This window comes from Spermophilus citellus, assembly GCF_964194105.1.
Source record: "Spermophilus citellus genome assembly, chromosome: 9".
In the NCBI taxonomy this organism is placed as follows: domain Eukaryota; kingdom Metazoa; phylum Chordata; class Mammalia; order Rodentia; family Sciuridae; genus Spermophilus; species Spermophilus citellus.
Window position 1 is genome coordinate 103,796,589 of NC_138191.1, and position 71,376 is coordinate 103,867,964.

The window sequence follows — 71,376 nt, forward strand, 5'->3', positions numbered from 1 at the left end:
GAGGGCGCCGGGGCCGAAGAAAGGCTCCGCGTCTCTGGGCCCGCGAGGGGGACGCGGGACTGGACGGACGGAGCCTTCTAACGGAATGGCAAGAGGGGCCCGCGGGCACTGTGTCCCCCGCAGCCAGAGGGGAAACTGAGGCCCTGAAAGGCGCCCTTCTCACCCCACGGCTCGCAGCGCGGAAGCAAGATCGGGCCTCGAGGCGCCCCTTCCCGAAGGGCCTCGTGAGGAGCCCCAGGCCCAGCCTCGGTAGAACCCACCTTCGTTCATCCCCAGAGTTTCCCTGTGTCTGAGCTAAATTCTTCCGCAGAAGTGACCCACCCTGTTGCTGTCTCCCAAGTTCCCACACCAGGGCCCGGCGCTCCCCAGGGAATTCCAGGCACAGTCCCCAGCAGACTCCCCAAGTCCCTTCTACCTCTGTTGGTCTGGCTCCTCCCGAATCTGCGGCAAGCGCGATCTTTAGTCCCATCTTACAGAAATTTAGAGTATCTGGGAGCCCTGCTCAAGGTCGCAGAGAGGACAGAGCCAGATCTGGACCTGTAGGTCCAGATCTACCTGTTCCAGGGGTTCCCATATGCACCCACACAAGGACCTAAGGCGCCCCCATAGCAAAGAACTCTAAAAGTGCATGGCTTGCCCACAGTCCCAGAAGAGGGAGTGATTTCAGATAAAGATGGTGCCGGTGTGTAGTGGGTCAGGAGCTAGAGGTTAGGGGTCAACACTGGATCAGGGGGTGAAAAGGAAGGAGGTTGTAGACCCCATACTTCAGCTCAAGAGCTACTAGATAGAGAAAGTCCAGCCTGAAGAGAAGTCTGGCCCCAGGACGGGACTTCTCACTTAGCCCCTTGAACTGATGTCTGACACCCCCTTTCCCAAGACTAATTTCAGTCAAAAAGAAAATTCCACCTACCCCCACCAACCCACTTTTTTTTTTTTTTGTACCAGATTTTAAACCCAGGGGCACTTAACCACTGAGCCACATCCCAAAACCCTTTTTTTTCAGGGGTGGGGGCTGCCAGGGATTGAATTTATAGGCACTCCATCACTGAGCCACATCTCCAGCCCTATTTTGTATTTAGAGACAGGGTCTCATTGAGTTGCTTAGTGCCTCACTTTTTGCTGAGGCTGGCTTTAAACTTGTGATCCTACTGTCTCAGCCTCCCAAGCCACTGGAATTTCAGGTGTGCTTCACTGCACCAGACCCCAGCCCTTTAAAAAAAAAATATCTTGAGACAGGATCTTAATAAGTTGCTTAGGGCCTCACTAAATTGCTGAGGTTGGCTTTGAACTTGTGATCCTACTGTCTCAGCCTCCCAAGCCACTGGAATTTCAGGTGTGCTTCACTGCACCAGACCCCAGCCCTTTAAAAAAAATTATCTTGAGACAGGATCTTAATAAGTTGCTTAGGGCCTCACTAAATTGCTGAGGCTAGCCTCAAACTTGTGATCCTCCTGCCTCAGCCTCCCAAGTCACTGGTATTACTGGCTTGCGCTATTAGACCAGCCACCCCTTACATCTTAAAATCGGCAAATGTTTAACCACAGCCAAAACACCTGGCTTATTCTTTCATCCCTTTCTCTGTCCCTCCATCTGTGCAACGGGAATTGGAGAATCTGACTCGGGAAGCCAGAGTAACAGTGGATCTGAGAGCAGAAAGCCTGGCTGTCTGGGCTGTGTGAAGCTCAATGCTGCCCCCTGGTGTCAGGATGTTGCAACCTGAAGTAGGACGCAGGGAAAGGAGGCTGAGGTAGAGAATCCCTCAGCTTCCAACCTTCTCCAAGCCCCTTAGACCTCCATCTTGTGGGAGAGGGAGAAGAGAGCACAAGCCCTGCTAACCCTATCTGTGGGGAAACATGAGGCCCCTTCTCTAGCAGAGATCTCAGACTGGGTGGTAGAGCTGGAGAGAGGGGAACACCTCAATGAGATCAGTGTCCAGTTTGCATGGGGATATGATCCCTCAGAGTCAGAAATGTCTCTCTGGTCTTCTAAAAACTTTTAATTAAGACCTTCTTTTCTTTTTTCTTTTTCTTTTTTTTTTTTTTTTTTTTTTTTTTTTTGCGCTGGGAATGGAACCCAGTGCCACTTAAACACTGAGCCATGTCTCCAGCCCTTTTTAAATTACATATTTTATTTAGAGACAGGTTCTCGCTGAGTTGCTTAAGGCCTTGCAACATTGCTGAGGCTGGCTTTGAACTCACAATCCTTCCTGCTGCAGCCTCCCAAGTCTCTGCCATCGTGCTCAGCTAATTAAGGCCTTTTTCTACCTGAAATTTGGCCATTTGTGTTCAAAGGAGTTAAGATGGACAGATGGAAAGAAGGAAGGAAAAATGGAAGTTTTTCATTCCTTTGCACTGAGATAATATATCCAGAAGGCTTCTGCTATCAAACACATGGAGGAGTAAGCTCATTCATTTGTCTAGTTGGCCAGAAGTAATCATGGGAAAGTTGAAGGGACCAAGAAAAGCTTCCTGGAAGAACTGGCATTTGTTACAGTTTTGAAGGGCAGAGAAGACAGTAAAGATGTTCAGTTAGAGGGAGCAGTATTATCAGAGGTGCAGAGGCAGAAGGGAAAATGTGCGCTATTGATGACAAGAAGCCTCCAGCTAGGCATGATCACACATGCCTGTAATCCCAGAGACGCAGGAGGCTGTAGCAGGAGGATTGCAAGTTCAAGGCCAGCCTCAGCAACTTTGTGAGACCCTGTCTCAAAATGAAAAGGTTTGAGGATGTAACTCAATGGTAAAGCACATTTGAGTTCAGTCCCCAGTACAAAAAAAAAAAAAAAAAAGATGTGGTTGTGACTCAGTGGTAGAGCACTTGCCTAGCATGTGTGAGGCACTGGGTTTGCTCCTCAGCACTAAATAAAATAAATAAATAAAATAAAGGTATTATGACCATCTACAACTAAAAAGAATTTTTTTTTAAAGGCTCTAGCTTACGGGAATGGAAGGAGGCAATGCTGTACTGGAGACATGGAAAAGGAAGCTTTGAGGATCCTGGGGAGGTGCTGAATGTCAGGCCAAGTGGGAAAAACTCTGGTCTGGATGGCAGAGTTCTGGGTGCTAGCCCCTGGTGCTCTGAGTGGGTACCACTCCCCAGCTTTGCTCTCAGGAATCTTCTCCAGACACCACTGGGAGCCATGACATGTTCCCCATCAGGGTAGTGCCCAGGAATCTCAACTCATAGACCGATCAGACTGGCAGGTACCATGGACCTTATCAGATCTAATCCCCTGAATTTGCAGATGAGAAAACTGAGGCCAAGAGGAGAAATGACTTTCCAGCAATGCACAGCAAGCCAGTGGCAGAGGTCTCCATTCCCTCAGCTTTGGGCTCTTTTCCTTTTACTACAGTCTAAGGTGGCATCTGGGGGAATGAACTGGAGGAGAGCCACTGGGAACAGAGATTATGAGGCCAGTCAGCAGAAAATGTTTATTGAGCTCCTTACCCTGCTCCTATCTTGGACCAATCAGAGGAGTTCATGTGTTGTGCACCCACACAGGGGGACCACAAAGAAAATCAATCTGGTAGAGTCGCATGAGGCCCATATGGTATTCATGAGAGGAACAGGCATCAGGAGCAGATAAGGGTGAGGATCTAGGAAGGTCTCCAGGAAAAGAAATGACCTTTGATCCCCTTGGATTCTTGACCGTGGTCTCCACTTTCTTCATGAACTAGAGACACAGCTCCTCTTTCCACAATGAAGCAATGTGCTGCCCAGCCACCAGAAGTCCCCTGATCCTCTCACAGCCTGTGGGAAAGAGGATGCAGGAGCCCAGACTGCTTCCTGGTTGCAGGCCCTTTGCCACCAGCCCTCTTCATCTCCTCTACTATGTTGGGCCCTTGTACCAGGAGCTGGCCGAGGTGGTACCTTAGTGCAAACATCTCATCCCCGATCTATACTGTGGTAAAAATGTCGTGGGTCTTAGAGTTCCAGTTCTCAGTGAAATCTGAAAAGGCTGTGCTGATTTTGTGTATTGTTCTCTAGGGTTAAGGTATAAAACTTTCTCCCTGTCCAGAACGCTAACTATAATGATAAAATACAAACTGAGCACCCACCCAATGTTAATAAATCCCTGATCCCAAACCTGGTTATATTTTCACAGTGAAAATATTGCCCTGACCCCAAACACAGGCTCAAGAACATAGGGGCTAAGCCTGAGTCCCTACCTTGAAATTCAAACATACTTGTAGGAATTCAAACATATTTTCATTGCTCTATGATGATAATAGCATATAATCCCTTAATTGCCTTTACCTCTGGAGCCAGATCATTCAGTTTCAAGTCCTGACTACTCTACTCCAACTGGCTATGGTACTTTGACACCGTCCCTTAATGAAGGCACACAGAATATAAGATCTTTCATTTGTAAAGCCTCACAAGACAGTTATGAACTTTTATTATAAATAACATAATATATATTATATATGTATATTAGAGAGAGAGAAAAAGAATCCCTTTTGAGCAGCTCTTAGGACAGAGTGAGAACTTAAGACACATTAGATAGTGTCATTACTTGAACTAAAATAAATTTCCAGAAAAAGTAAGTGACTTAATGTTTGACTCAGACACTCACATATTTTTCTGTCTTTCTCTCCCACCAAGGTCAGTGTTGTTATTTTATATCCTGCAGTTAAATATGCCCATGGTAACATTTCCTTTCATAAACTATCTCTGAATTAGTAATAGAAGCATTTATTGAGAATTTCCTATACACAAGGCTTTATGCTAATTCATTCACTTTTTATTTTATTTATTTATTTTTATTTGTTTTTATTTATTTATTTATTTTTATTTTTTGGTACCAAGGATTGAACCCAAGGGCACTTAACTACTGAGCCACATCCTCAGCCCTTTTTATTTATTCTTATTTATTTATTTTATTTTGAGACAGGGTCTTACTAGGTTGCTCAAAGCCTTGCTAAGTTGCTAAGGCTGGCTTCAAACCTGTGATTATTTTCCTTCCTCAGCCTCCTGAACCACTGGAATGGCAGGCATGTGCCATCATGCCCAGCTCTCTCTTTAGCACAAACTTGCAAGGTAAATGTTTTGATTCCCATTTTTCTGGTGAAAAAAAAAAATGAGACCCAGAAATGGGCAATGTCCAATTCAGGTATACTGTAAGCTCCTAACTGGAAGCTTTAGCCCTGGCCCACCCTTCCTGCCTCTGGGATCCACTTTCTTTCCAAATGCCAAGAGGACATTGGTTTTGCAATTTTCTCCCATGACATGGACAGAGCTGACACAGAGTTCAAATGGTGTGTCTTCAGGGACAGACAGAATGAAACTGCAGTAAAAAGACAAAGGGTAAAAACTGGGACACTAGAAATAACCAGTCCCACACCTACCCTCACAGAACTGAGGCATGAATCAGACTTGATCTGTTCCCTGGGAAGAGACATGAAGAAGGAAATTGATCTCTTAGAAATTTTATCAGCTCTCCACTGTATCCATCGTGGAAAGCCAGCTCAGGATGCTGGACAGGCTCAGGTAGGAGGAACTGTCTGCAGGAAGATGCACGGATGCCCAGGAAGTCAACACGGGAAGACTCAGGCCCGCCCCTTGCAGATCATTATCAGAACTGCAGGCCGCTAGGCTCAGAACGGCTTTGTGGTGCCAGGAGTGGTGCTGATCATGGCCACCCACCCTGACAACCTGGAAAGAGGGAATTGACATTGTGGAAGCCAAGCCAAGCACTGTGCTGGTCTCTTTCCATTGGTGATCCCTTGACTCCTCTCCACCACGGTGAGGTGGGGATGACTATCCCCTGTGTACAAACGAGGACATAGGGGCAAGCAGTTTAGGTGGCTTTTTCAAGGCTATACAGCTAGTGGTGGCCAAGGATTCAACCCCCATGTCCTCCTGTGCACTGGACTCCCACATGATGTGGGCGGGTACAACTCAGAGTTAAAAAGTCAGCCCCTCTGCAGTAGCTACCAGTGTGCAGGGAGATTAGGTATGGCCAGCTGCTGTGGGAGGACACAGGGGGACATGTTCTTAAGCTCAGGAGACGAGTCCAGGCTGGGGCGAAGTGAATATCAGCCTGCCTCAAACAGCCCTTCTGAGACTAGCACCTGTGCACTGGACTCAGGAATGTCCCAAACACGGCCCTGTTCTAGGCCCGCATTTCAGGGGAGCCACACCGAAAACACCTTTTGAAGTGGGTGCAGCAGAGAACATGTAGGAATAAGTGAATATCCTAAGTGAAAGAAGGCAGACAAAAAGTCTCCTACTTTTTTTATTCCATTCATATTAAATTATACAAAATTATGTATGGTAACAGAAAGCAGATCAGTGGTTAACAGGCTCAGGGGTAGAGTGGACTACAAGGAATATGGGGCAAATTTGGGGTAATGGAAATATACATTCTACAAATGGTAAATATATACTCTATTTTTATTATGGTGGTAGTTTTACAGTCATATATATTTGTCCAAATTCATCAAATTACTTAAAATAACTTGCCAAGTGTGGTAAAACATGCCTGTAATATCAGCCACTGGGGAAGCTGAGGCAGGAGGATCACAAATTCCAGCCTAGCCTCAATGATTTAGTGAGACCCTGTCTCAAAATAAAAATAAAAATGGGGGCTGGGGATATAACTCAGTTGGTACAGGGCTATACTCGAATGCACAAGGCCCTGGGTTCAATTCTTAGCACCACTAAATAAATAAATATAAAAATGAGCTGAGGGTTGTAACTCAGTGGTGGAGAATCCCTAAGTTCAGTCCCCAGTATCTCTCTCTCTCTCTCTCTCTCTGTGTCTCTCTCTCTCTCTCTCTCTCTCTCTCTCTCTCTCACAAACACACACACACACACACACACAAAGAATGGAGACAGGTCAAGGCCACAGAAACTGTGAAAAGACTCAGGCATCTGGACTACCCCAATCTCAATCCCACCAGGACCCAGCACTCTTTCATCTGATGCCATGACAGCTTATATAGAAGGCAGGGTCCAGAGTGGGTACCAGCAGCATGTCCAGGTCCAGAGGCCTCCACCTGGCTATCAACTCTTGCTGATAGTCCTCCAGGGACTTTAAGGAGGGTAGGGGATAGCCTCATCTCTGTTTGGCAGATGAGGTTAAATGCTGTCCTGGATTAGCCACCATCAGGAATTCTCAGGCTATGAGTTACAGACACCTGGGAAGAAGGGGAATCTCAGCCTGCAATGACTCGGGAACTATGTGTCATCCTGGCTTCAGGGAGATGGACTAGATTAACCAAGCCTCCCATCCAGGTTCTGCTGGGCCTCCCCTGAAGGCCAGGCCAGACCTCTGCCCCTTCCGGCCACTTAGGGCAGTACCTGGGTTTCTGTTGCCCCAATTCCTGCAGCCCGTTAGGCTCTTCCCAGCCACATTATCACCTGCACTGCTGTGTGCTGCTCCCAGAGTTTCCTGGGTATAAGGAAGACTCTGAGAAGTTCAAAGATCAGCATAGAAGTGTCTCTTTTTACACCAACAGGGAAATTATTACTCAGTGAAAACCTAAATAAACCCTCTTACTCTGCTCACTCTTTCTTTTTTCTTTTGGCTACTGGGGATTGAAATCAGGGGCACTCAACCACTGAACCACATTCCCAGCCCCTATTTTCTACTTTATTTAGAGACAGGGTCTCACTGAGTTGCTTAGTCCTCGCTTTTGCAGAGGCTGGCTTTGAACTTGCAATCCTCCTCCCTCAGCCTCCTGAGTCTCTGGGATTACAGGCCTTTGCCATGGTGTTGGGCATCTGCTCACTCTTAGTTGACTGAAAATTCACTGATTTGGGAGGTCACGTGGCCAGGCAACACATTATTAATCTCCCACTAGCTTTGTTGTAGATAGCGCCTCTGACGTGCAGATTATGATGATAACAGTTGCCTGAGTTATTTTTCAGGGATGTGAAGCCTATTTTTGATGAAAATATTGACTCTTCACTTTGGCCTGCAGATTTCCAATGGGTCACTGGTACAGGATAAAAAAGCTTAGCATCTCTGCCTTCATATTGTGTCGGTCTCCTTTGCTGCCTTAACCTTTGGGTTAGATTCTACTCAGCTCTGCATATTGACACGTTGGTCATTTGAGAAATGTTTTGTCCGAAACCAAAATACAGATTTAACTTGACCTCTACTTACCCAGTCTCTCCCCACTTCCAGGCTGAAAACAACTACCAGCCACTACAATCAGAAACCCTGGATCAAGAAAGGAGCAAAAAGAGGTGGCACATAAGTTCCTGAAAGATCTCCACCTATTCCCAGGAAGAACATGAATACATGAAGAATATGAATATGTCCCTTTAGGAGCCTATCTCCCTCCCTCATTATTCCTCTCCTGTATCTATAACCCTGTAACTCCCTATAATTCCCTGGCATTGATAAGTTGATTTGCAAGCAAAATTCCTGTTTCTCTCCTCTTTGGCTACTGAATAAGCTCTTTCTTCCTTGTTACTCTGTCTCTTGAGTCATTAACCTTATCAAGAGGCAGAATCGGGGCTGGGGTTGTGACTCAGTAGTAGAGCACTTGCCAAGCATGTGCGAGGTCCTGGGTTAGAACCTCAGCACCACATAAAAATAAATTAAATAAAGGTATTGTGTCCAAGTACAACTAAAAAATAAATATATTTTTAAAAAAGAAACAGAATCAAATTTTATTTATTTATTTACTTACTTACTTACTCACTTACTTATTTACTGACTTGCTTGCTTACTTACTTATTTACTTATTGGCACTGGGAAGTGAACTCAGTGCTTAACCACTGAGCCACATCCCCGGCCCTTTTTGTTTTTTATTATGAGACAAAGTCTCACTAATTTGCCTATGGCATCACTCAATTGCTGAAGCTGTCCTGGAAATTATGATCCTTCTGCCTCAATCTCCTGAGTTGCTGGGACTACAGATGTGTGCCACCATGCCCAGTTATCAAGCCTCTTCTTAATTATAACATGACACCTAAATGCAAGGTCTGGCTTCATTGCAGGTTGTAAATCAGCTGTAATGGACTGCAAATGGGCTAGGAGTTACCTGTGTCTTTTCCCTCCACTGCCCAAGGTTTCCAAGGTCATATTTCCTCTGCTCAACCTGCCCTCCTAACAGTAGCCATAGGGACTCAAGCTCCCCCCAAAGCCACAGCTCTTTCCTTTAGCCTGTGAGGCACCTGGTTAGCCCTTAGGCCACTCTAGCTCAACTCCAACCAGCACCTCAACCCTAGCCACAGAGACCAACCTAAACAGAAAAGCCAAGCCCAAGCCAGAATCCTCTCCCATCCTCACCTCTCATCTAACTCTAACCCCACCCCAAATCCAATCTTCCTCCCAGCCCTGAATCTAAACTTGTCTTCACTCCCAAATGCAACCCCAACTCAAACCAACTCAACCCCAGTCAAAACCTAGCTTCAAACTTTACTCCCACCTAACCCCAATTCTAGTCTTCACTGAGATCCAAACTCCCATCCCTAAACTAGCCCCAATCCCAGCACCAGTCAAAAGTCTACACTTGGGACTGGGGCAATAGTTCAGCGGGTAGAACTCTTGCCTAGTATGTCTGAGGCCTTAGGTTCAATCCCCAGCACCACGAGGAAAAAAGGAAAGTCTAAACTTAATCCTAGTATCAAGCATGATTTCCAAACCCTAATTAAGTGAGGTACAGTGGTGTATACCTGTAGTCCCTGCTGCTCAGGAGGTTCAAGTGGAAGGATCACTTGAGCTCAGGAATTCAAGGCCAGACTGGAAAATATAGTTAAGAACACTTTGAAAAAAAAAAAAAAAAAGATTGCTAAGTCTAAATAGCCTCCCCTCAGTGGACATCAATTCTAACCACATTTCTCTCACTTAATTCCCACCATCCCATGGACTACCTTTGTGGGCAGGAGCTGGACCCGAAGAGACTCACTATTTCAAAATATCTTCAAAATTCTGACTGTCTCAGGATCCTAGAGGTGGAAGAGACAGAGAGACCACCTTTAGAGATGAAAGGGAGGGGCTGGGGTTGTGGCTCAGTGGTAGAGCACTCGCCTGAGTTCTATCCTCAGCATCACATAAAAATAAATAAGTGAAATAAAGGTATTGTGTCTAACTACAACTAAATATAAATAAATATTTTTAAAAAAGAAATGAAAGGGAAAGGGCTGGGGTTGTGACTCAGTGGTAGAGCACTTGCCTAGCATGTATGAGGCACTGGGTTTGATTTTCAGCACTGCATATAAATAAATAAAGGTCTATCAATAAGAAAGAAAAGAAAAGAAAAGAAAAGAAAAGAAAAGAAAGAAAGAAAGAAAGAAAGAAAGAAAGAAGAAAGAAAAGAAAGAAAGAAAGAAAGAAAGAAAGAAAGAAAGAAAGAAAGAAAGAAAGAAAGAAAGAAAGAAAGAAAGAAAGAAAGAAAGTCTGGCTGGAACAGGGGGGTCAGTTAGGGCAGCACTGTTCAGCATGCTGACCTGGAGCCCTCTCTTCCCCACAAGCCCCACCCCTTCACCCGGCCCACAGCCACCCTAAACTCTCACAAGCTCCACCCCTTCCTCTGAGATATCCTGGCTCAGCCTCCCTTTGTGTGTGAAGCTCCCTCCCTTCTAAAAGTTCCCCTCTCTTTTGGCCCCCTTCTTCCTCCTTTATTTCTTTTAAAATTATTTTTAAAAAGTTTTTTTTTAGTTGTCAATGGACCTTTTATTTATTTATTTATTTTATCTGTGGTACATGAGAATCGAACCCAGTGCCTCACACATGCTAGGCAAGTGCTCCACCACTGAGCCACGACCCCAGCCTCCTTTAATTCTTCTTTGCCTCCTTGAGCCTCTCTCCGAGCCACCTCCAGTCTCTGGGTCTCCTCCTCACTGACCCTGACCACTTCATTTCTGAGCCCCTTCTCTTCTCTGGACCCCTCCTCTCTGAGCACCTTGACTGTCTGAATCCCTCCTCTCCTCCACACCCACAATAACTTCAGAATCCAGGCCAAGAAAGCACTTGAATACTTCTGGCAGATGTAACTGTTTGGTGTCCCTTTCATGCTGGGGCCCACAGTGTCCCACTCTCTGGGGAACCACAGTCACATATCCACCTTTAGCCACTGGCTTGCCCACACACCCACCCAACTCCCCATCATAGATAAGCCATAGAGAGAGGTCAGATGGGGCCTGAGTGGTGATTTGCTGCAGAAGTCACATTGTTAACCAGAGGCATACCAGCCCAGCCCCCCAGTTCTCCTCTTGAGGCTCAAATTTTCTCTAGTCCTCCCCACTCTGTTCCACCATGCCCCGGGCCTGAGCTCCCTTAGACATACAGCTTCTGCAGAAAGATGGCCCTCCATTGGCAGACAGAGCTCCTAAGTACAGGTGTTGATGATACATTCCAAGGTGATAACCTGGAGATACAGATGCTAGTCAAGGCCTAGAGCTTCATCTACTCTGTCCTGTTTTCTCTCTGCCTTCCCCAGAATTGAAAGAGGGGATGCCACATCACCTGTTCTTCTCTGTCCACTTCAGTTCCTCAGAAGGGCATGGGAGGCCCATGTGGCCAGCCCCTCTCCTTCCACACCTGCTTCTTTATCCCAGCACAGCAGAGGAGACAGCAGTAGGAGAGACCCCCTTTCGGCATGCTTCTCTGTGACCCAGCCAGTGTGCCACGTGCTTTATATGTGGGAGCCCATTTAATCTTCAGGGCCACCCCATGTGGCAGAAAACCAAGGCTCAGAGAGGTTAAGAGGCTGGTCCAAGATCACATAGAAGGTGTGTGGCTGACCTCCAATTCTCAAAGGGGAGGTGGGGCAAGGAAAAGCCACGGGGGGGTGGGGCAAGGGAGGGTGGGTAGAACTGGGACAGCGTTCTTTATAGCCATCTGATGGAGTCCACAGAGATCCAAGCTAAAGGAATTAAAGGAGTGAGTCCCTGAAGTCCCCAACACTGAACAGGAAAAAGACTTGCTGTCTTCTTTATAGGGTAGGCTCACCTGGTCCTTCCTCTGCCTCCAGGAAGCTTGGGGAGAACACAGCGATCTTAGCAGCCCAGCTCAGAGCCTTCTTTCTCCTGTCTCTCCAGAGATGGCCTACTCTGGCATCTCCTCACTGGTCTTTCCCATCGGCTAGGGTGGGTCAGGTGAGCCTACTTGGTGTCCTTGAGCAGCCTGCTGCTGAGCTTCTTGGCTCTGGCCATACTAGGAGATAGCTGGATGTAGTCATCAGATCCCTAGTAGCCAATGTGAAGGGGTTGGTTACTGGAGGACACCTGGGGGCATAAAAGGCTGGGTAGGGCTCAAAGGAAAGACTGGGGCTGGGCATAAGCTTCCCTCACTCTCCAGAAGCCAGATTTGTAGCACAGGCCTAGATCTATAGACATCCTCACCCAGTGTGAAGTTCACAGGGACTCCCCAAGAATGCCTGAGAGCCTCCATATACTCTCTGGGCTCCAGGTGCTCTGGGAAAGAATAAGAAATGGATGGGGGGATGGGGTGGATGAAGTGAATGGGTAGATAGTAGGTGGATGGATGGTGGATGGATAAGACAGCAGATGGGTGGGTGGGCAGAAGGTTGAATGTGTAAGTGGAAGGGTGGATGGGTAAACCATGGGAGTTGAGTGGGTGTACAGGTGAGTAAATAGATGACTAGACACTTCTTAAGCTAAGGATGAGTCAGGAGAGGATGAGTATAGAGAGATTAATAGGGCCAGACAATGATCATAGCTTGGTAAACTAGGACACGTGTAGGAAATCATAAACAGACACTGGCTGAATGTCAGAGACTCTGTCCTGTAAAGAGGGTTCTGGAGTCAGACAAGGCCAGGTGCAAAACTTAGCTCTGATATTTATAAGCCATATGATCTCAGCAAGTCCCTCCACTTGCAAATGGGAAGAGCAATAGTCATTCCATAGAGTGAGTATTAGGGCGGAATTCAAAGAGCCTCACTCACCGTTGTACCAATAAAGATAATTGAATGAATTCATGAATAAAGGAGGGCTGCCAGAGCTGGAAAGGCCTGGAGTTGTCTTGTAATACTGTTACTGGTACTGATGGGGAGACTGAGGTCTGGAAAGGATGTGATTTGGCCAGGGTTACTTCCATGGTCAAAGCCCAGCTTAACCAGGAACCATACCTGCTGAGTGTGATGGCTGTTTGATGTTGGAGTCCCTCTTTGGGGGAATTACCACTATGGCTCCAGATTGGCAAGAGGCCAAAGCAGCTTTTGTCCACCAGGGGCAGGAAACAAACAAGATTTGAGTGCATGGTTTCTTGCTCACTGCACCCTGGTTGGGAAAGGAAGTCTTCACAGGGGAGGATCAGACAGCAGACAGGTCAGTGAGGAGTAATGGAGGGGAGGGAAAGGAGCCCCCTTCCTCGCTCTGCTCCCCACCCCACCCCCGGCTTACCTCCTCCCTAAAAGGCATGAGAGGCACATTGGGACCCGGTCAGAGTACATCTCCATGCAACAGGGCTTGCAGACCCAGCACCAGGCTGTCTGCGTCCCAGGCAATGGGGCCTGCCACAGGGTCACTGCACAGAGATCAGGGGAAAGGAGACTCCTCTCAGCTTTCTGCTTTGGGGATCCCCACTGCCTGGTTTCAGAGAGTGGGACCAAAGGCCAGGGCAAGGGCCAAGGGAAGAGGCCTTGATGCCACCCTGAGTCAGGAGTTGTGGCCTGGTGAGATTGATAGATGGCCACAGGAGCTTTGGGGCCTGGTGGGAGAGTTTCATCTGGGACAGAGCATCGAGAGCCAGTCAGAGAGGTTAAAGTTAGTTAGCAGGAAGCCCTTCTCAGAGGGGCAAGAGGCATCAATAGGACTAGGGGAGGCCAAGGAGTGGCCTGTCCCATAAACTGTCATCACCTATGGGGCTAATCTATCTGGAGAGACAGGCTAAGTGAAATGTCCTGGGAAAAAGGTTGGCAGGTTTGTCTTTGAAGGGGTGTAACCATAGGCACAGACAGGGGATTACCTGAGTTTTCCACCTTGACCACAGAGCTGATTTCAGAGTAGCTGCAAAATTCCACCCAGCTCAGCATCTGAAGGGCAGGACCTCACTCAGTGCCAGGGGACTTGAGCACCCAGCAAATATTCCCCCCAACCTCTGCAGGCCCAGCACACAGGAAGAGGAGCTGCTTCAACCCTTCTGTGACCTTTTTCTGCCCACAACATAAAGTATGATCTCTTAGCTGGGTGCACGCCTGTAATCCCAGTGGCTCAAGAGGCTGAGTGCCACGACATGCAACTAAATCAGTCGGGGTCACCCCAGGTGAATTGGGCTGGCACTAAATGATCACACAGACACAGAAAGTACCTTTTTCTTGAGGTTCAGTTTTGGCTCCTCTGCCCCAGCTCCCACAAGGGAGGCAAGAGAGGCAGGCAAAAGAGAGAAAGAGAGCACTCTGAAACCCTCTTTATTGGGGGGAAGACACTCAAGAAAGTTCCACGCAAATGAGGCAAGGGATTGGGTTTCAGGGGAGTGTAGCCCAGTCCCATTGGGTGATGCCCACTCCCACAGCTGTGATTCCTTGCGATCGATTGAAGGTGAGGTCCACCTGCTCTTGCACTGCAGCCGAAGCCTGTATCACACCTTCATTGCTCAAGGTTAAGGGTATGTGCTCAGCTCCTACACGCTCAGCTCCTATTCATGGCGGCCCCTGACAGCTGAGGCAGGAGGATCTTGAGTTTAACACCAGCCTCAGCCATGGTAAGGCACTTAGCAACTCAGTGAGACCCTGTCTCTAAATAAAAATGCAAAATAGGGCTGGGATATGGCTCAGTGGTTGAGTGCCCCTGAGTTCAATCCCCAGTACCCCCCCTCCAAAAAAAAGTCTGATATCTTTGATTGTCCTTCAGGGCTCTAAATGATGCACTTTTAGGGCTGGGGATGTAACTCAGTGGTAGAGCACTTGTCTAGCGTGCCATGAGGCCCTGAGTTCAATTCCCGGCACCACACACACAAGAAAAAAAATCAACTCTCCATAGCTTCCCCTTCTATCCCTTCCACACACACACATGCATACTGCTTCAGGCAAAACAAGCAGCTTACAGTCAGTCCTACAGCCTTCTAGACTCACACCATCTCTAACATCCTTCAAAACCAACTTAAGCCAGGCAGCATGACACATGTTTGTAATCCCAGCAACTCTGGAGACTGAGGTAGGAGGATCCCAAAATCAAGGCCAGCCTCATAAATTTAGTGAAGCTCTAAGCAACCTAGTGAGACCCTGTCTCAAAATTTAAAATAAAAAGGGCTGGGGATGTAAATCATAGGTAAAGCACCCCTGGGTTGAATCCCTAGGAAAAATTCCTCCTCCAGGAATTCAGTGCTTCCCTTGCCCTGCGCCTCAGCAAATCTGAATTCTACCTAGTCTTTTTTTTTTCCCCTCTTACAGTGCTGGAGATAGAATCAGGGCCTTGCACATACTAGGCAAGTGCTCTACCACTGAGCTACACTCCCAGGCTTCTAGGATCTCTGTTAAAGAAAATTTCAGCCTCATCTTGTGAGCTCCCACAAGCTTTGACCTTCTCTTTGAGCCCCAATCACTTTCTGATTAATTCATTTGAATGTCTAAAAGCACAGCAGACCCTAAGGCTCAGGTCTTGTGCTGTGTCCCCAGTACAGGGCCGCAGTGTGGATACTTAGAATGAGTTTGAAATGTGGTAGATGCATGCATGTTTGGAAAGATGGATGAGAATTTGGATAAATAGATAGGTGGATAGAAGAGTAGAAGGATGGAAAGATGGGTGGATGAGAGGAAAAATGTAAGTTTTTCAAGGGCTGGAATGTTTGTTCATTTTGTTCACTGATGTATCCCATATAGCTTGTAGTGTCTGACACAGAGTAACCATTCAATAAAACTTTGTTAGATAAATTAAATAGTGGATTAGTGGTGAAATTGATGGATAGAGACTGAAATGATAACTATATGGATGGTTGAATGGATAAAGAATAGATAGGTAGATAAATGGATGGATTAATGAAGGAGTAAGGGAACGTGTAGGTGGATGGATAGCTATATAAATTAATTGATTAATGAAATGATATATTAATGAGTGAGCACCTGTACAATGAGCTGATATATTAATGAACTGCCACCTGTAAAAAACATGGTCTGTTTAGCTGTGGCTAGGGCAGGAGTTATTTAAAGCCCTTGTGCAGAGCTAAATGGATGGATATTGATGTAAGAAACAGGCCCTTCTACTCCCCTGGAACCTAGTTCCTCTAGGCTAGGTTGAGCCTACCCACAGCATCAATGAGTACCTGAGACAGAATCTTGTGGTCTGGAGACCCCCCAAACACTCTCTGGAATGGAAGCTTCCACCTGTATCCATACCTATGCCCAGGATGGAAGTTCTGTTTGCCAGTGGAGATCCCTCATCCCCCAGGAGCCCCCACATGTCTTCTTCAAATTCAGGGGGTTCAGAGTCTAGCCATAGATGGGGTTGCTGCAATTAAAGCTGAGGGAAGCAGGAGAAAAGGGCTCAGAGGTGAATGCTTACCTGGAGTCAACCCCACCCCTCCTCATCTAGAGGGCAGCCACCCTGGGACTCAACCCCAGTGCTTCTTTGGCTCCAAGAACAACTTCCTGGGACAGAGACTTCTGGTCTCCCTTCCAGCTAGGGTGAGGGGCTGCTGGTACTGCAGAAAAGAAGAAGGTCAGACAGCAATCCTCACTCCTAAAATAAGGACCAACAAGCCACGGCTCTGCTGTCTGGTTCCTTACAAAAAATCAAGTACACTAAAGGCTGTGGAGGAGAGGGAATAGGGGTTGAGAAGAGCAATTAGAAGAAAAGCCAGGAGGGCTGGGGTGGTGGCTCAGTGGTAGAGCACTTGCCTAGCATATGTGAGGCACTGGGTTCGATTCTTAGTACCACATATAAATAAATGAATAAAATAAAGGTTCATTGACAACTAAAAATATACATATTTAAAAAATTACTAAAAAGAAAAGCCAGGATAGAAAATAGAGACCCAGCTTTGCAGAAATATAGAAACCTAACCTTGCAACAGCTCTAGGAAGTAGGCCATATTATTTTCTGACTTCACAGCAAAAGAAAACACTGAGACCCACAGAGCTATTTGCCCCAAAACACACAGCTAGTCGGTGGCAGAGCCCAGATTCCAGTCCTGGCAGTCCAACTCCAGGCCTCGCACACTGTCCAAAGTCATTCTGCTTCCTTTTCATCTCCCACTTCTGACTCCCAGCCTCCTGCCTGCCTATTCCCTTCTCTGTCTTCGAGCTCAATGGCCTCCCCACTGGCCTTCCTGTCCCTAGTCTCTATTCCTAGCTCAACCTCTTCCCCTCCCCTTGGTACAGGAGATTGAAGCAGGGGTGCCTCACCACTGAGCTACACCTTTAGTCCTTTTTTTGGGTTTTGCTTTTTAGTCCTTTTTAGTTTCACTAAATTGCCCAGGTTGACCTCAAATGTGCAATCCTTTTGCCTCAACCTCCCCAGTCTCTGGGATGACAGGCAGGTGCCACGATGCCCAGCCCCAGCTCAACCCCTTCACTGCAGCCTGGGCAATCCTTTTAAGGTCCTATAAAACCAAAATCTGACAACAGGACCTGGTTGCCCCAGGGATAACATTGCATCACCATCTCCTCGATAGGGCTTACAAAGCGTCAACATTTTGTAAATTTTGTAAATGTTGAACATGTGTTCATATGTAGGCACACACATATCTCCATTGACTGATTTAGAGTACTTACTATGTGACTAGGAACTATGCCAAGCCCTTGATGTGTACTGTCACATGATACTCTTATAAAAAACCCTTAGCCAAGTGCTCTTCTTATCACTTCTATTCCCAAGTGAAGGCAACTGAGATATGGAGATGGTAATTCCTTGACCCAAGATCATAAAGACATGAAAGCCTGCCAGGCATGGTGGTGTATGCTTATAATCCCAGAGACATGGAGGCTGAGGCAAGAGGATCACAAGATCCACACTAACCTCAGCAGTTTAACCAGACCCTCAGCAATTTAGTGAGACCCTGTCTCAAACTTTTTAAAAAACTTGGCCAGGCATGGTGGCACAGGCCTATAATCCCAGCAGTTTGGGAGGCTGAGGCAGGAGGATCGTGAGTTCAAAGCTAGCCTCAGCAACTCAGTGAGAACCTGTCTCTAAATGAAATACAAAATAGGGCTGGGGTTGTGGCTCAGTGGTTGAGTGTCCCTGAGTTCAATCCTGAGTACCAAAAAAAAAAAAAAAAAAAAAAAATTTAAACTTAAAGACCTAAGGATACAGCTTAGTATTCAATAATCAGTACCTCAAAAAAATTTAGTAAAATAATTTATTAGTAGTATTTCCAAAGGGCTGTTAAATGTTTAACATCATAAACTGACCAGATTCTACCTGAAGTGACCATAGTTTCTTTGCCAGTAGCCTCCACCTATGAGCAGATTGCCTCATTACCCCAGGGGTCCCTATTAAGAATATTATCTTCTAAGTGTTCTCAGAAATACTGCCTTATCTCAGACTTTTCCTTCCTTCATACTGCCTTTCTTTTTCTTTCCTTCTTTTCTTTCTTTTTTTTTTTTTTTTTTTGGGGGGGGAGAGGTGGTCACTGTGGATTGAACCCAGGGGCGCTAACCACTGAGCAACATCCCCAGCCCTTTTTATTTTGAGACAGGGTCACCCTAAATTGCTAGGGCCTCACTACATTGCTGAGGCTGGCCTTCAACTTGCAATCCTCCTGCCTCAGCCTCCTGAGCCACTGGGATTAGAGGTGTGAGCCACCATACCTGGCCCTTCCTTCCTTTAGAAAACTCCTACACAGGGCTGGATGTGGTGGCACATGCTACAATCCCAGCAAGCCAGGAGGCTGAGGCAGGAGGATCACACATTCAATGCCAGCCTTAGCAAGACCCTGTATCAAAACAAAAGATAAAAAGGGCTGAAGGGCTGGGATGTGGCTCCACAGTTAAACATCTCTGATTCAATCCCCAGTACCAAAAAAAAAAAAAAAAAAAATCTAAGAAAGAGGAAATTCACACACAAAGCCAAGTGCAGTGGCACACCTTTCAACACCCAGACTGGGAACTTCTTTAAGACAAGTCTGGGGCAGATGTCAGATTCATCTTTTTATTGGTCTCGCCATGTTGCCCAGGTTAGTCTCAAATTCCTGCCCTCATGCAATCCTCCTGCCTCAGCCTCCCGAGTAACTGGATATATTGGTGCATACCACCCTAATTAGTTCAGAATCCTCTTTATAATGAACCTGTCCCCCCAGTCGGGCCCAAGAAAAGACTTAGAGGAACCCCCTGTGAAGTTTCACTAAATTGAACTGAATTGTATTTGTTTGACTGAACCCCGTGAGGGTTTGACCAATGTCTTAGCCTTTCACTTCACCTGGAACATAAAGAGGTCTTGGAACACCTGAGGTCTTGAAGGTGACCAGACTGGGAAGGTACCCAGGGTGGACCTGTATAGCTTTGTTGGGGAGAGAATATGGTGTCAAGAAGCCTGCAGCCATGAGGCCAGGGACACCAGGGTGACCTCAACCCAATAACCAGACACTCCCACTGGGTACCCATCCTGAGAGCTGCATACCCCAGGTGTCTACATGTGCACCAACCAGATGCCCAGACATACAGAGAACCAGGTATCTCCAGGTACCAGATGCACAACCACACAGGTACATATGCAGCCACACATCACACCCACACCAGCCACAGATATCAAAATGTACATTCTCCATCAGCATCATAGCGCACACACACCCAGCCGGGCACGCACAATGAAACACCAACAGCAGGCACGGGCAAGCAGGCCTCCACTCACAGTGAAGGAAGCTAAGCCCACCACTGCCCGCAGATGGGGCCTTTGCACGCACACAAGAATCCTCTCCATCATGCTGATTCACCGAAGCAACCCCCTCAGCCCGGGCTTCCTCCTCATCAACCAGGGAGGGGCAGCTGCTCCCTGGGGGCGGATTGATTTATCCAACTAATTAGCCCCAATTAATATTAATACACATTCTCAGCAACTGCAGCAGCTCGAGCAGAGAAGCTGCCCGTTGGGGCCATCAATCACCATCCAGGGGACGGCAGAGGACGCTCAGGAACTCCAGAGCACAGGGACTGCACCTCAGGCCTTATCCCCAACCCCCACCTCCAGGGCTCCCAGAGGAATTCTGCCACCATTGACCAAAGCTAGGGACCCCCAAATAGTATGAGCCCTCCTCTCCTCCAGCAGCTGGGGAGCCCAAAACCCGAAGAGGAGCTGTCACATCCTTCAGGCCACACAGTAAATCTTAGGTTCAATCTGTTTGTCTCCTTGCCCCTCCTTCCCATCCTTCTCTCAACCACCCTAGGGAGGGTTTGCTGATACACCCAAGGCTCAGCTAATCCCAGCCCAGGCAGCCACAATGACTGTCTCAATGCCTCCTTGAAAGACTTATCAGATGCTCAGGAAACATTTTCAGAGCTGAGTAGAGCAGGGGTAGGAGGAAATGTACGCACTAGGTTCCTGTCTCAGTGAGGTTTGGGTGTGCTCAGAGGCTGAAAAAGAGACCAGGCCTCCTGCTTCCAGTAGCTTCCATTGGCTTTGTTTATTTTTTAAATTTCAACAACTACCCCAGGTGAGCATGTTACTGAGCCATGTGCTGAGAACAGAGAAACCACACTACTCCTGTCCTCCAGGGACTACAAGGACATGAATGGAGGAGGAGATGACAAGGACATAAAGAGCAACAGGGGAGATGAGGCTCCCTGGCTTCTTCAGGGGACTTCTGTCCTGAGAAGGGATCCACCTACTGGAACTGAGGGCCAAGGTTCCCTGGGCTAGGGGGTTCAGGGACTGATGGCTACTCATCTGCTGCCTGAGACGCTGGGCCAGGGTCTCCATCTACTATAGTACCGCCACCTCCAAGTTTCTATGTCCTGGTGATCTTGTTCCTAGCTAAGGGAATGCTAACAGCCAGCAGTCCCCTACAGAGCCGGCAGGAGCATCATCTCCAGGAAATAAGACAGCCAAGCCACCTCAAGCATCATGGGACCTGGGTGGACAAATCTGCTTCTTCCTCAAGAGCACCTCCTGCTTGTTTGTGAGCTACATTGTCAGAGCTCCCACCCGCACCTAGGGCATACCTGTCCATCGGACCTCCCTTCCAGTGGAGAGATGGAGTCCATGGTTGGGTGGGGAGGGGAGGTGGAGGAAGAGCAGGAAAGACATGGGAGATTGGAAGCTGGGCCCCAGCCCTGGGTGTGGGAGAGTCCAGCCTCCTCCCAGCCAGTTCTTTCTTCCTGGGGAAGTTCTGAACTTCCTGGTGGCAAAGACTCCCCATTCTCTTGGGCCACACAGAGGAAAAGGCTTTGGCAGAGATAAGCCTGAAGAGGGTCCTGCAGCTGAGCAATGGCAAGGCTCTGACCTCACCTCCTTCACGTCTTGCTCTCAGACACCCCTCCATTATCCTAATCTGATCTGTCAGAGTTTCAGATCAAAGCAGTTGCTCCTCTGCTTTCCTGTTGCTCTCAGGATTGCCAATCCCTATGTTCCACATGAGCAGGCACATGGAAGCAGACTGAACAGGCCTCGTTTGCCCAGAGTGGACATTCTGAGGAGGCCTTTGGGGCCCAGGCAGAGAGGAAAGGAAGGAACAACTCAGGGAGCAGTCAGAGATCTTGGGACCATCCCACATCCACCCAGGTGAGAGGACGCACAGGAGTGATCGTGGGGTCCCCGCCTCCCTTGTCTGCTGGATCTCCCTTCCAATGGAGAGATGGAGCCTGCAGTGGGTGGGGAGTGGAGGTGGAGGAGGAAAGACGTGGGAGATTGGAAGCAGGAGAGCGGGGGAATTTGGTTGGAAACCTTCTCCTCCTCAGATTTATCAAGACAGTCTCTGTCTCAAAAAGAGAGAGGCATGGCCAATCACAGCAGAGTCTGCCAGTCACTGTGACCAGGAGAATGGCAACTCCACTCTCAAGACTGGGAAGTTGGGAGGAGCAGCAGATTTGGTGGGAAGGAACTGAGTTTGTGGTTGTTGCTGAGTCTGAGCTCCTGAAAGTCATGTAGGAGTAGTCAACAGTTGACTCAGTGGTCACAACCTGAGTAACAGGTATAACCCTGAGTCATCCACCTTCCTGACTCCATCATCTCCAAAGCACCTATGGAACCGTCCTCTGTCCTTCGGCCACTTTCCTCCCCAGCCCTGCTCCATCCTCACCAAACTCTGCTGTCCCCTGACATCCTCAGCTCCTTGGGTTATGTGGCACATCCCATGACACCCTGGACCCAGCTACCTCATATATTCTCGGGTTGCACCACCCAGTACATCACCCCACTCAATTTCTCCTTCATGCTGTGTTGTTCATTTGTGTGCTTATTTCCTTCTCCCCATCTAAAAACTAAGTTCCACAGAAGCAAGGACCTTATTAACCTTTTACAAAGTATCTGGCACAAGATAGGTGCTTGATGACATTCTTCAGTGAAGGAGTGGTGGCCTTTATCTGTCCCTCCTCAGTGTATCTCTACTAGTTCCTTCCTAACAGCATTGGGCACACTAACTCTTTCCTATGTTAAGGGGAAATAAAGGATTCTCTCAAACCTACATCCAAAACAGTCACTGCCCCTGCTTTCCTCCCTGTCCAGCCAAGTTCTGAAGCTCTCCACACTTCCTGCCTTTGTCTGTCACCTTCTGCTGAGAGCCATAGCCAAGTAGGAATGAGGCATGGCATTTTTGGGTTGAAAGGTGACCCTGCTCAGGGATTAGGGTGGATCCTGCTGGGAATAGGGCGGCTCCAGGTTTAGGGTAGATCCTGCTGGGAATAGGGCGGCTCCAGGATTAGGGCATATCCTGCTGCCTCAGGCGCCGGCTCTTTGGAGTTCCCGTGGAGTTCTCGCGGGGTTCTGAGGGAATTGGTGCGCGGAGCCGGATAGAGGCAGTGTATTCCCGGGAAGTGAGAGTAGAGTGTCGGTGAGAGTCCGGGAATAAAGAGTTGCTGTTTGAATCTACAAGGCTTTGTGGTGGCTCGGTTATTTTGTGCCCAGCCAGACTGCGGCAACCTTCCACTCCCTCCTCCACCCAGTCGAGTGAGGCTTCAACACAAATCACCGCAGAGAACTCCACCGAGTTGCATCGGCAGCATATGAGACCATTGGCTTCACCCTTCTTGAAACACACTTTTGTCTTGTAACAATGCAGTTCTCAATGTCACTTCCTCCACAAAGCATTAAGACACACTCCCTTGAATACACATTGCAGGTAAGATAGGGTTCCACTTGGTGTTATTCTCATAATACCTTGGACATCCACTTTATTGCACTTTTTTTTTTAAAGAGAAAGAGAATTTTTTAATATTTATTTTTTAGTTTTCGGCGGACACAACATCTTTGTTTGTATGTGGTGCTGAGGATCGAACCCAGGCCACACGCATGACAGGCGAGCACACTACCACTTGAGCCACATCCCCAGCCCTGCATTTTTTTTTAACAGTTCTTTTTAAAGTATTTATTTACTTATTTCATTTTAGTTGTAGATGGACAGTATGCCTTTATTTTATTTATTTTTATGTGGTGCTGAGGATCAAAACCAGTGCCTCACACATGCTAGGCAAGTGCTTTACCACTGAGCCACAAACCCAGCCCTTTATTGCACTTGTAACAAATATTTTGTGTGATTACACATTTGATTTGTTTGCTAGTAGAACAAAAGCTCCATTCAGGCAGGGCCTATTTCTTATTGCTTACTCTGATGCACTGTGGGAGGAATCCATCATTGGATGGATGAGGGAGAGGAGGGATTGGGGGGATAGGGGAAGTGAGTGAATGAGGATCTGTGGACCAGGAGAAAGACCTACGCTGTGTATAGAGGGGAATTATTTGTCTCTAGGGACACTAACCAAAATCCCGAAAACAAATAAATGCAATAAGAGTCAAGGATCAGGGACTGATGGAAAATTCCCTATTGAGGATGAGAAGAGGAAGTAGTTTTGAGTAGCCAAAATGGGTTCATTAATAACAAGCCTTCACTGGGTATCCACTGAGTACTAGGTACAGTGCTGGGTGCTGGGTGCTGGGCACACAAAGGCTAACTTTATTACAGCCTGAACCTCAAGTGACCTCACCAGCCTAAAATGCCCAGGGTCACCATTCTAAACCCAAGTGTGGGAAATTGAGGAAGATCTAGCCAAGTCAGCCAGCTAGAGAAATGTGAAGGGAAGATAGACCTGGTTGGGAAGCTCATGGCTTGATTATGTCTGTCTCTAAAGGATACAGCATCAGTAGAGGAACACAAGTACACGGGTGTTACTTCTGTCTTCCAAGTGGTTGTGTCACCCAGCACACAGACAAGTACCCAGAGCATGCTTAATGCCTGTTCTTGTAACTGAACTAATGAGCAAAGTACACAAAATTTGGAGTGAACCATGTGGTTTTCAAGTCTTTCTGTACCCCTTACTGATTTGCCTTGGTCAAATCAGCCACCCTATATGAACTTCAGTTTCCCCATGTACAAAATGGAAACAATAATGCCCAATTTTAAAATGATGATGGGCTATCAACTCCACAGTCCAACAGATGTTGGATTCTATCATTAAGACACAGTCCCTGCTTTAAGTCATGTAGGAAGCACACTTTGTGGGAGGGGAAGGGCCCTGGTGATTGAACCCAGAGGCTCTACCACTGAGCTACATTCAGTCTTTTTTTATACTTGAGACAGAGTCTCACTAAACAGTCCAGGCGGCCTCCAATTTGCAGACCTCCTGCCTCAGGCTCCTGAGTAGCTGGGATTACAGGTATGCACCACTGTGCCCAGGTTACAAGGCAGCACTTTCAACACCAGCTGGTGGAGTTGTGAGGGACAATCACCTGACCCTGAATAAGGAAGTGGTCTTGAAGTGAAGAGCAGAGAACATTCCAGGCAGGTGAGCTTGGGGCATAGAGTTGGGAGATACACACGGTGCTCAGAGCTGCCCTCAGGCTGAGTGACCAGGATGTAGCACTTGGGAAGCCAAGGAGCTGAGGCCATTACTATGCCAGAGGCAGATCAGGTAGAGTGCAGCCTTGTGGGTCACAGCAAGGCACAAGTGATACTAAAGACCCTAAGGGCAATCAGATGTGCATTGAGGAAGGTCCCCTTACTGCCATGCGAAGGACAGAGATATCAGCCTGAAGGCAGGATGGTCAGGCAAGGTGCTGTGACCGTGGACATGGTGAATGGGGAAAGGCAGCAGCCTTGGACTTGGGGCTTGAGGCCAGCAGACTGGCAGGCAGGAAGGAGCCACTTCTGCTCTCTCTCCTCTGGCCATGTGCTCAATGTGCTTCAGCATCATGGGATATCAGAAAGGGCCTATGTAGGCACTGACAGAGGCTTACTCAGGTTTTAATTCAAATCCCCCATTTCTAGCTAGAAAAATGGGACCTTGGGCAAGGTTCATAATCCTTCTTTAAAATGGGGCAAAAATGCCTTTAAAAGGGTTAACAGGAGAATTAAATGACGTGACTCTAAGTGACTGGAGGTAGGTGCCTGGCTCAGAGTAGGTACTTGGTAAATGTGGTTCAGAATGCTTGTCCTCCTTTTCTCCTAATCAAAATTCACCTTATAATTCCATGTATTAAATATTCATGGATCTTTGTTACCATACTTGCCTGCCTTCCAGAAATATTCTTCAGAGTGTAAGCTCCAAATGGACAGAAGCCAGGCTGGGGATACAGCTCAGTTGGTAGAGTGCTTGCCTTGCATGCTCAAGGCCCTAGGTGAGCCAAGTCTATCTTATACATCACTGCAGTCCCATCACTAATACAGTACCTGGCCCCCACAGCAGATGCTCACTTAATTTCACAGAATTAATTGAGCACCTTCTCAGCACTCTTTGTTCTAAGAATATAATCATGAACAAGAAAAAGTATAGTTGTTTTAGTGGAGGAGACAAAAGCCTATAAGTGATTTCACATAGTGACAATACACTAAAAAAGTACAAAGGATGACATGTTAGAAAGTGACCAGGTAGGTCATTTTACAAGCTAGTGATCAGAGAAGGTGACTGAATATTCCAGGCAGAGGGAACAGCTAACACAAAAGCTCTGAGGCAGGGACCAGCTTGAGATGATCAAGAAACTGAAGGAGCTTGTGTGGCCAGAGCACAAGTGACGGGAGAAAGAGACCGCCAAGACTGGAGAGGTGGACGAGAGCACCTCTTACAAAGCCACATGCTCTGTAAGACACAAGGAGAGACTGGATTTTATTCTAGGCCAGCTGGGAAACCATTGGAAGGACTTTAGCAAGAGATTCCCATCTGATGTACACTTCTGAAGGATCACTCTGGCTACCCTGTGATACATTGGGAGGGGAGGATGGAAGCAGGGAGCCCTGCGGGGTAGCAAGTTATCACAGTGCTCAGATGAGAAGCTCGCACAAGAGCACAGTGGTAAAAAAGTTACACAGGGGATACTCATGTGCTCTGTGACCATGTCCCCCTTCCCTTGGCGGCATGGAGGCCCTGCCCTTTTCTATCCTTCCTGCCAGCTCTGATGGCCAGGGGAGCAGGCATGTTGGTCATGTCCATCTGCCCCAGGAGCCTCTAAAGGATGGGCCAGGCTTGGTTCAGGTTGGTCTCTAGCTCTGTTCAGCTGCAGGTTGGATGTGGCCATGCTGAGCCTCCAAGGGCTGAATCAATGAGCCAGTGAAGGAAGATGAAGGAGCAGTGCCACCAATCTGCAGCCTTGTGTCTGAAAGCACAATGACATCAGCAACTGAAAGGGAAATGGGCAGGAGGAGGAGGAAGCTGGGGCAGATGGCAGGTGGCTCTATGGAATGACAGACAAAACTACAGCAGCGGTTACAAGGAATCAGGGCAAAATAGGTTGGGCCATTGAGTCAGCTCCAAGGTGTGGGGTCACACATCTGCCAAAAGTGGCCCCTCCCAGGCGGGGACAGCATTGGTGGGCAGTTCAGGTACCACAGGGCCTGCCACCTGGCAGGTTTCCAGAGGGGTAGAAAAGTCAGGATAGAGAAGGGAGTTTTGGGAAGGGCAAGAGAAATTACCTAATGCTCCAAAAACAGTGTGAAATAGGCTGGCAGGGGGAGGGGAGGGGACTATCCTTCCCTGAGGGCTCAGGCCCCAAAACTTCAGCTACAGGAGAATAAGGCTGTGGCCTAAGTCAGGGCATTCTGCTGAAGAGGGTGGTGTCACAGACTAGCCACCCCCACCTCATATCCCATCTGCAGTGCAGTCCAGCAAGAGGCCAGCTGGCAGACAGGACAGGGCAGAGACAGCTGCAGAGCTCACCTTCAGCCCACTGTCACTTCTCAGATAGCCTCTCAGTCCCGGGCAGCTGCTCAGGCCTTGCCACTCCAAACTACTCTCCTCCCGAACCTATATGACCCCTTGAGTGTCCCCATCACTCTTGAGAAAGAATTCAAGTTCCTGACCTGGCCACCCAAGTTCACATTGGTCCGGCCTCACGCAGCTGCATCTCTGCTTCCTTTGTGCCTATTCGACATACCTGTGTTATCAAGCTCATCTAGTCTCTGGACATACTGTCCCTTCTCCGTGGGAGGTCCTCTTCAACTACTTCAGCCTCTAGGAACTTTCTAAACTCAGCATAGGTCCTCATCCAAGAAGCCTTTCTAGAGCAATCCAGGCCTTGGCAGGCCCTGCAAGGGCTCTCTACCAGACTGCCTTGTCTCCTGGTGGCCAATCCTGCCAGTGGGCTCCTCTGCCCAATGCACCAGTCAGGGCGCTCTGCTTCCACTCAATTCCCTGCAGCCCAATTAGGTGATTCTCCTGCTGCTTTGTGCTGGTCACAGAGGACAAAGATGTAGTAGTGAGGTCCCTGCTGTCAAGGAGAGCCATGTGCTCACGAAGGCAGACCCACCACAGAAGCCACCCACCCCAACAGGGCAGACCAGGAAGAAACAGCTCACACCCTCCAGGGCCCAGAAGAAAGACAGAAGACCTCCTGGAGAAAGAGGAATTCAAGTGGGGCCTCAAAGGACTCAGTGGTGGAAGAACAGAAAAGGCATGTCACAGAGAGGAAAGAAGGAAGGAAGACTAAGGGCTGTGTCCAACAAAGCTAGGCTGAGTCCAAGACAGGAGGGGACTGGGTGAAGGGCCCAGGATACGAGCTGCACCTGCTCTGTGGGTGACGGATGCCAAGGGAGATTTTGAATCAGGAGAGTGACATGGCTCCCGAAGGTCAAGCCAATCCTACTCTTAATTGGCTCCGGCACCCAGCACCCTAAGGGTGATGCCCAGAAAGTGCACAAAGGAGGAGGTATATTTTGCCTGTTGGTACCTTGGGCCATGTCACACCTGCTGGCTGCCACATGGGGTAGGGAATCACATTGGAGAGGGGACCAGAGGGGAGTGAGGTCTGCACTTCTGCAGGGGGCCAGGGGAGGGGACATTGGAAGATCCTGCCCCATGCTTAACATTTTCTCACAGGTGACAGTGTGCTCTGACTAGACCAGGCCACAGAGCACATGGGTCTCAGATCTTCTGGAGCTGGGTAGAAAGGCAGTCTCAGGACGGTCGCTTTTCAGGGGTCATCAGCTGCTCCACCTCCCGCATGAATCGCAGACACATCTCTTCCTGCCAGGGCAGAGCCACGCACTGCACAGCCACAGGCAACCCCACACTATTCTTCATGGCCTGCAGGGGACACAGGTATCAGGATGGACAGCAAAGCAGAATCCCACTCCAGGCCCAGAAAGCATGTGCCCCACTAGAGAGGAGAGGCAGCAAGGCAGGCCGGCTTAGCCCGGGGGCTCGCTTAAAAATAGCTCTGAGGCTTCCCTCCTCAGCAGGCAGAGCTAGGGCAGGGAGTGGACTGAGGGCATGGGCAGGCCTCACCTTCTTCAGCACCTTGTCCCAGATATCCCCAAAGTAGCCCCTGTAATGTTCCATCTGGGCCTCGTCCTCAGCAGTCACTGTGGTGACAGGCACCACCCCCGCAGGAAAGTCTAGGCAGTTGTAGAGTACGGTGTAGCTGATGGCCCCTGGAACACATCACAGTGGCTGCAGCAGGCCCTGAGATTGGCAGAGCCAACTGTCCTTTCTAGGCCTTGATCACCCTCCCTGTGAAATAGCACCCTGCTTCCAGAGTCAGGGAAAAGCCCTCTCCCAGGATTGGTGTTTCAGTGCAAAGTCCAGGAGCCCTGCAAGATCCACAGATGCTTGCCCTGTGCCTTTGCCCAGGTAGTTTCCCTGCCTCGAACATCATTCCTATTTTCTTGGCTTATTTAGATCTCATCTAGATTCAAATACCATTTCCCAAAGTAGACTCTAACTAAACATCCCCAAGTTGAATAGTGCTTATGACAGGGATCTCATTCCCTCCCAGAGCATCCCACATGACTCCCATCTCTCCAGCCAGCCAGCCTCCCCCAAGAGTGGAGTGCTCCCCCAGTATTGGGGTCCTCCCTCAGTGCTTCTCCTGTACTTCTAGTAGCTCCACAGGGCTCAGGGCTGAATCCATAGAAAAGAAGGGGCAGGTGGAGTGTGAGGACAGCAGGTGGGACAGCAGGCCTCACCTGTGGCCCTGCCTGGGGCATTCAAGTTCAGAGCAGGACCCAGCATGGGGGTTAGCAGAACATCCAGGTCCAGTGCTTTCCATTGAGCAATCACAGAATTGCGGTACACCTAAGGGAATGCCAGCACACCAGGGAGGTGCTCAGACCAGGACAGTTCAACACAGGGACAGTGGCTGGGGTCTGGTCCCAGCACCTGCAGCTGGATCTGAGCTGAGCCAGGAAGAGGTCCACAGGCAGGCAGCAAAGCTTCTTGGGAACACTATTGTTTCCACCTCCACCTCCTGCCCAAACTATAGACACTTCCTGCTGAGGTGAAGCCATGTCCTGCATAGCCATAGGCAGCTCCAAAGGGGCAAAGAACAGGAGTCCTATGCTGACCCAGCCCCATGGGACCTGGGCAGATGAGCATCAGAGAGCAGGGCCCAACGTGCAGGATGGAGGTAGGGGGCGGGGATGACAGGTCTCTCCAGAAGATCAGTGGGAGCAGTGGCTAGAAGACCCTGCTGCAGGTGCCCTGAACAACTCCACCCTCCCCTGCCACCTACTGTAGAGTAAGGGCTCAGGCCTCACCTCAATCTTATGCTGCAGTTCCCAGAGCTTTCCAGCCGACCTGGGCAGAGAGAGTGAAGTCACCAGCCAGCATGGCCACAGCCAGGATCACCTAGTGACTCCACAGCAGAGCCAGCCCTAGACCAGGACTGATTTCTTACTATCCTCAGGATCCCAGAGAGGCCAGGGCTGTCAAAGGTCCTAAGTGTTACAGGTGAGAGGAGTGAGTCCACAGGACACCAAGGCTAGAAATGGGGTCATTTGTGCCCTGCTTTTCCAGTCTGAGCCACTAAGGAGAAGATGGGACCCCATGCATCCATTCATTTCAGATCTCTAACAGCATTTCACCTGGTTCCCCAGTGTCCAGTACCCCATGTGTCACCCAGGGCCAACTCCTTCTGATCCCTGTGCCCCCGCCAGGTCCATCTTTTCTACTTCTCTCTTCTGTTCCCTCCTTGCTTTTGCTCTCCAGCCAGATCTGGACCCTATGCTTCAAGGTCCCCCTGGGGTCACACAGGTTGCCCCCTGCCTATCCAATTCCATCCCAGAAGTTACTTCCAGTTGTCAGAAACCACCTGGACTCAGATCTGGGTCGGGGAAAGATAGGGGCAGACATCTAGCATGGAAATGTTCTCACCGAGGCCTCATGCTGCTGAGAAAGGATGCCATCCGTGGGAACTGTACAGGAACACACACAGGGTCAATGACTAAGCTTGGGGTAATGGGTGGCCACCATGCCACCCACTCCATACCTTCCCCAGGCCCAGGTCACACCCCTTTAGGCAAGAAGGTTGGAGGGGATGGGGAGGAGAGCAATTGGGGTGGAGAGAAGTACAGCAATGCCTGCCCAGAAAGGCCAAGGGAAGGCTGGGAAGAGCCAGAGACCACAGGGCATCACAGGATGGGCGACCCCAGAGCCTCCCTTGACCCTTAGCCCCTCACACTCTTTGTACCCTCACCAGAGGCTTCAGCAGGAAGGCCAGCAGTCCTCTAAGCCAGCTGGGCAGCTTCAGAACTAAGATCAGGTCCCCCAAGCAGGGGTCCACAAAATCACCTTTGCTGGGAGATAAAAGGCAGAGTCTTGGTGCTCCCACCCTGGTATCCCTCCTGGCCTGCTCCTCACTGACTATGCCCTGTTCTCTACCCTTCCCCCATCTCTCCTTATCAGACTCCAGTAACTAGTGGTCTCCAATTCCTTTGACTGCCTCCTTCCAACCCATGCTCATCTATATTCCCATCCTCCTGCCATAATCCCATCCTGAACTCTAATCTTCCCCAGACAGACAAGGAAGCCCCCTGCCCACCTTCTACTGGACAGCCAGCTCTGCTCAGGGGCTACAGATGCACAATTCTGCCTCCCATCAGGCTGGCACCTTTCCAAACTCTCCCTGGCAAAGTGTCTCCAAGCTCAACTTGCACAGCTGGAGGGATAGCAAGGTCCCTTCCCAGAGGCCCAGGCCTTCTTCGTGTGCAGCTGAGTTAGGTCTTGCTATCCCTGGGCTGGGCATTTCTTTGATTCCACCACAGACCCTGAAGCCCATCAGTACTCACAAGTTTTGGAGGAAGCTGTGGCCACCATCACTGAACAGCCCACCTGTTGACAGGGTCTCCAGAGCATAGCGGATGTTGCTTGGCAAGAAGGGAACCAGCTGCAGGGATTGAGGGCCCCAGACTTAACAACCCTTGGCTCCCATGACTCCGCCTGCTGTCCCAGGGACCCTAAGGATAGGCTGTAACCATTCTGCCACAAGGTAGCTCTCACAAGAGCCATAAAGGATGCTTTACTGGCCCATGAAAACTCCCCTTAAAAATGTCCCTCATGAGAGAATTCTGGAGTCGTAGAATTCTCCCAGTGTTACCATTTCAGGGCCCCAGAAACCTCTGGACAGCTGTGTACCTTGTCTGGGGTTGAGAACCCCACCGCCCACCGCCAAACCAAATGCAGCGCTCACACATTACCCAGCGCTGGCTGAGTTCTCATGATCTTCTCTCTTCAATAATTCCGCCCTGCCGTCTACATACTGATCCCATAGGGTGACAGTCATTATCCTCAATAATTAAACAATCAAGAGGTTGGGGGCCTGGGAGGGAATGGCCGTGAGAACCAGGAAGACTGCCTTGGAGGAAAGGAGATGCCAGGACTGTGGGTTCCTATAGTCATACCGTGTGGCCAGCAGCTTCAAGGCTCTGCTTAGTCTCCAGTAGGGCCCGCTTCATGGCTGGGCTGGGCATGGTGTAGTTGTCGGTCTCATAGTAACCCACACGCAGGGGCCGGGAGCTTGTGTAGACCTGGGAGCAAATACAGAGGGCACGGTCAGGGCAGGAGCAGAACAGGAGAGGACAGCCTGAGCAGAGTTCCTAGAAGCCAGAGAAGCTACTCAGCCCCAGACACAGCTATAAAGCTACAGCCTGGATCCCTCTGGCACTGTTTCCCCTGAAAACAGATCATCAGCAAGGTCAGTCCCTTCCACATATGACCTTTTCATAAAACACCTTCACAATGACTTGGTGGCAGACAGAGCAGGTATGAGGATTCCCATTGGCCATATGAAGAAACTGAGGCTTGAGGTTTATCTAGAGTCTGAGGCCCAGAGTTGGGCTGGGACTTGCCTAAGGTCACCCAATGCAGAGATAAGATTAGGCCCATATTCAGGCATTCTGTCTCCTGAGCCAATATGCTCCACTACCTTGCCCTGTCCCCTTGATAAACTTTCCAAACATCAATGAGGGACCTCTTCTCCTCTGTCCCTCCCTCCCCATCTCTCTCTTTTTTTTTTTTTTCCTTTTTTGATACTGAGGATTGAACCAAGGGCACTCTATCACTAAGTTACACCCCCCAGAACTTTTATTTTTATTTTTTATTTTGACAGGATTCACTAAGTTATCCCAAAACTGGCCTCAAACTTTTGATCCTCCTCTCTGGGTCTCCTGAGTTGCTGGGATTGTAGAAATGTATCATCTAGACCAGCATCTTATTGATCCTTGAACAGTCTTCATCAGCTCTTCAGTAAAAAGCATCAAATGACATTTACACCCCACGATTCTGAACCTCTTATCTCAAGGTCCTCAGCCTGCTGTTCCCCAGTCCTCAACAATTAGATCATGATCCTTACCTAATCACAGCCAACATGCATGTTGGAAGACCTGCCTAATCCAGACTCCCCAATCCACCCTCTGGGGCACAGCTCAGGCTGTTGAGGCAGGGTTCCACCACTTCAGAAAGTAATGAGCTCATTTGATCAATGGGGCTGTCTTAGTGATATCCTGGGGAGCAGGCACTCTACACTACCCACAGCTTGCTCACCCTAGGTGACAAGCATGCTATTTTCTGGGGATTTAGACAGGACTATTATAAGTAGGCTGCTATTTACTGAGAATAAAATACAACCTAGGTACAAGAGTGCTCTGGCTGAGAAAAAGGTCCTGACTGGTCCTCTGACACCAGCAGAGGTTGAAAGCCTGAAGGTTTCCAAATGCAGACAAGAGCGCCACCTTGTGTCTATCTATGGAGTAGCAGCTGACCCTGACCTCAGATCTGGGGACAGTTTTCCTGGGAGGCCTGGGAGACCTGCCCACAATGACTAGGTTCAGAAGTTCACCCCCTTTCCCCCTTTTCCACCCAACTCACCTCCTCCCTGAAGGGCACTGGGGGTACAGTGGGGTCCAAGCGGAACATGTCTTCACATAGCAGGGCTCTCAGGCATAGCGCCAGGCTCTCCACATCCCGTGCCATGGGGCCCACTGAGAGTTGCACTGTGGGGCAAGGAGGGGAGGGGAGGGAAGAGAGGTCATCCAGCCCCAATAGGCTCTGGGGCTGGCAAGCATGAGTTGGACTATGGCCCAAGAGTTGAGCAAGACAAGGTCAGAACTCAAATCTAGAGGGCCTGGTAGCCAGACACTGCCCCCCAGAGAAAGAGGGACAGAGGTGGATCAGGCTGACCCCCACCCTCCTCCAGGGACTGAAGGAACCAGACCTCACCTGCCACCTGTCCATAGACACAGCCCTTCAGACCACTCTTGCTGAATAAGAAACACAAATGTTGGAAATAGAAAATGGCTACCCTTTGCCCACCCTCAAGCCCAAGCAACATCTCTAAATTCCTAGCACAGGAAACTAGGGACCACATATGACTGTGATGGTAATACTCCTCCCAGCAAAAACCTGGTGAATGAATCCTTGCCTGGAGCCCAGAGATGTGGGAAGTTAGGCCAAGGTCAAATAGCAAGGGGCCCAGAAGCTTCCTGGACCCACCATACCTGAGGCGGTTCCCAGTAGGCTTGAGGCCACAGATTCCACAGAAGGCAGAAGGGAAACGGATGCTTCCCCCGATGTCAGTGCCTAAGCCCAGGGGAGAGCCTCCAGACCCAATGAGGGCCCCCTCACCCCCTGAGGAGCCACCTGGGCTCTTGGAGGATTTCCATGGGTTCAGGGTCTGGCCAAAGAGGGGGTTACTGCAGTCATAGCTGGAGGAAACAGAACAGGTCAGCCTGGGTCATGCTGGCACTGGTGTCCCTGCCCACCCCACCTCACCTTACTGAGGCCCAACCCCTGAGACCCAACCTGAACATGGACTGGGGGATGTTGGTGTGCACAAAGGGCACGGCACCCTGCAGCTTCAGCACCTGAACCACCACGCTGTCACACTCCACTGGCACTCCCTCATTCAAGCTCAAGCCCAGTGTAGAGTCATGGCCCTGGAGGAAGCACAAGCACCAAGAGGACAATGCAGATGAGTCAGGAGCCCCTCTGCAGCCCACAGTCCCCTCCACCACTGTCATACTGGCTGAGGCCAGGAATATCCATGGTCCTCTCTCAAGGCCTCTGGACTTGATATTTCCTCTGAGGGACCCAAATGACCCAGGACACAGAATTGGCTACAGGGACAGAGGGGAACAGATATCACAGTAGGGTGTACCTTGTAGCTGAAGCACTCCTTGAGGCTCAGGGGGACACCATAGAGCAGGCCATGCCGTGGAGCCTGGGACAGCTGAGTCTCACAGTCAGCCAGGTAGGAAGTCACACAATTGATCCCTTTGTTCACTTCCCAGGCCTGAAGAGGAGAGAAATGGAAACAAAGTAAAGTGAAATGGTATTTTTTTTTAATTATGGTAAAATGTGCATCATATAAAATTGGTCTTTTCAAATATACCCAGGGAAAGGGTAATCAGCAAACTGGCCCACAGCTAGGAACACCTAGTGCCCACCATCCACCTAGCTGGGGACATTTGGCCCCAGGCTCATCCTATCTCCAGCTTTCAACTTCATGACACAGAAAGAGAGGAGAAAGAGAGAGAAGACAAAGAGAAAGAGAAAGACAGAGACGGGGGTGGAGAGGGAGAACCTCCAGGGCCAGGACACTTGCGGGAGCAAGATACAGTCCTCAAATATTCCCCAAATATGAGTTGGGAGAAAGATGACCACTGGCCTCTGCTCCCGTTCCTCTAAGCCAGGTTCTGCCCAGCGAGGCAGATGGGAACCAGACAGGGGCAGACCTCCACGTCAGGTCACCTGAGGGTCAACTGTGGAGCTGGCTAAACTCAGGCCCCAGCCCAACACTGTCTCCTCTACCCCATGCCTGGCCCATACCTGGCCCAGCCCAACCTCCCCTTTCCCAAGGCCTCTTGTTTCTGATAATCAAGGCACATGGAAGTGACTGGCTGCAGTGAAGGATGATGACAGAAAGGAATGATTGTGGAGGTCTATCTAGAGTCCCCAACCACAGCCTCAGGGGCCAAGAGGAAAGGCTAGGGGAGAGCCCTGTACAGCCTTCAGTGCCTCCTCTGGTTCCTGTGAGACCCCCCCCACCGGGGGGCGGGGGCAGGTTGTGCTGCCACACCCAGGACTGTGTAACATCTATCCCCAGGCCACCCAAGGCAAGAAGGGAGGAGCCCATCATTTGTAATCAAAACTCTCTCTTCTGGTGACAAGGAAGAGTGAAGGCCTTTCAGGGTCCTTGTTAGGGAAAAGCATCACCATCTGCTAAGATTCTATCAGTGACACCTGCCACCCGTGCTCTCTCATCCTCTCTTAGCTGAGTACCTGTCATATCACCCCTCACCTAATACGCAGGCCCCATCTGCTTAGCGGTCATACTAACACACACAAGTCACATTCGTAATACAAAATTTATCCTTCATTTCTTTTTTGCACATATTTCTTGAGTACTTTCTGTGTGTTCAGTACTAAGGTTCAAAGACAAATAAGGCAAACTGTCCACAAACAGCCCACGTGGTCATGGAAAAGGAAGAAGACAGGCCTGCTGTGGACAGAGAGCATGCAGAGGGCTGGCAGGGCAGGGGGCGGGGGCCAGGTGAGCATGGAGGCATCCTGCTCAGAGCCCTAAAGGCTCAGCCAGGGCAGTGAATATCCCTCCTTCAGTAGCCTGTTGGAGGCCAAGCCCAGGGACAAAGCAGAGGGAAAGCCAGTGGAGAGCATGGCAGGTCCTAAGCTCTGACACTCTAATGCCCTGAACTCCTGACCACCAAGGACTGCAGAGCCGAAAGGGTACCTGGCCAGGAGACTGCTGCTGGTGAGTGTAGTGAAGGCCAGGGTGGCTGAAGGAGGATAAAGACAAGGGAGGAACTGAAGAGAAACAGAAGATAGAACAGACCAGACTTGGTGACCAAAGAGTGGAGGCATAAGGGACAGAAAAGTCTGGGCTGAAAGCCAGTTTTCTAGATAAAACAACATGTTCAGTGTCTTCCCCCACATGTATGTGCACACTCACGCACACACAGAGCTCTCTGGCCTCTTCCCTCCCTGGTAGTCCCTGGCACTCTGGTCCCACCCTTGCCCTCAGCAGGATCATTCTAGGCCAGGTTTTCCTCACACACCTTACAGAGAAAGGGAGGAAGAGTGAGCAGAATATCGGGGCTGGAGGGCAGCAACCTTACCTTTCCCACATAGGTGAAGAGCGCAGCTTCAGGGGACAGCTCTCCACTCTGTAACTTCTGTACCAGTTGAGGCAAAGGCAGGGCCAGCAGCGCCTCTGAGTCCAGGTCAGGGTTCTATGAGAGACACACTCAGATCAGTCCCCTCTTCCCAAAGACCCCTGAGCCTGCAGCAGATTCCTGTGGCCCAGGCCCCTGAGCCCCCACATACTCCAGAAGCTCAGTTCCACATGCCAATCCACGACAGACATGCCCAGACACAGTTCTGACACCAGGGCCAGGACCTGGCCTGGGCAAGCCCTTTCCACCTTTGAGCAATGAATATCCCTCCTTCAATAGCCTGTTGGAGGCCAAGCCCAGCAGTTGCACCAACCAATCACCATTGTAGGCCTACTGCCCCCAGGCACCACACCGATCCTTGGGTTTTGTTTTTGTTTGAGACAGTGTCTCAATAAATTGCCAAGACTGGCCTGGAACTTTCTATCCTCCTGCCTCAACTTCCTGAATAACTAGGATTACAGGAGTATGCGACCACCCCTGGCTGTGTTCCACATTTTGATTAAATGTTACTACCACTAGTGGGGCGTGGTGGTTCACGCTTGAATCCCAGTGACTCTGAGGCAGAGGCAGATGGATTGCAAGTTCAAAGCCAGCCTCAGCAACTTCTTGAGGCTCTAAGCAACCTAGCAAGACCCTGTCTCAAAATAAAATATAAAAACCAGCTGGGGATGTGGCTCAGTGGTTAAGCACCACTGGCTTCAATCCCTGGTATCAAAAAAAAAAAAAAAGTTATTACCACTCCCATTGTGCAGATAAAGAAACAGGCTCAGAGAGGAAGTACCTGGCCTAGGACCATAAAGGTAAATGGCTGTACTTTGCCTACTTAGCACAAACTGCTCATTGGCTATCCACCTGCACTTGATCACCCAACCCCTGCAAGGGAGGGCAAGAACAAGACTCCTTCAGAGGGGCTGGAGACTACACCTTAAAGGAAGGATTTATACTTTCATTCCACCAGCTCATGAGGTGTCAACTTTGTACCAGTGCCATGGCAGGCATAGGGATTAGGCAGTGAATGAAAAGCTGTGCCCACGTGAGCTTACACAAGGCAGGGATAGAGAGCAGGGAATTAATAGGTAAACAAACAAGAATTTGACCTGGAGATAAAGAAAATAAAACAGGGTGTGGTAAGGGGCAGCACATGGGTGGAAGGGACTGCACGTGGGAGAAAGGGACTGCTCTCCACGGTTCCAGGTCTCTGGGGTCAGCCCTTCCCACAAACACCCACCTGCTTCCATCCTCAAGGGTATTAGACCAATTAGCAGGCACTTAGTCACAGCCCCAACTGTTCACCTGGCTCCCTATTATTTCTGCCAAGTCACCAGAGACCTCCTTGACTTTACTTCACATCTACATGAGGCATCCTCATCAATTCTTCCTGAAGATAGATAGTTCACTTCCCTGGTTTCCCTCCTGCCTCTTCACTACTTCCTCTGTCATTCATTGATTTAGTCAGTCAACAAACATATTCTGAGCATCTACTATGTGAGGGGCTATGAATTTAGAAGGAACCAGGAAGACCCAGAAAATAAAAAGCTAAGTCACAGACACGTCATGGCAAGTGTGAGACAGCAGATCAACAAGCGCTGTGGCGGGAATGAGAGGACTGACTTAGATGGGCCAGGCTGGCCTATTTGAAGAGGCAGTACTCTAGCCACAATCTGGAAGATGAGAAGGAACCAGATTCAGGAAATACAAGCTCCTGGAGGCTTCTCCAGGGTTCATCTTCCCTTTCATGTGCTAGGAGCCGGCCTCCCTGGCTACCACTCCACCTCCACAAATGCCCCTGACTCTCTCCAGTCCTCTGCCTGCCCCACAGCCTCAGGATCCTTCACTCAGTCCCATCCAAGTGGGCCTGAACCCACTTATGGGGCTACTCTTGTCCCACCCCTCCATGTCCTTCCCTCTGAGCTCATCACCCCCCCACACACTTTCAGCAGACCTGGACCCTCACTCAGGCAAGTGCACCATCATCCCTTTAGTTATTCAGGGGAACACCCAGTCATTCAAGAACCTCCCTCTCCCTCCTATCCACATCCAACCCGTCACCAAATTCTGGAAAAAACGGCTACCTCTATCCCTCCACCAAGACGCTCACCTACATTCATCTTTTTCTCCTGGGTCACACAGGGAACCTAACACTACCCTGCCCAAGCCCTGTCCCTCTGGCCCGCCCTTCCTTCTAGGACGAGACAAGTGCCAAACTCAATCTGGCCTTGCCTGCCCCCTTAAAATTCCCATCCTGTCATGCACCAAGATCCAGAGCATGTTCCAGAAGGAACTTACAAGCCATGGTCCTGTCAGACTCCTCTGTACCCTAAACACACCACACCTTCACAACTGAACACCTTCCACCCCCATCGACCACGGCCATTATACCTAATGTCTTCAGGAGTCCTTCCCTGAATTTGTTAAACGGATATACTTACTTGGTTTGCCTTTGGTGGTGGGGAGGGGGAGTACCAGAGATTGAACCCAGAGGCCCTTAACCACTGAGCCACATCCCAGCCCTTTGTATTTTTATTTTGAGACAGGGTCTCACTAAGTTGCTAAGGCTGGCCTCAAACTTTCAATCTTCCTGTTTTAGCCTCTCAGGAAGGGGAGATTACAGGCATGTGCCACTAAATCCAGCCTTAGTATGCTCTTTTTAAAAAATATTTTATTTGTTGATGGACCTTTATTTTTTTTATTTTAATGTGGTGGTGCTGAGACTTGAACCCAGTGCCTCACAATATGCTAGGCAAGTGCTCTACAACTGAGCTACAATCCCAGCACTTGGTATGCCCCCCCACTTTTTTTGTGTGTGTGTGTGTGTGTGTGGTGCTGGGGATTGAACCCAGGGCCTTGTGCATGTGAGGCAAGTACTCTACCAACTGAGGTATATCTCCAGTCCCCTTGGTATGTTTTTTAATACAGAAAACTAGAGTAGAAAAAAGTGGGTCACTGATCTCTACGCAAATACACCAGATAACCCTTGTTGAGTTGTTTTTGTTTGTTTGTTTGTTTGTTTTTAGGCACATAAAATGAAAAGTGATCATTCACACACATACCCCTCCACCCCACACAGTCCCTCTACTGAAAAGGAAACTATTCTTAATAGTTTCTAATGAACTTTTACAGGGGAAGAAAAAAAAGTTTATGAGGGACTGGGGTTGTGGCTCAGTGGTAGAGCACTTGCCTAGCATGTGTGAGGCCCTGGGTTCAAGTCTCAGTACTGCATATAAATAAAATAAAGGTCCATTTACAACTAAAATAAATAAATTGCACATATTGGTGCATTGAGGGTGCACCAATATGTGCTCATATCAATATATATATATATATATTTTTTTTTAAAGACAGAATTTTTAAAATATTTATTTATTTATTTTAGTTTTCAGTGGACACAACATCTTTATTTTATTTTTATATGGTGCTGAGGATCGAACCCAGCGTCCCGCGAATGCCAGGTGAGCGCGCTGCCGCTTGAGCCACATCCCCAGCCCAAATATATATATTTTTAAAAGTTTATGAAATACCTACAACATATATAGCTACTTACATTTATTCTTTTTATACAAAATGATCACACTATACAGAGTACTACATTCTGCCTCTCTCATCTCACAATGGAAACAGAAAATGTGGGGGTTTTCTGATTATAAAAATATGTGCTCATTGTTTTTAAGAAAATACCTATAAGTATGGGGAAAAAGTTAAGATCAGCAGAGAGCCCACCACCCTGGGATAATTACCACCTGCTGTCTGCTGGCTGTCTCCTCCCACCTTGTCACCAAGTGCCCACAGAGACAGCTGCAAGTTATCAGCCACACCATCCCCGCATTTTAATTCTTTCCTAGGTTTCTTCCTGTTGACAATTGATGATACAGTTGCTAACAGCTATTTTTAAGTCTTCAACTAATATTAGGCAGGCAAGACATTCTTTCACAAGACACCAAAGTAAGCCTGCGCCTCCAGATACCCATCTGAACATGGGGAAACTCATTTTGTGTGGAGAATGCAGCGATGTATACTGATGTCCTCACTGGGTGGCCACCCTGCATGGGAACTTTTCAAGAGGGGGCTACCGTACCTATCTTTTAAGCACTGCCTCTCCTCAGCTTCGTTGTCTCCTGAACCACCTATTGTCCTAATTTCAGGTCTCCTGGATTGTCTTCCCTGTCACTTTTCTTTTCCCTCCTGGTTTTTATTGTTTTTGTTCTATTTCAAGATATTTCCTAAATAAATTAAATTAAAAGGAAAAGGGGCTGGGATGAGAGTTTAATTTTTTTTTTTAAAGACATCTCTCCATTTGATCATGTTTGCCACTAATCTCAATGGTAATCATATTCTCCTTCAACTCACCTACTGAATTATCTCAAAGTTCTGTGTAAGGCAGACTTGGATAAAGCCAGGAGATGGAACCAGAGGTGGGATCCAGTTGAAAGGAAGTGGCATTCATAGGACCAGTGGGTCTCTGCTAAGTGGGTAGGTATATAAGATGGAAAAGGCATTGAGGGTGCACCAAAAGCATGTGTTCGAAAGCACAAAGGTAGGCACAGTGTCCTGTGGTGCCTGTCCCAGCCTTAGCAATGGTCTCCCTTCAGTCTAGAAAGCCTATCAAACTCACTCAAGGGTCAGATGGGAAAAACGGGTGAATAGTTGTTTTGAGTAAACCTCCATGGTCGACAGAGTTATCAAAAACACAACTTTCTCTAGAGTTGCTCTGAAGAGGTGAACCATTTTGTGATGACTCAGAGATACATAGCACCCCCCACACCCAATCACACATACATCCAGTGTGTGTTCTCCTTGGTCCACAGCTAGCTAGCTTTGTCCATTATCTATCAGGGAGACGATACTACAAAAGTACTGTGTGTTCCCACGGCTGCCTGGATCCTTCTTTTCTGAATGGCCCTTGCTCTTCAGAGCTGGGTTAAGAAAGTCCCAGAAGAAAGGCTGCTGAACAGCCTCTGGTCCTGCCTCCCTCATCTAAGGACCCAGAGCCTAGAAGAAGGGCACCACAGGGATGAGCAGGGGAAGGAATTGGTCCTAAGGCTGGTCCCTACCCCAAGGCCTACAAAGTTATTGGCTTCAAGACCCCACCCCTTAGCCAGTTAAATGGTGCACACCAATAGTCCCAGCTACTCAGGAAGCTAAGACAAAAGGATCACTCAAGGCCCATGAGTTCAAGATCAGCCTGGGTAACATAGTGAGACTACAGCTTAAAAAAAAAAAAAAAAAAAAAAAAAAAACTGGGGAGAGTGGCCTGTAACCCCAGTGGCTTGGGAGGTTGAGGCAGAAAGATCACAAATTCAGTAATTTAGCAAGACCCTCAATTTAGTGAGACCCTGTCTCAAAATAAAATATAAAAAGGACTGGAAATGTAGCTCAGTGGTAAAGTGCTCCTGAGTTCAATCTCTGGTACAAAAACAAAACACCCCTTTACTGATTGCTGAACTTCAGGGGCTCCCAGCTAGTAGTCCCTTTCATTTCTGGTCATTAGAAACCCAAAAATGTAATTTCTCCTCCTGAAAGGGCCAAGCTTTGGTGAGGCTAGGTCTCCTGCTACAGGAAGGGTATAGAAACACCTCTTTGTATTTCAGATTCAAAATGTCTGTCCTGGAAGATTCTGTTCTTTAAAAAAATGATGCTGGGAAGTGAAATGCAGAAAGAGCCATCCTTCTACCACCAACAACGCCCCTCCCCCCCAGACCTGCCAGTCAAATGCATTCCTTTTGACTCTCAAGATTCCTTCCTGTGGGCAGGAACTGTGGGCAGATTCCTGCACCTGCTGGCTGCACTGAGCTAAGAGCTGGTAGAACTCAGCTGGCTTCACAGAAGGACAGGAGTGGGGCAGTCAAGGGTGGTCCAGAATGAACCAGGGATCATCAGGAGGACCCTATGTGAGGGGTATCTCCATCGTTCAGCCAAAGAAGAGACTAAGCAGTGAAGAACCCCTGATTAGGTAGTGACCAGTTGTCAACCAATACTGTTGGCATTTTGTCAACAACCAGTTTGGGTTGAACATCAGGGACTTCCCAATCTGGGAGAAGAGAACTCTAAAAACTGACTAATGACCAACCTAGATGCCCTTCAATAGATGGATGGATAGGGAAACTTTGGTATATACACACAATGGAACATTATTCGGCATTAAAAGAGAATAAAATCATGGCATTTGCAGGTAAATGAATGAAGTTGGAGAATATTATACTAAGTGAAGCAAGCCAATCCCCAAAACACCAAAGGCCAAATGTTTTTTTGTTTTGTTTTGTTTTTTGATATGAGGATCTTGACTCATAATGGTGATTGGTGGGGGAGCATGGAAGGAATGGAGGAACTTTAGATAGAGCAAAGGGGAGAGAGGGGAAAGGACGGGGCATGGGAGTAGTAATGATGGTGGAATGAGTTAGACATCATTACCCTAAGTACAAGTATAAGACATGAATGGTGTGAAAATACTTGTGTACAATCAGTGTCTTGAAAAATTGTCTATATATAATATGAATTGAATCGCATTTTGCCATCATGTATAACAAATTAGATCTCCCAGGTGATGGGAACAGCAGGAGTCAGGAGGATGTACATAGATGGAAGGCAGAGAGGGAGTCATTGAAAATTGCCACTTAGCAGGTGGTCAGTTATAACAAGTGATTTTTGAGTTGGGCAGAGCCTGAACTAGAACCTAGGTGCCCAGTGGAACTCTCCAGCTCCCTGCAGTGGGGAGGAGCAGGAGAGGGATTAGGGAAACTGGGCATCAGATACTAGGGTGTGGCCCTGAATGTGGGTAAAGTTTTGGCTGGCTGTAAATTTCAATTTACTTCACATCATTCCTGAGGCCAGAGCATATTTATTTATTGAAATAAAAATATATTTGGTTCCCAGGGCTGAGGTTGTGGCTCAGAGGCAGAGTGCTTGCCTAGCATGTGTGAGGCCCTGGGTTCGATTCTCAGCACCACATATAAATGAATAAAATAAAGGTCCATTGACAAAAAAAAAAAAAAAAAATATATATATATATATATATATATATATATATATATATATATATAAATACATATAAATAATATTTGGTTCCAAACTCCACTCATCAAGCTGGTTGAGAAGTCATCCATTAGTTTCATTTTTTTTGAGGGGGAGGGCACCAGGAATTGAACCCAGGGGTACTCAGCCACTGAGTCACATCCCCAGCCCTATTTTATTTTGTATTTAGAGATAGGGTCTGAGTTGCTTAGCGCCTCGCTTTTGTTGAGGCTGGCTTTGGACTTTCGATCCTCCTGCCTCAGCCTCCTGAGCCCCTGGGATTACAGGCGTGTGCCCACTACCTGGGAGATCCCACAAACACCCAAGGTAAGTCTTCTTTCCCTCTGCATGTCAGAATATCTCCCAGAGGTCAGCATTTTGGTTTCTAAGTGGGGCCAATTTTCATACACCTGGAGGAAAGTCCCTCTTCTAGACGCCATTCCTCTCCCCCAGTGTGCACCTCCCCTGCAGTCAAACACACACACTGAGATGATCCAGAAGTAGCACAGGGAGAAGCAAAGCTTATTGACAGATCATCCGGGGAAGGCTAGAACTAAACCTGCTGTTGGAAAGGGTTGTCGGGGGTTGGACAGCAGGAACTGGGAAGACTTCCACTCTAGCTTTACCAACAATTCATTGTGCACTTGGGCAAGTCTCTTTCTGGCTTGCTCTGAAGATATTCGTGCACAAACCAACAAGCTTGAACCTTAAACTCTGGATGCCTGGGCCAAGACTCCGTGGTTGCATACTGGCGTATAGTTGGTACTCACACTAGCGTTCTAACATTCAGATAGTCCGTATTCGAAATTCTTTGGCACCGAGCAAAGCTCCTCTTTGACCCGGTGTGGCGATGGACCTACACGACCCGACCTGTGCCTTTCGTTTCTTTCCTCCACCTCACCCAGCCCTACCTGGCTCGGAAAGAGAGAGAATGCCTCAGGGTGAAGAGAAGGAAGTCCTACACCTGCGATGCCCGCCAGTCCTCCGCGCGTCCGGGAGGCTAAAAGTGCTACCGGGGCTACCCCCGCGCCCTACCCACCCCCGCCCCGGCCTTGGCGGTCACCTGGAGCCGGAAGCGCTGCGCCGCCTTGTCCATGTTCTCCAGGCCCGCTCGCTGCCTCTGCCGCGCCCGGGCCGCCGCGCCCCGCGCCGACCGGCGCCCGGACCAGCGCAGGGCCACGGCCGCAGCCACGAAACAGCAGACCAGGGCAGCCCCGGAGGCTCCAGACAGCGCCGGCCACAATTCGTCCGGCACCATGATCTCCCGCCGCGGACTGATGCCGAGTGGAGGGAGACAGATGAGGAATCTGCCTGAGCAGCAGGACGGCTCCTCCGCAAAACCCGGCCTGGATCGCACGGGATTCTGCTCCCGCCTGAAGGAGGGGCGGGGCGCGGGCCCGCGGGGAAGTGCGCCGGGACCGAGGCTGGCGACGCGCAAGGGTCAAGGTCAAATGGGGCTGCCGGCTGGGATCGCTCCGGGTGTCCTGGCACTTTAGGCCAGCCTGTGCTGCCAGCCGAGGGCATCCGCTCCACGTGGGCGCCCTCGGAAGAAGCACCAGTATAGCAGCAATTAGGCACCGCAGACTGTAATCAGGCCTCAGCCCGGGAAGACTCGATCCAGCCAGCGCTCAGTGGAACAGGCTGTCCAAGAAGATTGAGAGCAGCAACAGACATGACAACAGACATGGGCCCCATCGACTTCATAAACTCAGCAGCATCTTTCCTGGGAAAGCATGGAGGCCTTGCACCACAGGGCGCCCCCTTCTCCCCAACCTGGGGTGCTGAGGATGGAACCAGGGCCTCACACGTGCTAGGGTAGGCAAGCGCTCTATAGCTGAGCCACAGTCCCAGCGGCCCCCGCCCCCACTCTTCTTGAGGGCCCAAACTGTCCATCATTTGTACTTTTCCCCAGCCACTCCCTCCAGACTCTTCTCTGGATTACCCTGTTCCAGTCCTGGGCCCTCCTGGACTTCACAACCAGTAAACAGAAAGAATGAAGCAGGAATGGAGCCTAATGCCCCTTTCTTTCTTTTCTTTTTATTTTTTAGTTGGACACAATATCTTTTTTTTAAGAGAATTATTTTTTAATATTTGTGGACACATCTTTATTTTATTTTTATGTGGTGCTGAGGATGGAACCCAGGGCCTCGCACATGCCAGGAGAGCGATCTACCGCTGAGCCACAACCCCAGCCCACCTAGTGCCCTTTCTTGGGAGGGCATGCATTACACACACACATCCCCATTCCTGCCTACAGTGTTCACACTGTGAAGTGGCACCCCCTTTCTCCACAGAAAGTATTAACTGGGCTTCTCCAGAAATCTTCACCATGGCTGATTTTAGGACAGTCAGCAAAAGAGTCTCTGCAAAAGAGTTCAATGTAGATAAACTTCCTATTTTCCTGTCGCCCTGTTTTACTTGGCCACTGGTTGAGATGATACCAGCACTCCATGTGCTGGACACCCCCTTACTAATTTTTCACAAACATACACAGTATAGTAGTTTGTAGAAATGTACAAACAAGCCCTCTGGCCTTGAACTGGGCTTCACAGAGATATCTACATTTTTAAGATAAGTTACCAACTGGGCTCCATTGTAACAACTAGCAGGGGGAGAAAAGAAAGGGGAAAAGAAGCTATCTCCTTCTCAGGTGTTGTCCTTGAAGGGTTAACTTGTCCAAAACAGTGAAAGAAAAAGCTGCTTTTATGTGAACTTCTGCAGACTGTGAACTTCTGAGCCTCTCTCCTTACATGCTGGGTATAAAACTGAAACTACCTGAACTCGGGATTCAGGGGATTGATTGATTACAGCAAAAGCTGTGCCCTCTGAACCTGGCTGCAGCCAAATAAAACTGTTTCCTGCTATCTTTGGTGCCTTGCCTCGTTTGTCCCTACAATAACAGGACTTTGTGTGCTTTATCTCATTTGTCCTCCCAACAGCCCTACGGGAAAGGCATTTTTCTCATTTTACTGGTGAGGCAGCTGAGGACAAGAGGAGTTAAATAACTTTTGTGAATCACACTTGTGACTGAGTGGAGATTCAAATTCAGGTTTTATCCAAAGCTGGTGCTCTTAACCATCAAGCAGTACTACCATTGCTGCCCCTAGAAGTGAAGCACTGTGGGATGACATACAGGAAAGGGCTCTGTAGCTGGAAACAATGATGGGGTGGTTCCTGGTTGTCTTTACTTCTCAAATCTGTGCCTTTATCTATAAAAGGAGGATGATTATAAAGCCTACCTAACAGAATTATTAGGGGTCTACAAGATTCTTTCACAATGATGACTAGCACATTGTAGTCCTTCCAAATGTTTTTGTTTGTTTAGTACTGGGGACTGAACTTGGGGGGCTTTACCACTGAGCTATATTCCCAGCCCCCTCCTTTTTTTTTTTTTTTTTTTTTTTTGGTAGTTGTAGATGGATAGAATGCCTTTATTTTAGTTGTTGTTGTTTTTGTTTTAATGTGGTGCTGAGGATCAAACCTAGTGCCTCACACACGCTAGGCAAGCGCTCTGCCACAGAGCTACAGCCACTGAGCTACAGCCCCAGTTCAGCCCCAGCCCTTTTATGTTTTGTTTTTTTTTTAGTTGTCAATGGATCTTTTTATTTTATTTTATTTATATGCAGTGCTGAGAATCGAACCCAGGGCCTCACAAATGCCAGGCAAGTGCTCTACCACTTAGCCACAACTCCAGCCTCCTTTTTGTTTTTTTATTTTCAGATAGGGTCTTACTAAATTGCTGGGGGGTGGGGCTGGGGATGTGGCTCAAGCGGGTTTGATCCTCCACACCACATACAAACAAAGATGTTGTGTCTGCCGAAAACTAAAAAAATAATTATTTAAATAAATAAATAAATAAATTGCTGGGAGTCTCACTACTTGCTGAGGCTGGCCTTGAATTCGTGATGCTCTTGCATCAGCCTCTTGATCTGCTGGGATTACAGGTGTGTGCCACCATGCGCAGCACTACTTTTTTTAAGAGCAATTTTATGCCTACTTAAAGACAGATTGCCCTGTATGTAACAGCTAAGCACAAAAAAGTTATGAAAATATTCTTGGTTTTAAAATGATAAATAAAAAGCATTAAACGACTCCATTTGCATGAGGGATACAATAATTTTTATGTTTTTTATTTTTATTTTGTTCTGGTGGTGGTGGTGGTGGTTATTGCTAAAGCCTCAGGAAAAAATAACTTTCTGGAATATAAAGATGAGAGCTGGGTCTCGGGTTGTAGCTCAGTGGTAGAGTGCTTGGTTCTCAGCACCACATAAAAATAAATAAAAGGTCCAACAACAACTAATAAAATATTTTTTAAAAAGATGATGAGAGCTGACTGAACATTCCATTAAAGGAGAAAGGGGGTATTTTAACAGAACCACTATTTCCCCTTGCCCATCTCTTCTCCATGTGGTATTTATCAAAATGTATTATTGAACCAGGCATGGAGACACATACCTGTGATCCCAGCAATTCCAGAACCTGAGACAGGAAGATCACAAGTTAAAGTCAGCCTCAGCAACTTTGTGAGATCCTGTGTCAAAAAATAAAAGGGCTGGGGGTGGAGCTTGGGGGTACAGTGCCCTGGGTTCAATCCTCAGTACCACAGGGAAAAAAATACCATTGACCATTTAGTTAAAAATACATATATAAAAAGTAATATACCTGGGCTGGGGATGTGGCTCAAGCGGCATGCGTGCAGCCCGGGTTCGATCCTCAGCACCACATACCAACAAAGATGTTGTGTCCGCCGAGAACTAAAAAATAAATATTAAAAAAAATTCTCTAAAAAAAAAAAAAAAGTAATATACCTGTGCACACACACCAATTACCAGTTACTTTATCTACAATAAAGAAATGGGGTTGGGCATGGTGACACACATCTGTAATTCCAGCAGCTCAGATGGCTGAGCAGGAGTATTGCAAGTTCGAAGCCAGCCTTAACAATTTAACAAGGTCCTAAGTAACTTAGGGAGATCCTGTCTCAAAATAAAATATAAAAAGGGCTGGTGATGTGGCACAGTGGTTAAGCACCCCTGGTTTTAGTCCCCAGTATTAAAAAAAATGGAGAAGGGTAAAATGAAAGAATATATTACACTTCAGGGATCAGGAGGAGGTGGAACCAAATTGCTTTTTCTGAGGATGTATTCTTTGTCCATAGGAACTGGGCTCTGGAGGAAAGCAGCAAACCCCCTTTTTAGTAGATACCTCCTGACTGCTGCTGGAGCACATCAATTGCACTTCCATTCTCCATTTCCAACATGCAGATCTATTCATTTAATTGATGGCTGTCCATCAAATCAGACTCTGATTTGCCTCATTGACAACTCTGTCATTCACAATAGGTCTTCACTAGTTTACTCTCTGGTGTGTACTTCTTAATCTTAAACTGCACAACGAAACCATTCTGCCCTACCACCTTCCAATTCATATGATCATTGTTCTCAGTCTTTAACTCTTTCCTTGGGCTTTTCATTGACCATGGTAAGCACAGGAATCTCTCTGAGCCCCTCACTTCATAGAAGAGGCAGCAGGTCCATCCAGCACACAAGCAACACCAGGAACCTCCCCATACATATTCACTGAGTGAGTGAAAGGTCTCTTCTGTGTAAACCCTGAATGTTTTTGAACAGAATTTTTTGATGTATTTAGTAGATACATACATCCAGCATTTTCCAGTACTGAGGATTAAACCCAGGGACCTGTACTCTCTAGGCAAGAGCTCTACCACTGAGCTACACCCAAGTGCCAACCTGAATGCTTTTGGAAGAATTCTGGCCTGATGACCTTTAGTCAGGCTCTTGAGTATATTCTATAGTGGACCAAAGACTTGTGTTTCTAAGCCTTAGGTCTGGAATAAATGCTTCTGTATTCCTATTCAGCACTGATGACTGATTATACATACATATATATATATTTTTTTTTCTCCTTCTCCTCCTTCTCCTTCTCCTTTTCCTTCTCCTTCTCCTTCTCCTTCCCTTGTACTGGTGATTGAATCCAAGGATACTCTACCACTGAACCACATCCCCAGTTGCCTGCTCCCCCAAACACACACTTTGTGTGTTTTTTTTTTTGTTTGTTTGTTTGTTTTTTTTTTGAGACAGTGTATAACTAAGTTGCCAAGACAGTCCTCAAACTTGTGATTCTTCTGCCTCAGCCTCCTGAGTTGCTGGAATTACAGGCATGCATCACACCACCCCTGGCTTGATTATAAGTTTCAAATCCCTGGGCCTCAATTTCTCTAGAAAAAGGAAACTGAGGACTGGGGATATAGCTCAGTTGATAGAGTGTGTGCTTGCTTCTCATGCATAAAGCCTTGGGTTAGATCGCCAGCACCAAAAAAAAAAAAAAAAAAAAAAAAAAAAAAGAGGGAAACTGACAGACACAGACGCAGATGATGGAAATCTCAATCCAAAGTAAGCCTTGTAAGCTCACCTTACTCCATCTCCTTCCTGACTGAGGCGGGAACAGAATTCTAGCCCATAATACACCCTTCCCTGGGCAACCTTGAGTAAGTAATTCAATTTTCCCTTTTGTAAAATAAAAGGCATTCTTCTAGATCCTCTCTCCTCATGAAGGGGAAAATAAGATTACAGTTTTAGGGGAAACTCTGGCCATTTCTGAGGCTTAATTGCCAAGTTTGTAATTTGTGAGTAGGGCCAAGATTTGCTAATTTAGGGACTTCATTTACAAAGCATTCATTTGTGTTCGCTGTAATAAAGGCTTCTCTAAGTGTAAGCTCCCTGGGGGCATATTAAATCGGATTTACTTTACAAAAGGATCTGGGGGTAGGAGTAGTTTGAAGGCCCTGACAGCAAGTCCTGGAGTGACTAAGTCTCCTGTTCAGGTCGTGGTGGGTGGCCACTTCATTCCTATGAGACATCCTGGGACACTTCACCTTTTCACATCCAGTGGTTCCATTAGACAGACATCATAGACCCTCCCTCCCACACACACTAAATAATAGACCTCTTTACAGTGAGCTGGGGAAACTGAAGCAAATATAAAACTTAAAAACTGGCCTTGCGGATCTTGAGGTCTGACTGGGAAAGAAACAGGTGTGTATAGACCAAGAAACAAAATTAAAGATTGATTTGGTGAAAATGCAGAGATCATGCTGCATAAACCCAAAGATCCTTGGATTCTGGCCCTGGGGCTGAATAGCTCTCAGAGAAGTCAGATAGCACTGTGGTGTGGAGCTTGGCTCTGGAGCTGGACTGCTCAGTAATCCATCCTTGTACGACTTTCTGAACCTCTTCTTTACCTATAAAATGAAGATAATCACAGTACCCCCAAATTCTCTAATACTAATGTAAGAATCAAATGAGTTAGTACATGTAAGAACAGGCCTAGCATGTGGCAAGCATTCCATGTATGTTAATCATCAATTGTAACAGTATTGTTAATATTCATGACTAGAAAAATAGAGACCTACAGAGGGGTTTTCAGGCCTGAGAAGCCTAAGCTCAGAAACCAAAGCCTGAATTCAAACCCTAACTACTTAGTAACCCTGACTTACTGTGTAAGTCATTAACCTCTGTATCTAAGTTTTCTTATCCGCAGAATGGGGATAAAACTAGTGAGTATCTCATAGCTATAAACATTCAACAAGTTAATTCAAGGAAAGAACTTAGAGCCAAAGTACATTTTGTTTTGTTTTTGCAGTGCAGGAATCAAACCCAGGGGGACTTGCCTATGTTAGGCAAGCATTCTCTCACAGCTCCAGGAAAAAGCTTAGAACAGCACCTCACCCATTGTAAGGGCTCAAAAAATGTTAGCTCACTTTATTTTAAGCAGAGATGTGATGCAATCCTATCAGTGTTTCTGGAAGGCAGTGTGGAGGAGGGTTGGGAGATGGAAGCTGGAGGCTGAGGCTCTGGAATAGAAGAGCAGGAACCTGCCAAGATTCAGTGGGGGAGGATCTCCAGGTTCTACTTGTGTTATCAGGAGGGCATCTGTGAGGTTCTACAACACCAGACCATTCTGGGAGCCCAGAGAGCTTGCACCTGAATTCAGGTGTTCATGCAAGGAAGGATTAGTCTGATTGCAGTGGCTCAAGCCAACTCTGATGGGTTCCCTGAGCAGGATTAGGGTCCTCCATCATTAGGTGCTGACCCTGAGCAAGTCACTCTGTGTCTCCTATCAAGTGAAAAAACAGGTAACACCTTTCCAAGTTCCCTTGGAGGTGGGAGTGGGGCTGCCCAGGGGAAGGAGAGCTTGCAGAAGGGATGGCAGCTGCTCAGATTGCAGAGGGTTTTTAAGTCTGTCTCTGTTCTGGGGGTGGGAGCTGTAACTGTTCTGCTTCTCCCTTTTCTTTAACTTCTGTGAACCTTCCCTAGCGACCTACCAGAAAGGAGGCATAGAGAGGAACACAGTCCTGCTCCAAAGAACTTCTGTGGTTTGAATGTAGGTGTCCCTCCAAAGTGCCTACAGTGAGACCTATTTTCAAGGTGATGGCATCAGAATGTGGGACTTTGGGCAAAAGTGATTATGTCATGAGATGATGGCCTCATGAATAGGGTGCTAGGACTGGGCTTGTAGCTCCAAGAACATTCCTCTAAACATGATGAGGCCCTGGGTTTGATCCCCAGCACTGCAGGGTGGTGGGAATTTTGAAGGAAGTGGTAGCTGCACTTTTTGCCTTTTTGCTTTTCCACCCTTCAACCATGTGAGAAAAGCAACTGCCCTCTTTGCCATGTGAGAACACAGCAACAAGTCCTACTTTGGAAATGGAGAGCAGACTCTGAATCTGCCAGCACCCTGATCTTAGCCTTCCTAGCCTCTAGAAGTATAAGACATAAACTTTTATTCTTTATAAATTACCCAGTCTCAAGTGTTTTGCTACAGCAGCAGAGACAAAAACTCACAACCCCACTTGTGAGGTACTATACCAAACTCAGAAGCCCTGTCATCTGCTTACAATTTACAAAGCACCGTTGGGTCCTTGAATACAGTTTTCTGGGGCCCCCTACAACCCTTCTGTGGAAAAGTTATTGCATAAATGACACCAATAGTTCACTCTTCCTGAATCTGTGCTCTTTGCAAAGTAACTTTACAGCTCCCACTGCTCAGACCCTTACACAGGTGAGAAAGCCAACTGAGGAACTAATTGACTACAAATACATGTTTGAGCTTCACCAAGCCCAGCTGAGCTCTGCAGAACCACAAGCCAACACACAGACCCAGAGAATAATAAATCCTTGTTTAAACATTGGGTTTATTTGTTATAAAGCAATAGCTAACTAATACACCTACTAATTCCCATTGCTCAGATGAGTACCTAAGGCCCACAGATAACCAATGACTTGCTTCATACCTTTGGGGAGCCCAACCATGAATCAAATCAGGATACTCAAGACTCAATCCCTGCTAACCTCTGTGTCTGCCATGGACACAGACAACAAGACTTTACAACTGCTTTTAAAAGTTAGTATTAGCTTAGAAAACCATCAGCCAGGGCTGGGGTTGTGACTCAGTAGTAGAGGCACTGAGTTCAATTCTCAGTACCACATATAAATAAATCAAGTAAAGGTCCATTGACAACTAAAAATATTTTTAAAAAGAAAAGAAAACCATCAGCCACACTTTACCTTGAATCTCTTTTTCTCATCCTGTCTTAACCCATGCCTCTTTGGATATACATGAAATGTTATACTTGCTCCCTCCAATAATTCATTTGAAAATGTGGGGCTGTTTTCTTTATGATTGTGTACCTTGGTTTCCTCAACTGTAAATTAGGAATATTTTGTACTACCTCCTTAGCTGCCATGAGAATTAAATGATGACAATTAAATTAATGTTAGAGAAGTGCTCAGAATAGTGGCTGACATACACCAAAGGCTGCAACATTAAATAAAAGAGTATGATTAAAAATGGGCCATAGCAATGGCAATTGAATTAGGAAACATTTTAATTTTGATCACAAGAGTTACATGTTTTTCACTTTGATCTGGTGACATCAGTTTGAGGGTTGAGTCAGCTTGTCTGCTTGTCATAAACTCTTCTATCCAAAATGGCATGGGAGACAACATCTTGTAGGTGGCAAACCAGTTTTTGAAAACCAAACATGTAGAGAAGCACTGATGGGATATTATTACACATTTATGTCATATACAGAGAATACATTCCTGGTAGTTTGTGTGTAAATTAAGTCCTAATATAAATCCCTATTATTTGAAGAACTCATCTGGGAAATTATTCAGTGGGGGAGGATCTCCAGGTTCTACCTGTGTTATCAGGAGGGCATCTGTGAGGTTCTGCAACACCACGCCATTCTGAAGAAATGAAGATCGCTTTTATAAATAAGTCAGTATTCCTTGAGGGATATTTTAAAAATTGACTAGAAATGCATTGAATCACTTTTGTATCAGTCTAAAATAATTCTCCCTCACCCAGGATTCCCTTAAAGGACTCTGATCCCTTTCTCCTTTTCCAAGATACTCCCACAGGTTCCAGGCTGCCTGCCACTAAAACTCAGTTCAATTCAAGTGACCTCCCACCTCCTCTCATTTGGCGTCCTTCCCTTTTCTTTTCAGGCATAGGACCTGCCTGCAATTCCTGCCTCTTACCAAGTAGTTTGGAGAAGTTGTCCTCAGTGACTCCAGTGTCATGACTCTGATGTCTGAATATTCAGCTGCCAAACCTGCAGGATCTCTGGATTATGCCCTAGCTGGCAAAAACATACTTGCAAATTCCTTCACAAACAGGGACATCTATGAGAGACACAACCCACGGTTCTAACAGAAACCCCATCAGGTTCTATAGTTGGAGGAACATGTATCTCTGGTTAAAAACTCAGTGTCTGATGGCTCTGGCAGGCTGGCAGTTATGAAAGAAGGCTCTGATGCATTTCTCAGCCTTCCTCAAATGCTTTTCATGCTAGTATTATTCTGTGCCTCTGAACACACTGTTGCCTTGGCCTCTAATTCCTGATGTTCCTCCATATTCTTCCTTCAACCACCTCCACTCTCCACTTGGCAAACTTTTACTCATTGTTTAAGACCCAGTTCAGAGACCTCAGATCCTAGATGGTAGATGAAGCACTTGCATTTACTGTCTCTAAAACTATAACAACAAAAAAAAATCTTTAAAAGAAAAACAAAAAAAGCCGGGAGCAATGGCATATACCCATAATCCCAACTACTTGGGGCTGGGCATGGTGGCACACATCTATAATGATGAGAGGCTGAGGTAGGAGATAGCAAGTTTGAGGCCAGACTCGGCAACTTAGTGAGATCTTGTCTCAAAATAAAAAATAAAAAGGGCTGGGGATGTAGCTCATGGTAAAGTACCTATGGATTCACTCCCTACTGAGAAAGAAGGAAGGAAAGAAGGACAGACAGGGTAATACCAAAGTAAGAAAATGAGAAGTCTAAGACATCAGAGGGAACCAGGGTATTCTCCAGAGGAGCCCTGGAGAAGGTTCAAAGAGAAATGGGCCGTGAGGATAGTCATGGGATTATACAGTATACAACTTGGAACTCTGCAGTTTGGGGGCCTTTCTCTGCCCTCTTTGATAAATAACATTAACAGTCCTGGTCCAAGTCTTTTAATTAAGAGTTCCTTGTAGATGAAAAAGTTCAAGGGCTGGGGATGTGGCTCAAGCGGTAGCGCGCTCGCCTGGCATGTGTGCGGCCCGGGTTCGATCCTCAGCACCACATACAAACAAAGATGTTGTGACTATTTTTTATAACTAAAAAATAAATATTAAAATTCTCTCTCTCTCTCTCTCTCTCTCTCTCTCTCTTTAAAAAAAATTAAAAATATCTCTTAAAAAAAAAAAAAGAAAAAGTTCAAGTATTTTAGAAAATACTCTCTAAAGTACCCCAGCTTGGGAAGGGTAACTACTGAATGCAGCAGAGCTTGAGAAGAGCAGAACAGAGAGGAATTGAGTGATTCTAGTCCCATGGGACAAAGAGAGAGAAAAAAATAAAAGTAAAAAAAGCAGAGAAAAGGACAATGACATTGTGAGAGTTGTAGGAGCCCCTGCCTACATGCCCACTTTTTGGTCACACTCCTGCTCGTGACCAGACAGCTCTTTGAATCAGGAGAAATAACTCCTTGGAGGCAGACCAGACTGGCTAATCCTTTGGGTGCAGAGGATTGAGCTCAACCTATTCCTCAGTTCCCAGTACATCGTTATCACTGATGCAGTCAAGAAGCCTCTCTCTTACATCTATTCCTTTTATCTTTGCTCTCTGAACTCATCTACAAGGAACTCTTAAAATTTGTTTAATGCCTTTTTATTGAACGTGCTCTCATAAAATATGCTGTTTTGTATGCTTGTTTTATAGCTTTATTTATATATAATTGGTATACAAAAAACTACACATATACAAAGTGTACAATATCCATCATATCCAAATTTTCTCTTGGCCCTCCTTAGTGGCTCCTCTCCTTGGGCAATCACTGATCTGCTGTCTGTCACTGTAAATTGGTTGCACTTTTAGGGCTGGGGATGTAACTCAGAGCTTGCCTAGTATACAAGAGGCCATAGGTTCAATCTTTAGTCACAATGCTATAAATAATAATAATAAATACTTATTTAATAATTCAAATAAATAAATAAAATATGGGATTATAGGTATGTTCCACAGTACTTACCTGCCAGTCACTATTATTATTATTATTATTATTATTGCCAGGTGTGGAGGCACTTTGTTGAGGGCCACAGCGGAGTCAGGATGACGCATGGCATTTTTGCCAGAAGTAGTGGTTGAGAGGTGATGCCAGCAAGCCATTAAGATGATGACTTTTGGGGGCTGGGGATGTGGCTCAAGCGGTAGCGCGCTCGCCTGGCATGCGTGTGGCCCGGGTTCGATCTTCAGCACCACATACAAACAAAGATGTTGTGTCCACCGAAAAATAAATAAATATTAAAAAAAAAAAGATGATGACTTTTGAGTTCTCATGGAGTTCCCTTTGAGTTCCAGTTGAGCTCTTGCGGGAATTCCTGAAGAGTTCGTCGTTGGTTGGTGAAGTTCCCATGGTGGGAGTTCCGGTTGGTGTGGTGTGTTCCTGGAAGAGCCGCGTGGGTGGCGTTCAGGAGAGTTCCCGGGAGGAGTTGAGGATAGAACCCAATGCCTCACCCATGCTAGGCAAGTACTCTACCACTGAGCTACAGCCCAAGTCCTCACAATATCCCTCTTAACAAAGGTTTCCTGGATCATTGTATCAAGAATGACAGAACAAATCTGGAAACAAGACACCACTTCTACTAACATTTTAAAGCATGTGACAACAAAGCAAGTTGTCACATGGCCATGCTTAACTGTGGGTGGAATGGGGAAGACCTCCCACAATATGCCCAAGGGGAGTAACCAGGAATATGTGAAAAGTCCTAGCATCTATCATATCCACAAAACTGATCTCATGACCACTATGAATTGTGGTTGTTAACCGTAGTTCAGATAACACTGGTTTAAAGGCTTGTTTTTATTTTTGGGTTTGTCATGCTGGGGATTGAACCCAAGGGGCTTGTGTATGCTAGCAAGCACTCTACCAGTGAGTTCAGTTTACAGGTTTCTTTTTGTTTTTCTGGTACTGGAGATTGAACACAGGGGCACTTAACCACGGAGCTACGTCCCTACACCTTTTTATTTTTTGAGACAGGATCTCGCTAAATTGCTTAGGGCCTTGCTAAATTGCTGACTGGGCTTGAACTTGCAACCCTCTGTCTCAGCCTCGAGTTGCTGGGATTACAGGTGATAAAGAATTCTTATGTTGATTTACAATCTGACTCATTATTAACTCCCTTCTGCTGTCCCAAGATCTGCCACTAGGGATGCTCAAAACACATCTTCTCCCCAACCTTTGTGAGGTCAGGGCAAAAGAACAGTCTGTGTGGATAATGAATAATTGGTCAGGAAAATGGAAGCTGATTCAAGGGAAATAAAATTCTAATACCTCCTGAGCATTTACCCCTCCTCCATCCTGTTGCTAAGGTCACCTGCCTCCAAGGAATTGTTTCTCCCAACAAGGAGTTGTTAATGAGCACCCCCTTGGTGGCTCCTTTCCCACTCTTAGGATGGGAGGAGGGGGCGTGAAAACAAAGGAAATCTGAAATCTTTATAAGAGAGGTAGGACATCCCTACTCCTTCACGAACCAACTTGGACCCACTTCTCTGTGGAGGAGTCTCTTTAAATAGAACTTTTTTTTTTTTTTAAAGAAAGAGAGGGAGAAGAGAGAGAATTTTTTAATATTTATTTTTCAGTTTTCAGTGGACACAACATCTTTTATTTTTATGTGGTGCTGAGGATCGAACCCAGGGCCCTGCGCATGCCAGACAAGTGCGTTACTGCTTGAGCCACATCCCCAGCCCTAGAACTTTTTACTTTTGCCTTGGCATTTCTCTGGGACTCAATGGGAACATTGGTAACATCTCTGGTCTCATTAGAACAGTCCTATTTGGAGATGGCCTCTTTTCCCTAAATCTGCCCTTCTCCAGGCATAACAATTATCAGTTGTTCTTCCCAGAATGGGCCTTCCTATTTCCTTTCCATCCTGTTTACTCTCCTCAGGCTACAACCGAGTTTGCCAATATGCCTCTTAAAGTATAGCCTCAAAATATGTTGAGCACCTTGGAGTTTATCAGATCCCACTTTTTAAGAGAGATGAGGGATGAATAAACTTAAGGATAGGAGTGACCTTCAGAAGCTTTTTCTGTAGAGCCAGTTATTTAATTTCCTCAGTCAGCAAATGCAACTGATAATCATATTCCTAGTGGGAGGCCCATGAAATCTGATCAGCTTGTTTTCCAGCTTAAAACTCCTACAATGATATCTAATTACTCTGGATAAAATGCTCATTCCTTTACCAAATTTGGAAGGCCTGGTGTAATTGGCTTTTGCCTTTTTTATTTTATTTTACTTTTTACTTGTTTCTCTAGCCTTGTATTTTACAGCCATTTCTTTCTCTCACTGTTGCAAGTTATTGGACCTTGTTTGTGTCCTGGAATATACTCTCTTGCCTTAGTGTTACTGTTGGGATATCCAGCTGAAATCCAGGTCCTTGGTGTCCCAAAGAATTGAGCAAGACACACAGAGGTTAATAGGCAAAGTACAGAATAATTGAAGATGAAAGTAGCATTCTGTTAGGTAGAGCAGAGTGGGCCAAGAGAGAAAAAGGCTCATGACCTAAGTGGCTGAAAATAGGGTCTTATAATGCTGAGTTGAGGCGTTCTCTTCCCTAAATGGACCTGATTGAAGACCTTACCCCATTTGTTCCCATTGGTTACTTTATGATTCCTGATTAGACTATTCTTCATTCTCTACTCCCCTTGGAAATTGTCATGGTCATGACTGTTCTTGTTCTCCAGTGGCTTCTTTCTTACACCCTGTTCTCCACCACCCTGGTGTCCCCGAACTCCTACCTAGTAGGGGCGCCAGTACTGGAATGGAACCCAGGGGCACTTTACCACTGAGTTACTTCCCTGGTTCTTTTTATGTTTTATTTGACATAGGATTTGGCTAAATTGCTAAGGTTAGCCTGGAATTTGGAATCCTTCTTGCTGAGATTACCTGCATGTGTGCCACCATATCCAGCTTGGAGCTTCACATTCTTAGGACCCATTCTTCCTGTTAGAGCATTTCACATACCCTCCTCTGCCTCACTAAATTGATTCCTCTTCATCCTCAGATTTTTTTTTTTAATATTTATTCTTAAGTTTTAGGTGGACACAATATCTTTATTTTACATTTATGTGGTGGTGAGGATCGAACTCAGTGCCTCATGCATGCCAGACGAGCACTCTACCACTGAGCCACAACCTCAGCCCTCATCCTCAGATGTGTTAAAAAATCTCTTCCAGGCTAGGGTTGTAGCTCAGTGGTAGAGTGCTTGCCTAGCATGTGCAAAGCACTAGGTTCAATTCTCAGCACCACATATAAATAAAATAAAAGTCCATCGACAATTAAAAAAATATATGAGATATATATATATATATATATATATATATAAATCTCTTCCTCCAGATTAGGTTAGGTCTCCCAGGCATATATGCTCTTTATACTTCTCTCAGGACTTTGTAATTTGCTTGAAATTAACTGTAATTAATTTGTAATTACTTGTCTATTTTGCCCCAACAAAAAGGATATTGTCCATTCTGTTCACATTCTATTTATGATTAGGCCTAGAGCATAAGAGGTACTCAAATATGTATTGACTACCTATAATACATACCTAGCATGTTGGAGTTTGGAGATGCAAAGACAAATATTACCTTCCTTCCCTCAATATTTCTTAGCCTGGAAATGGGGTAAAGGTGAAAAAGAAAACACAAGGAAGTACTGTATCCATAGTATACACAGAAGCAGGATCAATCAGAATGCTTTAGAGGGCTTCTTAGAGCAGGTGCAAATTTGCTCTTTGAGGAAGAAGAGCAGAGGGAATAGGGCACCTGACAGAGAAGACAATGTGACATGACTCAGAGGCATCACAGTGGCAAGTTTTACTTGGGATGGATACAATCTCTGAAAAAAAGGATTAGGGGATAGGAGAATGAAACAATCAACAACCAGGGGTCATCGAAGAGTTTGGACTTGATCCTACAAACACAGAAAACAAAGAATTGTAAACAGATTAATCACACTGTCAGGTTTGGGTTTTTGTTTTTGTTTGTTTCTGTTTTTGCAGTATGGGGGATTGAATCCAGGATCTCACATATGCTCAGCCTGCACTCTATTACTGAACTATACCCCCAGTCCCCTGTTTTGGGATTTTATCATGCCAGTTAATAAATAATAAGTAATTTATCAAATGTAAGTGTTAATTTTTTTTGGGGGGTACTAAGGATTTAACCCACAGTCACTTTACCACTAAACTACATCCCCAGCCCTTTAAAAAAAAAATTTTTTTTTTGGTACCAGGAATTAAACCCAGGGATTCTTAACCATTGAGCCACATCCTCAGCCCATTTTTATTTTTTATTTTGAGACAGAGTCTTGTTAAGTTGCTTAGGGCCTCATTAAATTGCTAAGAATGGCTTTTAAGTTGAAATCCTCCTGCCTCAGGCTCCTGAGCTGCTGGGATTACAGGCAAGCACCATTATACCAAGCATAAATGTTAAATTTAAAAAAAAGAATTTTTTTTAGTTGTATGTCAACACAATACCTTTATTTTTTAAATTTATTTTTATGTGGTGCTGAGGATCAAACCAAGGGCTTCACATATACTAGACAAGCACTCTACCACTGAGGCACAACCCCAGCCCCATAAATGTTAAATTTTGACTTAAACTTATTTACCCTGCAAAATTAGTAGCTTAAAACAATCACCATTTTATTTGCTTATGTTTCTGAAGTCAATTTAGGCTGCTCTTGACTGGGGTCATACACACAGTTGAGGCCATCTGACTGCTGTTCTGAGGTTGAAAGGTCTAAGACTGCTTCTGTCACAGGTTTCCAGGAGGATGACCCAGGCTTTTTCACATGCAGCTGAAGAGTTCTAAGATGATAGTGGAAGCTGCAAGACCTTTTGGTGCCAAGGCTCAAAAAGCCGTATGGTATGTCTTCCACCAGATTTTACTGGACAAAACAAATCATTATATCAACCCAGATTCAAAAGGTAGAAGAAAATTCTATTTCTTGATGAGAAAAGCAGCGAACTATTGGGACAGGATGGGAGAAATTACTGACATAAGCAACCATACAACAAAGGGTGTTACAGGGACCATACGATTAGAGTCACAGAAACCAATTTTGAAGTATTGCCACTGTTCAGTGAGAAATGAAAAGACCTCACCCAACACATGAACATAGAAAGGAAAGGGAGAAATAAAGATATTTCAAGAAAGAAATTTCAGCCAGGTGTGGGGTATATGCCTAAAATCCCAGTGATTTGGGAGGTTAAGGCAGGAGGACCCCAATCTCAATACCCGACTCAGCAATTTAGCAAGGCCCTAAGCAATTTAGTGAGACCCTGTCTCAAAAAAATAAAAAGAGTGTAGCTCATTGGTTAAAAAACAAATAAACAGGACTGGGGATGTGGCTCAATCGGTAGCACACTCGCCTGGCATGCGTGCGGCCCAGGTTCGATCCTCAGCACCACATACAAACAAAGATGTTGTGTCCACCGAAAACTAAAAAATAAATATTAAAAAATTCTCTCTCTCTCTCTCTCTAAAAAAAAAAAAAAGATCTTATAAAAAAAAAAACAAATAAACAAACAAAAACCCTGGGTTAAATCCCTAGTACCAAAAAATAAAAGAATATATATATCTGTGAAGATAAGAAACAAATTAAGCATGTAAACTAATGCTCTCTTAGTGTGGGCATGGCTAAGAAAAATGTTCAGTACACAATAATTTATCGCCACTGCTATTATTACTAATGAGAAGTCATCATGGGTAACTACAATTTTTAGTTAAATTGGGTAGCAACATAGATGGTGGAGATAAAGAATGCAGATGGGAAGGGCAGACTGGCAGGGGAGAAAGTGATGATTTGAATTGAGGTGGATGGTGGTGGGGTAGGGGGGCCCTCTGCTTGTTCCCCTCACACAGTACTGGGGATTGAACTCAGGAGTGCTTTACTACTGAGGTACACCCCCCTCCTTTTTTTTTTTTTTTTTTTTTTTTTCAGTTTGAGACAGGATCTCATTAAGTTACCAAAGTTGGCCTCTAAGTTGCAATCATTCTGCTTGAGCCTCCCAGGTCTCTGGATTAAAAGTACGTGCCACTTTTTCTCTCTGGCTCTTCTTGTCCCCTATTTTTCCACTAAACGCCATCAAATCCTGAGATCTCCTAATCCCTATTTTTTTTTTTGAGAGGGGGAGAGAGAGAGAGAGAGAGAGAGAGAGAGAGAGAGAGAGAATTTTTTTAATATTTATTTTTTAGTTTTCGGCGGACACAACATCTTTGTTTGTATGTGGTGCTGAGGATCGAACCCAGGCCGCACGCATGCCAGGCGAGTGCGCTACCACTTGAACCACATTCCCAGCCCCCCTAAATTTTTAACTAGGGGTTTATAGATGAGATTTAGGGAGTGCCAAACACTTGAAATTACATGTAAAATGCTGTAGTGATCTTAATTTTTTTCCCTAGAAGGGCCAAAGCTTTCAGTTTCTCATGAAGATTTGTGACCCAAAAAGATGAAAACCACAGATCCAAACTATCTCTCCAGAATTAAACATGGCTGCCAAAACACCTGGTCCCCCACTATAGTTGAGCTGTTGTATGTCACAGGGAAAGAAACTCATGAACAAGACTGTAGCAACATTGCCCAGGTTTTTGATATGGCTGGTCCCACAGCCCACATTAAGCCATATTTGAAATATTATACACTGCGGCCTTGGTTTTCAACCCACTTCTTTCTTTTTGGAGGGACTCAGGTATACAATGTTGGACAAATAAGAATCCTCACACAATGTGTTTTTACCACTTTTATCACACAAAACTTACTTTTATGTATAGCGTTTTTAATAATGTAATAAGTACCACACATGAAAACTAGAACCTTGAAAGTGACCTCATTTTATGTTCCCTCCAGCCTCATCCTATCACCCTACCCATAGGAACCATTATCCTCAATCCTAGTGATAATTATTCTTTCCTTTTCACCATAATATATATACTCAAAACTTCATGGATAGAAAAACCATTGATAGATTCATAGCTGAAAAGGACCGCTGGGAGATGGCAGAAACTGTAGGAAGTAGACCTAGTTGAAAGGAGTAGGTCCTTAAGGGTGTGACATTGGGGAACTGTATTTTGTCCTCAGTCCCTTCCCCTCTATCTGTCCCTGCTTCCCAGCTGCCATGAGGTAGCAGCTTTACTCCACCATATTCTTCCCACTATGATTCTCTGCTTTACTTTAGGCCGAAAGCAATGAAGCCAGCTGACCTTGTACTGAAGATGAAGATTTTACAGTCTAATTATAAATCAACTCTGTCTTCTACAATATGAAATTTTGGAAGAGACAAAACTATAGTGACAGAAAGCAGATCAAGGGTTATTTGGGAACAGGAACAGGGAATGGGGATTGAGTACAAAGGAGCACAAGGAATCTTTTTAGCAGATGAAATTACTGTCTACATCTTGTTGGTGATCATGGCTAAACTATTATATACAATTATCAAAATTCACTAAACAGCACATTTTAAACTAATGGATTACACAGTATATAAATAATAACAAAAAGAAAAAACTTTTCTTTCAAAAAAGGCATCATACTATACTTACTCTTTTGGGATTAAATTTTTTTGCTTCATGTTTTATTGCTAAAATTCATCCATATTATTATATTTCTGTATTAGTCAACTCTTTGTTGCTGTAACCAAAATGCATGAAAGAACAACTTAGGGGGCTGGGGATGTGGCTCAAGCGGTAGTGCGCTCGGCTCGCATGCGCAGGGCGCTGGGTTCGATCCTCAGTACCACATAAAAATAAAATAAAGATGTTGTGTCCACCGAAAACTAAAAAATAAATATTAAAAAATTATCTCTCTCTAAAAAAAAAAAAAGAACAACTTAGGGGCTGGAGCTGTGGCTCAGTGGTAGACTACTTGCCTAGCATGTATGAGGCACTGGATTCAATTCTCAGCACTGCATATAAATAAACAAAGTACATTGACAATTAAGAAAATATTTAAAAAAAAAAAAAAAAGAACAACTTAGAGGAGGCAAAGTTAATTTGGCTCATGGATTCAGAAGTTCAGTTCATGACCAGCCATGAACTCCATCAATCTGGGCCTAAGGTGAGGTGAAGAATCATGGCAGAGGGGTGTCGTAGAGGATCTCAGGACAGTTGGAGAACAGAAAAGAGGAGGAGCAAGGGGGATAAAATACAATCCCAAGGGCACACCCCTAGGACCCACCTCCTCCAGTCATACTCCATTTGCCACCAGTAGTTCTTTCAAAGTATTCATCTATTAAATGAATTAATCCACTAATTAATTAATTAATCCACTCTGACAATCTAACCATTTCACCTCTGAATATTCTTGCATTGTCTATCACATGTGCTTATGGGGAAACACCTCATATCCAAACCATAATAGTACTGCTATAGTTCATTTGTTTTTATTTTGACAACTATATTTTTCTTTTCTTTGTTTGGCACTAGGGATTGAAACCAGGGGCACTTAAGAACTGAGCCATATCCCTGGCCCTTTTTTTAAATTTGATTTTGAGACAGGGTCTCACTAAGTTACTGAGGCTGGCTTTGAATTCATGATCCCCCTGCCTTAGCCTCCCAAGCCACTGGGATTACAGGCATGCGCCGCTGTGCCTGGCTACAACTACATAATATTTCATTGTGTGGCTATTTCAGTTAATTCACCCACTCTTTTATTTCATGGACATTTGGATTATTTCCTGGCTTTTGCTTTTGTGAACAGGCTGCTTTGAACATCCTTCACATGTGCCCTGGTATACACGTATGAGTTTCTCTGGGATTTATCCTTAGTATGGAATAACTGGGTACAGGGTAAGTGAATATTCAATTACAGAAGATAGTAGCTTTGTGGCACTCACTGTAATCCCAGCAATTTAGAAGGCTGAGGTGAGAGGGTCACAAGTTCATGGCCAGCCTGCACAATTTAGGGAGAACCTGTTCCAGAAATAAAAAAGTGCTGGGCCGGGCATGGTGGTGCTCTCCTGTAATCCCAGGGGCTTGGGAGGCTGAGGCAGGAGGATTGTGAGTTCAAAGCCAGCCTTAGCAAAAGTGAGGTGCTAAGCAACTCAGTGAGACCCTGTCTCTAAATAAAATACAAAATTGGGCTGGGGATGTGGCTCAATGGTCAAGTGCCCCTGAGTTCAAACCCTAGTACCTCTCGCTAAAAAAAAAGTGCTGGGGACGTTGCTAAGTAGTAAAGTGCCCTTGGGTTAAATCCTCAATACCACAAATCAATTACAAGAGAGAATCAAACTGTTTTCCAAAGTAGTTCTCTACTTTTCTTACCTGAGGTGGTGCCCCCAATTAGAATGAGATTACAGGGACAGGAAAGCCTCTCCTTTTGAACTATTATTACTTAATATTCACATAGCACCAGACTGGTCCAAGAGGCCAAGGACCAAAACAGCAAGTAGGAACCATATGCATAAAAGCTGGTTGAGGTCCTACTCAGAGTTCCAGCCAAGCTCCTGGAGCTCTACCTTCTTAGCTTCACTTGATTTGGAGTCTAAAAGATCTTTCAGAGCCTAGTGACAATGCAAATCCTAAGAATGAAAAAGGCTTAAGCTCACTAAAGTCTTTCTCATCTGACATCTTTAACAGTCAAATAAGGATTAACAAGAAAAGAATAAAGGGCAAAAGGAATGGCAGCAAGAGGTAGAAGAAGAATAGGGACAACAGGAAGAGTCAAGAAACCTTCAGGTATTCTAAAGTCATGCACCCTTTCTTGCACAAGGGTCAGTTTTTCAGAAAAACAATGACAACAAAATTTAATGAAAAAAATTTTCAGGTAACCACAAGCAATTTTTAATCTCCCTGCCACTAAAGGTTACCATTTTTTGGCTAATATTACAAAGATGTAAATAGCATGCAGTCAGTAAATTATATAGTGTTGCCCCCAAATACACATTATATGAGGTGAAAACCTATGATGCTGGGGAAAGAGTTCAGAGGGATTTTGAAATAGGCCAAAGAGCAGGTACTAGAATTTGGTTACAGATGAGAAACAAGAACAAAAAAAATCTGGTACAAAAGAAAACAAAACATTAGGATATTCCTAGGCACTGAGAAAGCAAAAGGAGGTGAGTTGTCATTCTGAAGGCTGTAGAGGTCTGATTATCCCCCAGTTCTACATATCTCCGTTTTATAGTTCTCAGAGCTCCCTAGCTTCCTGACATACAGAAGTCCACAGAATACTTACTATTAAGAAACACACAAAAGTATGATATCCCTATGGCAGAAGCAGCTTCTCTATCTACATTTGACAGCAGAAGGAATGGTCAGAATTAATCAGCTAAGGAGAGCTTTCTCAATGAGTAAGTAAGCAGATTATTGTACACTGGCTTAACGTTTTTAGTTACTTATTCCTTAAATTAGATAATAGACCATATGGAGAAACTAGGGGGGCTTGCTGAACTATCAACTAATTAAGCAGAACTCACCTCAAGTGTGAGAGGAACTATAATCAGAGGCCAGTCTCAAACACCAGTCTGAGATCCTGAGCTTGGCCACCAAGGAGTTAGTGTTCAGCAGCTACAGTTGGTACAAATGCAACTATAACAGTACTTGCACTGACATAAAGCCCCTGACATATCCCCAGCTCTATGGAACTTCAACAATTTTATTTGCTAAATGCTTCTTCACAAGTATACAGCTTACAGTGTAGGTTTCTCATTGGTTTTTTTCCTTCTAACCTCCAAATGGGACAGGCACCATTAGCATAAGCTTGGCAATAGGGGAAGAGTAATAAGTGAGTTAGAAACCTGTTGATACTTCACAATTGAGCGGTAGGACAAACTCCTACTTCCTACTGCTTAAAACTGCAGAAAAAACTCAGGATGGAGACGGGATCTAGAGTGCATCTCTGTCACTGGTCTCAGTTTCCAGTGCCTCCAATAGAGTACATCCTTTGTCTTCCTACTGCAGGGACAAGTGATGCTAGGTTAGCCTACGCATTTTGCAGAAGTACATAGGCCCAAAATTGGCCATGAGGTTTGGTATTACCAGCTCCCCAACCTGGCAGGATGGGAAGAAACAGAATGTGTCCATGAAAAGTTTTCGGAAGTGAGACAGGTCTTCCACCTGAACTTTGATGCTATATTGATTGGCCAGAAGTTCGATGGTACCTTGCACCACATACTCATTCTGTAAGTGTGAGAGGGAGCAGGTAGAATAGACAACATGGCCTCCCGGTTTGGTGGCAAGGAGTCCAGCCCTGAAACCAGAAAGAGAAAGAAGCAATTTCTATTGAGCTTCCCAGCAATGGAATAGCAACATAAACAGCTGCAAACACATGTAGGGGAGTTCTAATAAGTGACAGATAGCTGGATTGGAGAGACTCTGAAGTCCCTTTCATGATGACTCTTTCTGAAAAATCATCCTTTTATTTATTTATTTATTTTGGTGGGGGGAGGTTAAGGAGTAGGATTTATTCAAATGAGAAGAAAAGAAACCAAGCTTCCACAGGGTAAAAAGGGACTAGAAAGTGTTTGCCAGCAAAGTCTTTTTTTTTTTTTTTTTTTTTTTTTTTGGTACCAGGGATTTAACCCAGGGGTATTGAGTCACATCCTCAGCCCTTTTTATTTTGAGACAGGGTCTTACTAAATTGCTATGGCCCTGCTTAGTTCTTGAGGTTGGCCTCAAACTTGCAATCCTCCTGCTTCAGCCTCTGGAGTTGCTGGGATTATAGATGTGCACCACCACACCTGGCCTGAAAACTCATTTTTTAAAAAATATTTTTTTAGTTATAGATGAACACAATATATTTCTTTTTTTTTTTTATATGTGGTGCTGAGGATTGAACCCAGGGCCTCACATGTCTGAGGCAAATGCTCTACCACTGAGCTATGACCCCAGCTGAAAAGTCATTCTTAAGGCATAGAGTAATACAGCCTTACTCCATAGGATCTCTTCTAAGAAGGCTCTTTAAATGATCCCTTGAATCCTGACTCTGGTTGTGGACTAAATCCTGATATTGGCTATAGATTGAGTCAACCCTATAGAGTACTGACCTTAATAGCTATTTTTCTTTATCTTAAAGACATGGGCTCAGCTGGGAGTAGTGGCACATGCCTATAGTTCCAGCTACTCAGAGGCTGAGGCAGGAGGATCACAAGTCTGAGCCCAGTCTCAGCAACTCAGTGAGACCCTGTCTCAAAATTTAAAAAAAAGATTTATCTTTTTAAAGGGCTGGTGATTTATCTCAGTGGTAGATCACCACCAGTTTCAATCTTCAGTGCCACTAAATAAAGAAACAAATAAAAATAAAGAGATGGAGTCTCACAGTGCTGCCCAGGCTAGAGGCCAGGCTGGCCTCAAATTCCTAATGATTCTTCTGTATCACTCTACTTTATTCCCAAGTAGATAGGTCTACAGAAGTGATCCATCATGCCCTGCAGTAACTATTTTTCAAACATATGCAAGTCACTGATACTGAGGGTAAAACAACATGAATAAATCTGCAACCCACCCTGGCATGTATGTCCTTACCAGATAGAGAGGGTTTTAATGTTCCAGAAAAGGACCATCGCATGATGTCTGACTCCTCCCAGCAGATCTCCAGACATAAGACCTTTCTATGGGTGATAATCTTGGAAACAGCTTCCAGAACCCCAATCTCCCAAGTGAGCAGACTCCTCTGAGTTTTTTTTTTTTAATTTATTTTTTAGTTATAGGTGGAAACAATATCTTTATTTTATTTTTATGTGGTGCTGAAGATCGAACCCAGTTCCTCAAGCATGGTAGGTGAGCACTCTACCTCTGAGCCACAACCCAGCCCTCCTCTGAGTTTTTATAAATTTATCACTCACGCAAGAAGCTGCACCTGCAGCATAGGCAACATCTGTCGCTCCTTCTTCCTTGACCGTTGAAAAATGTTGTTCTCTTCTTCATGAAGGGAGTGGCGGTCTGTGGTACAGGGTACATCCACCAGCACCTGCCAAACATGTTAAAGGTGAAGTATAGAATCTACTTACAGGGTGTTTGTTCCTACTTGGGACCGGAGTTGTTTTAGGCTCCTGGCCTAAAAGGTTTCATGGAATGTTCCCTCTGCTCATCCATCCATCCAAGTACCTAACCAATACTTCTCATTTTAACCTGGTAGACATTTGTGAAATAATAATTGGGATGCCAAATATGTAATGCACATTTGTAATCCCAGTGACTAAGGAGGCTGAGGCAGGAGGATCAACAAGTTCAAGGCCAGCTTCAGCAACATAGCAAGGCCCTAAGCAATTTATCAAGAACCTGCCTCAAGGGCTGGGGGATGTGGCTCAAGCGGTAGCATGCTCGCCTGGCATGCGTGTGGCCCGGGTTCGATCCTCAGCACCACATACAAACAAAGATGCTGTGTTCCCCAAAAACTAAAAAATAAATATTAAAAAATTCTCTCTCTCTCAAAAAAAAAAAAAAAAAAAAGAACATACCTCAAAATAAAAAATAAAAAGGGGCTGGGGATGTGGCTCAGTGGTAAAATGTCCCTGGGGTCAATCCTTCGTAACCAAAACAACAATAGCAAAGAGGCTGAGACAGGAGTATCTTGAGTTCAAGGCCAGCTTCAGCAACTTAGTGAGGCAGACCATGCCTCAAAATAAAAACTAAAAAAGGTTGCGGGGCTGGGGACATAACTCAGTTGGTACAGTGTTTGCCTTGCATGCATAAGGCCCTGGGTTCAATTTCCAGCACATAAAAAAAAAATAAAGGGGTTGGGGATGTAGTTTAGGGATATAGTGCTTGCCTAGCATACCAAAGGCCCTAGGTTCAATCCCCAGTACCACAAAAAAGTTGAGCTAAATGTAGTATAGTGATAACTAGAGATTGGAAAGAAGGGCATAGTGTTGGCAAAGAATGATGGATAAAGAGAGGTTAGATTTGATCAATGCATACTGTATGCATACTGAAATAGCACACTAAATTCCATTAATCTGTGCAACTAATATATTAGTAAAATCTTAAAAAAATCAATAAAATCTTTTCAAAACCCTATAGCCAGCCAGGCATCCTGTAATCCCAGCAGCTCAGGAGGCAGGAGGATCAAAAGTTCAAATTCAGTCTCAAAAACTTAGCAAGGCCCTGAGCAACTTAGCAAGACCTTGTCTCAAAATCTTAAAAAATAGAGCTGGGATTGTGGCTCAGTGGTAGAGCACTTGCCTGGCATGTGTGAGGCACTGAGTTTGATCCTCACACCATATAAAAATAAATAAATAAAGGTATTATGTCTGCCTACAACTAAAAAATATTTTTTAAAATTTTTTGAGGGGCTGGGAATGTGGCTCAGGCGGTAGCACGCTCGTCTGGCATGCGTGCGGCCCGGGTTCAATCCTCAGCACCACATACCAACAAAGATGTTGTGTCCGCCGAGAACTAAAAAAAAAAAATAAATAAATATTAAAAATTCTCTCTCTTTCTCTCTCCTCTCTCACTCTCTCTTTAAAAAAATTTTTGAAAAATAAAAAGGGCTGGAGATGTGACTCCTTGGTTAAGAACCCCTGGGTTCAATCCCTGGTGCCAAAATAAGAAAAAGAAAAGAAAATGGATGACATGTAACAAAAATAACCACAAAAACAAAAGGAAATAAGCCTCTTAGAGTAAGTCGGCAGAAACAAAAAAACAATAGAATTAAACCCCAAATGCTATTTTTAAACACTTTTTTGGTTGTAGATGGACAGAGTACCTTTATTTTATTTATTTCTATGTGGTGCTAAGGATCAAATCTCAAATGCTTTTTTTTTTTTTTTTAAAGAGAGAGAGAGAGAGAGAGAGAGAGAGAGAGAATGAATTTATTTATTTATTTTTCGGCAGACACAACATCTTTATTTGTATGTGGTGCTGAGGATCGAACCCGGGCCGCATGCATACCAGGTGAGCTCGCT

The 71,376-nt window shown here is 46.1% G+C and overlaps 2 protein-coding genes across 3 annotated transcripts in view; both read right to left on the reverse strand.

Moving 5' to 3' along the window:
- Positions 1-23,245: 23,245 nt before the first annotated feature.
- Positions 23,246-45,906, reverse strand: FAAH (fatty acid amide hydrolase). 2 transcript variants are annotated; one of them, XM_081305080.1, is made up of 15 exons: positions 44,965-45,904; positions 36,840-36,953; positions 34,862-34,996; positions 34,507-34,640; positions 34,203-34,409; positions 33,925-33,965; positions 33,574-33,698; positions 32,109-32,234; positions 31,497-31,594; positions 30,905-31,004; positions 30,583-30,623; positions 29,967-30,006; positions 29,397-29,505; positions 28,717-28,862; positions 23,246-28,515 (listed from the first exon to the last, which is right to left on the reverse strand). In XM_081305080.1, the coding sequence occupies exons 1-15, from the start codon at positions 45,157-45,159 to the stop codon at positions 28,387-28,389; spliced, it is 1,740 nt and encodes a 579-aa protein (XP_081161206.1). In that variant the 5' UTR covers positions 45,160-45,904; the 3' UTR covers positions 23,246-28,386. The 2 variants fall into 2 exon arrangements, with proteins under 2 accessions (XP_081161206.1, XP_081161207.1); XM_081305081.1 differs by lacking the exon at positions 34,203-34,409 and having other exon boundaries at positions 44,965-45,906.
- Positions 45,907-67,113: 21,207 nt separating this feature from the next.
- The window catches only part of NSUN4 (NOP2/Sun RNA methyltransferase 4), a 29,165-nt gene continuing 24,902 nt past the window's right edge, over positions 67,114-71,376 (reverse strand). Inside the window, exons 5-6 of the mRNA XM_081306184.1 lie at positions 69,316-69,440; positions 67,114-67,721 (exon numbers count right to left, since the gene is read on the reverse strand). Coding sequence (XP_081162310.1) covers positions 67,445-67,721; positions 69,316-69,440 — 402 coding nt within the window. The 3' untranslated portion in view covers positions 67,114-67,444. The remainder of the gene's footprint in view (positions 67,722-69,315; positions 69,441-71,376) is intronic.

What these genes read in the sequence shown, in the direction of transcription:
- FAAH (XM_081305080.1), bottom strand. Translation starts at nt 45,159, where the DNA reads ATGGTGCCGGACGAATTGTGGCCGGCGCTGTCTGGAGCCTCCGGGGCT. An exon ending in CAGTGCCCTTCAGGGAGGAG is followed by an intron (nt 32,235 to 33,573) that starts GTGAGTTGGGTG and finishes ATTTGCTCCCAG; the next exon opens with GTCTACACAAGCTCCCGGCC. An exon ending in CACAGCTTCCTCCAAAACTT is followed by an intron (nt 31,005 to 31,496) that starts GTGAGTACTGAT and finishes TTTATCTCCCAG; the next exon opens with CAAAGGTGATTTTGTGGACC.